Here is a 72089-nt window from a genome sequence, read left to right on the forward strand (position 1 = left end):
AATATAACTTAAACCCAAATTCTATTTAGACATTAAAATTCACCTTTTCAAAGATTTTTTACTATATTTTAACATATGATTAAGGTAATAAAATATAATTATCTTTTAATAAAACCTGTTTAAAATATGGGCTATTACTAGAGATGGCAGCGGATCCTGGACCCGGTCCGGATCCGTTTTTCCGAGTCTAGAGCCTAAAATTATGGACCCATTGGATCCGGGCCGGGTTCGGGTCCATTTGTCAGATCACGGGTCCGGGTCCGGATATGCATAATAGACCCGCACCCGGATCCGCATATCCCTTTTTTTTTAAAAAAAAATGCCGACATTGGGCTGGCTGGTCCAGTTTAGTGTCATACTTGGTGATGGCTTCTGTACATAACAATTTTCTTTGCTACAGGTCTACCATGAGACAGTGGAACCCATAGTGCCTATAATTTTCCAACGCACAAAAGCCACATGTTTTGCATATGGACAAACAGGTGCCTCTAGTTCCTTCTGTAGGATTGATGGTTATATACATAAAAAAATATAAGTTTCTGAAAACCATCTGCATGTTGGTTATCTGGTTGATTATGTAATACTTCTGTTATATTGATTGATTACTTTCACAATCTGGGATATTATTCTGCTCGGAATACTTTCAAGCATAATGTTGGTTGTTATGCTCAATGTTCCATCATGAGTTTTGAACTTTATGTAGATTAACACGTGCTTCAGTGAGGGTTTTAGATCTAGAATGTGAATTCAGATATGTGGTGCAATATAGGAGAAATGAAGAGAATGAAAAGAGGATGTGATTGAGTTAAGATTGAATACTTAACCTTTTTACCTGTTAAAAACTTGATTTTCCCTCCAGGGCAAAGTACACCTTGTTTGGGGTTTGCTTCCAGAGGATAATATTGCACTTATGAGCCATATTATTCATAAATGTCTACCTCTCAATTATGCTTAATTTAGTTGTTCTTAGATCATTCATGTAGAAAGACTTCACCTAGAAAACACAATTTTCTTTGGAGATGTGAACAATTAGCGTTTCAACGCTTCGGAAATCATTTTAATCGCTTTGGAAATCATTTTAATATCACAAAGTATGTGAAATTGCATGAAATGAGTCGGATCCGTTTTGGGCCCGGATTCGCAGGATCCGTTGGATCTGGATCTGGGTCCAACTTTCTTAGACCCGGCGGATCCGGGTTGTATCTGGATCCAGGGTCTGAAAACGGATCTGGATCCGGGTCCACCTGGACCCGGTCCAGATCCGACCCGTTGCCATCCCTAGCTATTACAATCTACAACCCTTAAAATAAATTTCGTCCTCGAAATTATGAAACGTAAAACCTTAGTTCATTTCAATGGAGTACATCTCTGAAAACATTTTCACACAAAGTCAAACAAAAAGGAACTTAGACACACGAAGTCTAACATCTCAGAAGATAATTTGCTTTCCAACTCAATAATCACAAACTCCACTACAAACTTTACACAATATCAATCAATATAATACGCTAATTTACTTAAACAATATAACCCAAGGTTTATCAAAACGATTTCCAAAAAAATATTAATAGCTCAATTAAGCTAGTAAAACGTAATTTGCTTTCAATGAAAATAGCTTAAAAAAACAGGCTATTACATCGGATATCATAGGTCATGGGAATATGGAGTCGTGCCCGCATTTCGTCTTATAAAGGGAAGGCTGGTTTTTAGTGAGACAACTCGTTCCATTGACTATAATTAAATTATTGGTTGTGAAGTTTAGTTCAGTAAGAGTTATATGTAAGTTTATTATATTATCATTCATTCCTATTGTTATGTTGCAGTATCATGTTAGGATTATTTGTTTATTTATTATGTAGTACTCAGTTTTGCTGATTACCTGCTTTTGTTTGTGTGTGTTGATCATGGCTATGCCCTATTGATCTTGTGATGACCCATTTTGCTGAGCAGTCTCTATGGATCAATAGTGCATTGTCCATCTACAGGTTTGAAGATGATGCACCATTGGGTTCGGGATTGGAGAGCTTGTGTAGTCTATTTATCATACTTCAAATTTATACTTTTATAAGTTGGTTTGGTTTAAGTTTGACTTTGTTGGTTTGACTTTGGAGTTTACTATGTTTTATTTATAAAGTTATTTATTATGTTTTCCGCTGCGAAATTCTGAATAAGATGATACGTTATCACACGGGCGATAATGCTTTGATGATTCTCTAAGTTTTATATTTGAAAAATATTTTTGGAAAAGAGAGAATTATCGGGGTGTTACAAAAAGGAAAGTAAATCTCTTACCAACTACTGTAGATATTTGTTGATTATTCAAGGTTTCTCCACATTTGTTTTAGTTTTTAGACGGAGAAAGAATAGACTCCATGGTAATGGCGTGGAATCCCAGAGAAAGAAGAGAGAGAAGAGTCAAAGAAAGAGAAAGAGGAGAGAAGAGAGCGAAATAGCGAGGAAGATGGAGAATCAGATAGAGGTGGAAGTGAGGAGAGAAAGAAAATCGTGCAGCCCAAATTACTCTAGAGATGAAGGGCTCAATTGCCAATTCTTTATCTACAGTGAATTGCATGTTTTTTAGACTAATACCACTATTCCTTCAAATAGTAGAATGAGTGCGACATTTATAAGGATACTATTATTTAAACAATACCAATCATTTAAATAGTTACTACGATAATTATTACTACCAAAACAATCACTTATATATACACCAAATGAAAAAACCAAGCACAACTCCCACGAGTAGGAATGATAACGGTCGGACTTGGTCCGGATTATGCATAGTTCGACCCCGACCTACAAGAAGCCGGATTTTAAATTTGACTCCGACTCCAAATCCCAACATCCGACACTTAAAATCCTATCACTCGACTTTGACTCCGATTGCAATCCGACTTTTTTTCGACCCATTTGAATAGAAAAATCTTCTATATACAAATAATCTAATTAATACTATATTTTTTAATAGTCATATGAAAATCTTATAGAGTACAAATAATTTAAACATTATTGTTACTTTTAACAATCATTTTTCAATGGGAAAATCTTATATAATACAATTACCTCAAAGTCAGAGCCTGATTATACATACATAATACATTAATATAAATAAAAAAGATTAATTGCATTAAAATCGGAGTCGAAGTGAATGTCAGATTTTTTTATGGGATCCGACTTCGACTCTCCTCCGACTTGAAGTCGAATTTTTAAAATATAGTCGGATGCAGATAATTTTCTTATCAGAGTTGACTCAGATTTTTTCCTTCAAATTAAAACGAACTAGAATTAAATTCGGACGGAATTGCCACCCCCCACCCACGAGCCAAACCAAAATAACAATCAAAATGGTGTTGGATTATGTTTGGCTCAACTTAAAATTCATAGACCACGAACCACCCCAACCCCAAGGCCCCTCCACATTGAATCACTAAATTTAAAATTTTAAATACTACTTTTAAAATTAAACATATGAAAGTCACAGGCGAGAGGACGGGGAAGGAGAGGAAACGAGAGGAGAGAGAGAGAAAGATAAAGCACAAATTGTCTAGCCATTGTTTTGAAGTTTTCGCGGTCATGCCCTCAAATTTCACATCCTTCTTTTTCACTCTCTACAATTTTTCCCCCATTTATCATCAATTTCCTCAATCTCTCTCCTTTTTTCTCTCTCCTTTCTCTTCAGCTGCTTCTTCATTGTTCTTCAATTTGTGAAATTAATCATTCTACCTAAGCTGCGATTCGATCGGTTAGGTAAGCACTGCTATCTACTAACTTGCTTTGTGTGTGTGTGTGTGTGTGGTTGAATTAGGGTTTTAGATGCTTTTGATTTTTATTAGCTTTTTGCTGTTAGTATCGAATATGCTTTGTCATTTTGCATTTTGTCTTTGATTCTTGAAAATGTTGTTACTAATGTGCTTGAATCCGTCAGTGAAGCAGCTCAATTATCATTTTAATATTTTTTTTTGTCTCTGAATCCTGAATTTATCATCTTGCTTTGATGATTATATTTTATGGCGGTAATTAGGCTTTGTTCAACGAGCTTTGTTTGAATCAGGGTCTATTTGACATCCCAGAAGCAATTTGAATAGTATATTGACTTTATTGAGTTATCTTCTGAGATTAACAACCTCTGCGTCGATTGTCGAGTGTCTTTGAGCTTGATTCTGTGGAGTGAATGGATTTGGTTGAAGAGGTTGGTGAGTTTGTCAATTTGTGTTTGAGCTGCTGAAGGAATGTCTCTAATTGCATGCCAATGAGTTCCCGAGTATCTAACTAGCTTTGATCAGCTCGTATGTTATACTAGACTTCTAGTTAATGGTCTGTTTGTGTTGGGCCTATTAAATATGTCATTTGCATGAGTTGACAACACTTTGCTGTTCCGCAATAATGTCTGCATGTGCTTATATCTTGTGCCTATGTTGCAGCTGAACGCTTTAGTATGGCTCCTACGAGAAAGTCAAGGAGTGTCAACAAGCGGTTTACCTATCCTAATGAGGGCTCCCCTACCAAAGATGGAGATAGTGCTAATAAAAGTAACAAGCGGGTAGGGTTTCACTATTTTTTTTGCCTGTGCATTTGTCTTTTATTCTAGTAGTTGTTGCTTGGTGCGAATATCTCCTTGATCACTGCAAGTATGTCTTAAAGTGGATGATTGATTTAGCTGTATTGTCCATTACCCACTTCACGATTTTCAGTTATTCTGCTAAATATCGCTCTGTTTTTGTGTTTGCTTGGACCACTTGGAGCTACTTGGGTTTAATTGGTACTGCTCTTAAATGTATTCTTGGCATCTTACTTTTGTGTCTTTACCTATTGTGTAGAAGAGGAAAGTATCTGATATGTTAGGGCCTCAGTGGAGCAAAGAAGAGCTTCAACGTTTCTATGAGGCATATCGCAAGTATGGGAAAGATTGGAAGAAGGTAAGCCCAACATAAGTGGCTCTTTTTTTTTTTTCTTTCTTATGTGTTTATAGAAAATGCACTTAAAACCAGATGCTATTACTCCTCCATGAATGACTATTTCTAGATTGAGCACTTCTGTTAAATGTCTGTTTACATTGGTGTGTAGGTGGCTGTAGCTGTACGTAACCGATCAGTGGAAATGGTGGAGGCCCTTTATACTATGAATAGGGTGAGGATGGCTTGATTGCACAGCCTAGTTTTTCATAATTCACATCCTAAGTCTTCCTTCCCTCTCCATCTATCCATCATGGTGTGCGTGTTTGGATTGGCATGCATGTTTTATATGAATCATAGTTTTTTTTTTTCTTAATATGGTAATAAAGAATGTTTGTGTTTGTATACCTCCTGATGAGAATGCATTTAGAATTATCTATATATGGTTACAAAAAAGATCTGTTGGAACCCGTACATGCAGTGCTTTTGTACAGTCACTTTGAAGTTTTAGCATCTGACTTACCTGTTTGCTGGAGTACATATGCAATGAAGTCGCTCATGCCTTCGTACACATTCAAATTTCATGCCTCAATGCTGCTGTTTAAATTTTATTACCAAGCAACTGAGACCTATTGTTGCCCAGAACTTCACTTGTATATGTGTAGATATTCACTTTTTGGAGGTTGGCCTCCCACAAGACCCTAATCATCACTTAGATGTTGATTGATATCACTAGAATATGCAGATATAACTTAAGGTTTTCATGGTTTTACCTTCTATAAATAACTACTGCAGTTTTGTGACTGAACATATCGCTCTCTCTTTCAGGCTTACTTATCTCTTCCAGAAGGAACGGCCTCTGTTGTTGGATTAATAGCGATGATGACTGATCATTATTCTGTCCTGGTGAGAGACAGATTCTGGCTGACCTATGATGTTATAGAAATTCTTTGTTTGATTCTGTTACTTATTTCTGTTCTCTTTAAATAGAAGACATTTTCTTTACATCGCATGCAGAAATTACATAATTTTTACTAATAGAAAATAAAATATCAATGGCAAAGTTTTGTGCTGGCAAACGTCAAAGTCAAATTGCTACAACTACTAGAGGATTTCATATGTAATAGTGGAATTCTCCCTTTGTCTCATACTGCATTACCCATTTGCATTATGCACAAAGCTTTAGGAGGGAGTTGATATAATTCAAGATAGTGTGTAATTTTTAACTGGAAAAGATACTAAAAAATTGTGATTGGAGATAGTGGCTAATTATATATTATAGTTAAGATGTGGTCCCAACTCCAAAAAGAAAATGAGTAAAGTATTTTGAGGCATCCCAAACTGGGAAAATGGGTAATGTATTTATGGATGGAGGTATTATATATTTACAACTAAGATACTTTTGAATGGAATGGATCATACTTGGATGTCATACTACAAGGCACAATCATATGTAGATAATTATGTGAGATCTTGCTGATATTGAATCTTATTTGAAGGTTCTGATTCACGTGATAGTTTCTTGTGTTGGTGGTGGAATAAACAATTCTTTGCTAGTGTATAACTAAATTTGGATCTAGTTTATAGATTATGGATATATCCTATAACACCTAAGACATGTAGATTAGTAAACTCGAAGAGTAGAAATAAAATGATATGATGATGAAGATGCTAGATTAGAACATTGCTTGAAGAATATTGGATAAAGGGTGTGCTGAATTTAGAAGCTGCAGAGGGTGAAGGGCATTCAGAGTTTTCCGAAAGTTGCTATTTTTGTGACAGTTTAGACAAATGATCTTAGGTGCTATGATGACATGTTTAGTGTTGAAATTTTTTTACTCACCCTTGTCCCACAAAAATGCCCTCTTCAACATTTCACAATGTTTAGGAAAGTTAGTTTGGCTTCCTTTATCAATATGATTTGCTCGAAGTGTCCCCTGCTTTTAGTGGCACCCATTAAATTCAAGCACAAAATCATTAATGAGTACCAAAATGTAAGCTCTTACAAAGTTGAAACTCATTTGGGACATGCCAAAGTGGAATACTGACCACTCTCTATGGGATAGAGGGAGTACCATTATATGCCAAGGTCTCTTTATTGATCATGGTTAGGACTCAGGAGGGAAGCTAATGGAAGAAAGTGTTGAAGACTGTATTTTTGTTCATTCCCTTCATTTCTTTTGTTTACTCTTGAAGGAACGGACCTTCCTCTTCCAGCTTCAAATTTTTGGTCTTTGAAGAATTCATTAGCCTGACCCCACCTTCCTGAAGTCCTGAACTTAATCTCCAATGTCTGTCTGTTGGTGCCACTGCTTTCTGTTTTGTATGAGGCAGTGTTTTAGTATTGTGGGAATTCTGAAATGATCACTGCACATATATAGATTACTGTCAACTGCTGAGGGGAAATATTGGGTGCGCCTGGTTGCTTAGAAACAAAATTGAACTTTATGATTTGTGTGGTTGATTTCTTGGTCGAACTTGATGTTTTCTTCTAATTACTTGTCCATATCCTCAGTGTAGGTGAATAAGTAAGCTGAAGGTACAAAAGTTTGATGTAGAGTACCATAGTTCCAAAATTAGATAGGATCAACTTGAGTTATCTGAAGGAAAATATAGTAACTAGGATGACCATTATGATTGATGTTGCTTAATCCATGCATATTATATCTGAGCTCTTCATCTTATCTAATCTAGTTGGTGAGTTTTTTTTCTACTTGGTGATGGTATTTATATTATAAAAATCTGCTGCATAACATGATTCTGCTACATGTTCTGTTTTCTTTGAAGTAAATCTGTCTTATAACCATTGAACCTCCTACAAAATTACTGATCTTGCCTTTAAATCACAAAACATATGCTTCAGAACTGTTTCATATAGTCCTTTAAACTTTTCTTATCACATGAAAATAATAGGAGACGAAGATCTCCTTGGAATTTAAAATGTATATTCTAAAAATTCTAGGCACAAAGTCATTTGTGCCAAAATTGAGTGAAATTAATACCCCGAATGACGCCTGAGGAGGCTCTGAATAGATTGTTATGGCCTGTCAGGAGGGAACTGATAGTGAACAAGAGAGCAACGACGGCGTTGGAGTACCCCGAAAACCTCATAAGCGTACACGTGGAAAATTACATCCCAACACGGCTAAGAATATTTCCGATGTGTCACATTCTCAGTCGGTTGCTTCAAGTTATGGCTGCTTGTCACTGCTAAAGAAACGACGCTCTGGTGGTAAGTCTTATTTCAAATATCTACTTTCAAGTTCCTTTTCTCTCAAGGACTTGTAGTTGTAATAGGATTTTAAATCTCGTTTGTAGTCGCAATCTGAATAATGATTGTTGAACCACTTCCGCGGACAATGTGACTGGTTTGTGGCTGTCATGGCCTAAGATAAGGTCGCGGTAAAACATTTACAATGTGGTCAATATTGTGATGGAGCCGAAATCTGATACTTGCTGAGCAATTATTAACCTGGCTCATTGTTGGTTGGTTTTTGTTATTCATGAGTTTCCTATTGCGGAAGCTAATTTCTTATATGACAACAATGGCAGTAGAGTGGAATCGATATCCTTTCGATGAAGAATGGAAATCCTCCCTGCTTCATAGAAGAGATGTCAAAAGGAAAAGAACTTAATAAAAAAATATTTCTAACAAAAGCCTGCAATATCCATATTACCTCTTGACTTATATTATTTGTTTGTCTCATTATCTGGACCATTTCAGGAAACCAACCTAGGGCAGTTGGAAAAAGGACGCCACGGATCCCTGTAAGATATACTTATGATAAAGATAGCATAGGAAGGTATATTTCCCCAGTCCGGCAGGGGCTGAAGTCGAAGTTAGATGCTGATGCTGATGATGATGATGTTGCTCATGAGGTGGCATTGGCATTGGCAGAGGCATCCCACAGGGGTAGTTCTCCTCAGGTTTCTCAGACACCAAACAAAAGAAGAGAGGCTGTTGTAAAGTCACCTGTTGGCTTGGGTGAAAGAGTGGTAACATATGCTTGATTTCTTTATACTTGAAGTCTTTCAAAGTAATTTTTTGAGGAGCCTAATATATTGTTTTTTGCTTTAGTGTTCGGAATCAGAAATGACAAGTGCCAACAACATTGGAAATGATATGGATGATGGGTGTGAAGGAAGTTTGGGAAGCACAGAAGGCGAAAATAATTTTTCTCTGGAGAATCTCCAGCCCAGTGGTAGGAAAGGTGTTGGTACATTTGTTCAACAGAAAGCAAAGAAGTCTTATGGAAAGAAGGTGGAAGTTGAAGATACTGGACACCATTATGGAGATGATGAAAAGGAAGCTTGCAGTGGTACAGAAGGAGGACAAAAGTTCAGCAGTTTTGAAACAAAACAGACAAGAGATGTGACCTTCACTCACTCATCAGGTCAAGCCTTTAAAAAAAGGAGCAAAAAGGTCCTCTTTGGTGGAGGTACGTTTGGATTGTTAGCAGGCCTTTTGTTTTGTTCTTTTACAAACAAGTCACTTGATCAAGTATGCTTTTAAAAAATCCACAATTGTGAGTAAGGTAATTACAGTTTTGATTGTCCCATTTTTTGGTTTTTATTTCTTTTCTTAATTTTAAATATTGTTCTCAGTTTTCTGTTATCAAAGAAGTGATTTATCGAAACAATGAGTCACCATTGATATGGACACATCTGGTATCGCCTTATAAGATTCGTTTTGAGTGTTTGAACCTTACTCTGATAACCAGAGGCTGTTTTCTAGTATTTTTTGCAATAGTGTCTTTGGAATTTTTAGTTACTTACGGAACTTGGAAGGAAATTTGAGGAGCAAGCTCTCTGTTTCCTATCGTATGTCCGAGAGCATGTTATCAATCACAAATTCTTCTTTCTTCATCTTAAAAGGATGGTGGTTGTCTACCGTATGTCCATAATCTTCCTTCCGTAGCTTGATATTTGTTGCTCTGAATTAAATTTAGTCAACATTCCCCGCTTTCACTTTTGTTCAGCTTTACTTGATGACAAGTTTAGACTTTCTAGCTCCAATTTCTTCCACTCTGACCCATGTTACTTCATTTTTTCATTGTTTCTTTTGCTTTCCTGTTATATATCTGTTGACATTTGTTCTTCACACCCTAATAAAATCCTAATCCAAGAGAAACGAGACGAAGGGCAGAAGATGAACCTTATCCTTATTTGCTTTTTTGTAGATGAAGGTGTTGCCTTGGATGCCCTGCAAGCTTTAGCTGATTTGTCGCTGATGATGCCATCTTCCACAGCAGAGGCAGGTACAGTCTTCATGATCTGAGTATTTTTTTTCTGTATTTGAAAGAGTTTACTAAAAGTTATTGATTGTTATATGCTTCTTCAAAATGATATACATGATCTATCTCATTATTCTTGATTTGATATCAATGAGGTGTCTGATTGTGTAGCTTTATAATCTGTTTCATTCTCTACTGAATTTGTTGACTCAAATATGAAATTCGTCACTACAGATTTTTTTTGTTTTTCAATTTGGTTATGATTTAAGGATTCAGATCCTTGGCATTGCTCAGCAATGTATAGTGAAGTAACGGTGTTTTATTTTGCTGTCATTCTCAGAGCCAATTGTGCCACTTAAGGAAGAAAAAGAAAGTGATATAGACAAGTTCAGGCAACAGGACACCATATCTACAAGTCAGAGGGTGAAACCAAAAGCTTCACCGTCTAAGAAGAAGGGAGATCAATCAGTTCTCAACACTCAAGTTTCTGTGTCCAGAAAATCCAAACCAGGAAAACCCTCTGCCCCTAATTCTAGTCCTGTAGCTGATACAAAAGACTCAGGCATGCGGAAAAGGAAACCGAAGTCATCTGTGTCTAAGGTAAGACTATCTGAGGGTTCTCTTACTGTTGTACTTATGTATTTCATAAATAGATGCAAATGATATCTCTGTCTAATATCTTAACCGCAGAATGCAAGTGCAGAGGCTCAAATGGATTCACATGCTAATGCTGTTCAGGAAAAGGAGGTCTCAACTTATTCTGTACTAGCTTTCTTATTCTAGTAAATTATTTTGACAACTGGCAAAACAAGGAATTTTTTTATGCAATTAATCTTCGTATCTGTGTTGATTGGAGATATAGCTGCCTGCATAACACCTTTTCACAGTATTTAGATACCTTCACTTTTTAACTATATTATTGTTGTTGCCGTTAGAATGATTATGATTACTGTTCTTACTTCATCGTCATCATTATCGTCTTTACTTCACTACCACTGTTATTAATGGTATGTCATATTTTCTGCCGTGATGTGTAACCTGATGGGAGAATTCTCGGATCGTGTGGCCTTCGCCCGAGATTGAGACACGTTGTCCCCTTTCCCCCTCCTGAGATAGGAGATAATCACCACCAACAACATAACCTTAGTCCCACCTTGTTTCGGGGTCACCTATCCGTGACAAATGAAACATGAAAAGTAAAGAAATAAGTCATAGAAGTAAACAAAGAAAAATTATATTTTCTTTGTTTCAATTTGCTTTTTTTGTTTTGTTTTTGGTTTTTTTTTTTAGTATTTGCTGTTCTACTGTTCTCATTCTTCCTTTTTGCTAGCCGCCGTTTTGTTTTGTAAATGGTAATTTGTTATGTAGCTGAACTTCTGCTCTTGCCTATAGTATTCAGATAAGGGCATGAAGTCGGTTAATAAAAGTCGACATTTTCCAACTAATGCTTTCCAGCAGCAGCTTGGGCAATTGGTCAGGATTTCAGAACATTCTTCTTCAAGTACTGATATTAGAAGAGATGGAGATGATTCAGCAGTGTCATCTGTACAGGCTCCTGAAACTATCAAGATCAACTCGCTAACCAAATATAGGAGTAGGCGTAAAGTGGACAAATCTCAGATTCAAAGGTCGGACGTTTTTGTTAATGAAAAATCTAACGCATCTGGGCAGCTATACCATGATAAAACAGTTTACCTCAAGGTGTAGCATTCTTCCTAAAAAACCTTTAACAAATAGCCTATTCTTTGGAACATCAGAGCTGTTGACAGAGTTATCTTTTATATGATTGCAGGAAAGGCTTTGTAGTTGCTTGTCAAATTACCGTGTCCGAAGATGGTGTGTGTCTGAGTGGTTTTACAGTGCCATTGACTATCCTTGGTTTGCTAAAAGTGAGTTTGTGGAATATTTGTATCATGTGGGTTTGGGCCACGTCCCAAGACTGACTCGTGTTGAATGGGGTGTCATTCGAAGGTAGTACAAGTTCCCTCTTCTTCCCTCCCTGTATGCTTATGTTTCTTATGGAAAATTTTTATCGGACTGAGTTCTGATAAGTTTGTCACAGATAGATTAAGTTTATATTAGCATAGCTCAAAAAATATTATGGTTCTCCCAATCTATTTTTTGGTGCTTGGTTGATGGACAGAATGGAAGGATTCAACCAGTCTCCCCATTGGTGAGACTCTAATTGGGTCTTAAAAACACCTTTAAGCCACTTTTTTTAAATCTCCAATCGTGAGAGCCAAACGACCTCTAATCTAATTTTAGAGACTCTTGTTGGGATTTAATACTCCCAATGGTGAATCACAGTTGTAAGTCCCAAAAGGTCACTTTTCCAATCAATACTTCAAAAGATCTACGTCTTTTTGGGGGAGCCCAACTGATACTCTCTTTCCTCAATGGCTAGCAGACCATTACAGTACCCACTTCTAATTTTGGAAGCATCCCCAATGGTGGGAATCCTCCATGAGAGGCTCTCTCCTCTAAGGGACTCTTGGAGTCTCACCGATAGAGAGGCTCTTGTTTGAACTGGTGGGAACAGGGACATGATTATGAACATACTTGAAAACTGAAGATAAGAGCATATTGGCAGATCTAAATATAAACCCTGGGCAGGCAGGCACATTCTGTTTCTGTCCCACAACATTGGCACTTCCCCTTGCTTTCCTAGTCATTGATATGAAAATTTGACTTACACTTGCCTCTTCCTTGATTTCTGATGCAGATTCACTTAGAGTTCGGAATGTAAATCTAAGATATCATATCCCCTAGTCTTTGTCATTGCAATTTTCCAATCATCTGTTACTTTCATAATTTTATATGTAGCTAAAGAGCTGCTTAAGAAATTGATTTTGACTATATTAGGCATTATTATATGACTAAGAATCTTGAATGATGCAGAATTTCTCGAGGTTTTGAATTAAAAAACAAAAGTCGATTTTCTTGAAGGGTATTCAGTCTTTTTATCGAGTAGAATTTAGTTTAATTACTCAAATCCCAATTGTCACGGTCAGCGTCGTGTAGAAGGGAGATGGGAATGGGAGTTAGAGGCTTCTATTTGCACCACTTTATTACTAGGAAACTAGTAAAATGCAACATGCTATGAGGCATAGCTTGCATAGAGGCACTAGCTTTTGTGTGTCATGGGTACTGGTGGACCAATGATGTCAAATTCTCAACTGACATCCATTACTTTGCTGCTAATTGGCATACCATGATAACACCGCAGAAACTAAAGTTTATATTAATTTTCTGCATGAAAAATTTCCTGGCGTAGTTATTGGTGAGACTTGAGAAGCTTCCCAAAGTTTGCTCTAGATGTTCAGACTTCACTATCCTGGACTAAACAGTCTTCAATGCTTTGTTTATGACATGGAGCACAGGCAGTTTTGATTTCATTCTGAGCATTGTTGTTGATGCAGTTCACTGGGAAAACCACGAAGATTTTCTGAGCAATTTTTGAAGGAAGAAAAGGAGAAACTTAATTACTACCGTGAGTCAGTTAGGAGCCACTATACTGAATTGCGCATGGGAAGAAGAGAAGGGCTTCCAACTGATTTAGCTCGTCCCTTAACAGTGGGTCAACGTGTTATTGCTATTCATCCTCGGTCAAGAGAGATTCATGATGGAAGTGTACTGACCGTTGATCATAATAGATGCCGGGTTCAGTTTGACAGACCTGAACTAGGAGTTGAATTTGTTGAGGTACTGCATCTGGTCATAATCTATATTTTATATATATAGAGAGAGAGTTAAGCTCATGTGAGAATGCATTTTTACATGAGACATGAGAAAAGTTGTGACTCTTATGAATAAGTGATGTGACTCCAACCTTCTAAAAAAATGTTGTGACTCGAAGTGAACTTTTGTGACACTAATGAAGATGTGATGTGACTCCAACCTTAATGTGACTTTAGTGAAGAAGTGTTGTGACTCCAAAGTCCAACCTTTAAAATAAATAAATTGATAGATTAATTTTCTTAGGGCTGGTGGCTGTGTTGTGACTCTAATGAATAAGTGTTGTGACTCTAATGAGGAAGTGGAGTGACTCTTAAGTCCTTCTCATTTCTCAAGTAAGATGTTTTCTCATGTGATCTCCCCCCTAAAGATGGCTGTAATCCATTCTACTTTTTCAAAAATAAGGCAATAATCTAGATATCTATTAGTATAAGAGGTGGTTTAAGAACCAACCTAGTTATCATATGTTATTTATATGTCTCGATTCTAGCTAATTATTGGGGTTGTGTGTATGTAAAACCTCTTCTGGTGCAGGTATAGTGAATACAGCATTCATCTGTTTAAAAACAACTTTTGTCTAGAATTATAACTTCTTTGCGTTGAAGGCAGTAATTTTGTTATCATACATATGGAAGGTTCTATTGTCTTATAAGTCTTTCTGTAGGATATTGATTGCATGCCGCTGAATCCGTCGGAAAATATGCCTACATCTCTTACAAGACACAACATTGCTGTTGATAAGTTCCATGAGGCTTTAAAGCAGTTCAAAGCAAGTGAGAGATCCGACGATAGGGTGAAGGAAGAAATCATAAAATTTACCCCAAGCCAGAAAGTAGAAAATGCGGACGGCCCTTCAAATGTTGCTCCTGTATTTATAATGAGTAATCTATCAAAGCAGACCAAGGTAATTTTATTTTCATTATCCTCCTTACTACAAACAGGAGTCTCAATCACTTCCATGCACTCCTTAATATAGATTAGAAAAATTTGTTCTAATAGGCATACGTACATCAGTATTTGTACAGTTCATTTAAGAACCTCCTTTAGTGAGGACATGTGGATCATTCTCCTTGATCCATTTTCTAAATCATCGGCCAAGTAAATCTTATTATCAATCAACTTATTAAAACGATAGCCACACTCACTAAGAACTACCATGTAGCAGATTTGGTAATTTTTTTTGAATTCAGAAACAGCTACAACAAGAGGCTGGAACTTCCAATTGGAAGCTCTGCATTAATTGTCAACTACTTTTACTTTCCTTATAAACAAATTTTTGTAATTTCTTATATGCTAGTTAAAATTCAAACTTATTTGTCTATATGTTTAAGTAATGTTGTACACTTGTACTTTTATTTCTGAATTAGAACTTGCACAGTTGCACTATCTAATATTTTTCTTTCCTAAATCATGTATCTCTAGAATATTACAACATGATGCTTAAAAAAAAATTATGCTAAACCAACAAAGTACTATCCTGAACTCAAATCTAGTAATATATAATTTGCCCTTCTTGTATTTCAGTAGAGCTACCAACCAAAGTCTTTCCATTTCGTTTATGACTGCCAAAATAATGAAGAAAATAAAGATAAAACTATACCAATTGAATCTTTAAGTGGTTGATGAAAAACGTTAGAAGCGTACATTTACTTGTAGTAGTGAAAACTATCAAAAAAAAATTGGTTATGTTTTCATATACACTCTCCTTATAGATGGGAAGTTAAACATTTAATATCTTTTATGTTATGTATCATCTTTTGATGTAGAAATAAATCTGATTATCCTGGACGTATCGGTATCATTATGAAATATCCTCGTTTACCTTTTCCGTAATAAGGACTTTTCTATAAGCCTCTCTCACTTAACCAAAGCATGGGTGTCGTGATTTTGTAAGCTGATTTTATTGTTTTCAGGAGGGTTTTGTAAGTCCAAGTTCGCATGAAAAGGTTGGTCATGGTGAAACCATCAGCCCCCGACAAGCACTGATTTCTCAGCAGTCTGCGCTATCTCAGTTTCAATCAAAAGAGGCAGATATCCGTGCTTTGGCAGAGCTGACCCGCGCTCTTGATAAAAAGGTTACACCTAATCATTCATGTGCATTTAATAATTTACAAGTCTACTCTGGGAGTCTTTTGCAAGAACATACTGATAACCCCTCCTCCCAGAGAACCCATCCTATTGAACAGTCTGTTGGCTTCCCATCTGAACTGGTTTATTGCTTTTGGGTTGTCACTTCTCGTCAAGTTTCTGTCTACTTTTTTGTTGACTTGTTTGGTATAGAGGTGGGGCCATTTTATAAGTAGATCTCATCAAATCAAATCTTATATCAGCACAAGTTTTAGAAATTCTGGGCTATTCAATGCATTAACACTACTGAGACAGATGATAGTTTCTTTAATGTCAAGTTAGATATATCATCTTGAGGATCTTATCCCTGCAAAGAACATGTCTGGCACATAATTGTGATCTCCTCACGGTCCACGAATCATGCCAATGACAATAATCTGATTGTTCTGAAGCTGTTGTATACCTCTTTTTCAATATTTATGATGGCTGCAATGAATAGAAGTTCCGATTCTGCTTTTGGCAACTTCCTCTTGCAATTATGTTTCTTCACAGTTTCAAATCTGTCTTCTCCTCTGTCACCCACGCTGTCAGTTGTACTCTTATCTTCTAACACTGTAAAAACATCCTTGATGAAGATGGATATTAAATCTGGTGGATCTTTTGCCCTCTTTGTCCACTAGCCATTAGTCTCAAGAACGTCAGGCATTTGGTGTAGCAGGTGTTGCTGATTGTGACTATCTATGCAAATGAGTAGCAACTCTAGTTAGACAAGTTTCTCTCGCACTCAATTGTTTTCGATGTGTGTATCAAATATCAATCTCTCTCTCACTCTCTCTCCTCACTTATCAACCCCCCCCCCCCCCCCGGGGCCTTCCTCTTTTGTTGACATAGTAAACAATGTGAGCTAAACATAGATAGCATGTCTAATCTGATGTTTTCCAAATCCCTCAATCCAAGTCCCAAGGCCCAAAAATGGGCAGTAAAATATTTTGGTTAAATGTATACTCGGAGTGAAGACACCTTGTTAAACTAGGGCTGATGCTGGACATCTAGGTTATTTATTATTTTTAAAAAGAAAAGAAATTCCTCATTGATTTTTAAAATTTGATGATGCGTGTCTTACGTTCCCCATTATTGTTTGAAATCGTCACTTCTCATCATTGCAGTATCACTTTCATCTTTACTCTTTGTGATACTGTTAAGAGTCCTGTATAAGTGACTAATCAATTTGATTTGCAACCCAATTATTTGTTTGCAGAATTCCTTGGTAACTGAACTAAAACGCATGAATGATGATGTTTCTGAAGACAACTCTCTCAAAGATGTAGATTCTTTCAAGAAGCAATATGCAGCCGTGCTGGTGCAATTAAATGAAGTGTTGGATCAGGCATTTTTCTATGTTTGCTGTGCAAGTTCAACCACTAAAAATAGAAAAGCAAAAATATTGGCACTTTGGTTTTTCATATTTCAAATTATGCCTTGCTATGATTGTTTCTAACTGTTCTGTTTGATGTATAGGTCTCCTCAGCATTAATGTGCTTGAGACAGCGAAATACTTACCAAGGGAACTCTCTTGTTCCTTGGCAGACGAGTAAGACGAGCTTGGAAGATCATAGCAGCATTGTTAGCTCATTAAATTGCTTGCCATGCGATTCTCAAAGGACAGTTTCGCATGTATGCGAAATCATCGATACTTCTAGAATAAAAGCCCGAAATATGGTGGATGCAGCACTTAAGGTAAAACCATCCAGGTCTACTCAGATTTTCAATTCTAATTCAAGTCTATCTGTTAGAACCATAAGGAAAGAAGTTACTCGTCATGTTCCAACCCCTTCCCTGCTTTTCTAATCGAACTGTTTCCAAAGTCCTCTGTGGAAGTGGTAACTCATCTGAAGACGCTCTCTTTAGTATCTTACACTATGTTTCTGTTCATTTCATATTAAATGACCTAATTTCCTTCTCTTCAGATTAGCTCATAATTACAGTATATATGCGATATTAAGGGAACACCTTGAACCCTGATCGTATTACTACAATACCAAGGAAAATTGAGTGAATGGGATTTATAAGAGCATGGCTGTGCTTAATTAGTTGAGAGCAAAGAAAATATCTTGAGTTCCCCCAACAATAGGCAATTTCTATTCTATATTTAATTGGTTAGGAAATACTACCGCAAGGATTAATGGACTTTTCATTTGAATGAAGATGCTATTGTAATTGAGTTTATCTCTGAGCTTATGATTATGTGCTCCTTCCTTAATAATCTCTCATCTTCAATAAATTGTGTGGTTGTCTTTCTTTTTGTTTACATTGGGGGTTGACTTAAAGATATTTGAGGATCCTTTTGCAATCTGATGGTTGAGAGAGTCGTAGGAAGTTTATTGGCTAATACTGCCTTATTTTCTCCCTTGGAGGGGGTGCGGAGTGGGGCTGCTATTATCCTTGTTCAGTCTTCGATTTATATATGCGGCTGTATTACTTCTCTTAATCATGCATCCCAAGTTCAAGAGAGTTCTCAGGCATCTTCTGTCGTCTATGCTGGGGTGGGTGAGATTAAATCATCTTCTAATTATACAATTTATACATAGTATGGAGGAGGGTGAGGGATGGGATGCTTTGGTTTGAGCATCTGGTGTCCACAAACATCTCATTCACTCATTGATTGGATCTCACCTTTATATGTCGTGAGTATGAGTAAATGCAGCTATTGCCTCCAGTGGAATTGTGAGGAAGTTTTAGCTACTCTGCCTACTCATGTCTTTAACTTGAGTTCTTGGAAACTTGTTATGAGGTGTTAGGGGTGGAGTCCAGGACAAGGTTGAGCTTTGTACAGAGTCCTGAGTGGACCTTTCTCTACCTGCCTTCATTACCTTCCTCTTTAACACATGCATCTACATGGGATTTCTTTCTGAGAGATGGTGGTTATGTTTCCTTAGTTCTTACTCTAGAAGGCAGAAGCACCTGTAGCATATTAAAAGTTGCTTAGGATTCTAGAGTTGTGTTCATGTTCGGAATCTTTAGTGGTTGGGGAACTCATCACGTGCTTTCTCTTGTGATATTCATTGCATAGACAACTGAATTAATTTCGCCTCAACATTATATCACCGCACTAACTTATTATCAAAGGTCCTAAAAAGTTTAATATGTGGTGAACCCACTAGTTAGTCAAATACACATGCAAAAAATATAGGGAAGATCAGGGAAGGATTAGTGTAGATTATCCAGCTCTCGAGAGGCAGACTCTCCAATTACAAGTGACTTGGCTGATTTCTCAATGCCTTAATTCATTTAATCTCCCTACTATATATAGAGCAATCTCAACAGAAAGATGCCCTTTTAAGCATTCTTGGATGAGTGTGAACCCCTCCCAAGAGGGTGGTGTTATGGAGACGGAAGAGCTCCATCCAGAAAATACTCATAAAAATCCGATCCCGATGTGACACAATCGAAGCCGGAAAGCCATGGAGGCGAACAATGTCTTTGATGAAGACCGCAACCATCGTGAGAGCACTGAAGGGGTGGGTCATTCCAATGAAATGCCCGTACTTGGTGAACTAATCCACCACTACCAAGATAGTGTCAAAACCCTTGGATTTTAGCAACCCCTCTCAACGAAATCCGGGGTTATTTTTCCCAAACCTGTTGGCATCGGTAAAGGCTGCAACAACCTCGCCGCAGATTGCGTCGAGGCTTTGTTTTTCTGGAAAATCGCACACTTCTTCACATGCGTGGCTACATCTTTGCGCATTCCGGGCCAGAACCACTCGGTTGCAAGTCGGAGGTAAGTTTTGAGGTTGTCGGAGTGGCCACCAGAAGGTGAGTGATGGTGGAGCTGGAGGAGTTCTCGTGTTAGAGTAGAAATTTTCGACCCTTATAGAACAACTGCCCATGTTGAATTTCATACCCTTTGATCTGCTTCCCCTCTTGAAGTTCAGCAATGAGATGGGAAATAAATAGATTTGTGCTCCACTGGGCTTGTAAGTTGGCGTAATTTGACACTGGTGACCTAATCACCCCCGGAGGCCTCAAGGGGAGCTCGACGCGATAGGGCGTCCCGGCCCTATTAGAAGCCCCGGGCTTATATTGGATATGAAAATTGAAGCCCACCTCGCTTTGGTCTATCAATAACTTAAAACTCTGCTCGACTGTTCGTATTATGAAAGTGCGACCCAATAAATAATGATGCCACTTAAGAACTGGTAGAACAATTGCCATTAACTCCTTTTCATAGATGGGCTTCACTCTCTCCCTAGGCCCTAATGTATGACTGTAGTAAGCAATGGGCCGCTGATCTTGCATGAGAACCGCCCCAAGCTCGTTTCTAGAAGCGTCGACTTTAATCACAAAAGCCTTGTCAAAGTTGGGCATTACAAGGATAGGAGTTTGTCATGGCCCGTTTCAATTTTTCAAAAGCCAAGGTGGCCTCTTCACTCCAGCCATAGCAATCCTTTTTAAAATGATCCGTTAATGGCCCAACAAGTGTAGTGTATTGGCTATAAACTTACGGTAGTATCGCGTCAGAAATCCTCTCAACTCCTTAATATTTCTGGATTCGGGCCCTTCTATCATGGCTTGTATCTTGGTTTGATCTACCACCGTACCTTGGGCTCACACCACATGGCCCAAATATGAAACTTGAGGCTGTCCGAATTCACACCTTCATATTAGCATAAAGTTGATCGGTTGCGAGCACTTCAAAGACTTGTGCCAAATGTTAGCATCACTTTCCTCATCCCTTCTATATATGAGGATGTCATCAAAGAACACAAGTACGAATTTTCGTAGGTTAGGCCTAAAAACATCGTTCATCAAGGATTGGAATGTTGTCGGACCATTGGTTAGCCCAAAAGGCATCACCAAAAATTCATAATGTCCATCATGAGTGTGAAAAGCGGTTTTCGAAACATCCTCACTTTTCATTCGGACTTGGTGACCCAGACTTGAGATCAAGTTTGGAAAAAATTGTGGCCCCATATAATTCGTCCAGTAGCTCATCAATTACGGATATAGGGTATTTATCGGGTACAGTTTCTTTATTGAGGGTCTGATACCTCCATGATCCATCTCTTTTTACTAATAGAACTCGGCTTAAGAATGGGCTTGGTGAAGGTTGAATAATGCGGGCCTCCAACATTTCTCTAATCAGTTTCTCTCTCATTTTTTTGGATTTGGGGATAACGGTAGAGTTTCACACTTATGGGGTTGGTTCCCTCCTTGAGGTTAATAGCATGTTCATGGGCTTGGTTAGGGTGAAGGCCTACTGGCATGTGGAAAACAAGTTGGTATTTTTTAAGGATGGGGTCAACGAATGGGGGTATGTTGGGCGGGGCTGGGTTATTTGGGTTAGTTGATTTTGTGTCTGGGCTAGTGGGGTTAAGTGGGCTAGGCTCCAAGAGGCATAGCTCAACCAAAATTCCTTCTTTTTGCCTTTGGATTTCCCTTATCATGGACTTAAGTGAGATTTAAGTGGGGCACATGGAGGGATCTCCACTAAGAGTGATGGGTTCACCATGGACTTAAAACCTCATAACTCGGATTCTCCAGTTGGTTGTCACTGCCCCCAATTTCTCCACCCATTGGACCCCCAAGATAAGATCTGAATGTCCAAGTTCTTATGGCAAAAATTCTTCCACCACCATTACTCCTTGTAACAACAACTTGACCCCTTCCTTGGCTATGCGCAGCCACCCCTGTGCCTAAGGACACACCAAATTCCTGTGGTGGTTATGGGAATTTTCAAGGTGGTCATGGTAGTGGTAGAGATGAAGTTATAGTTGCGCCGGATCACCACCACCTCTCGGCCGTCGATGGACCCAACATCTTCATGGGTCTGAGGATTAGTGAACCCCACCACAGAGTTTAGTGACACCAGCGGCTGGCTTACTTCCTCCACCATCGGGTCAGTGGCATTGAAGTGGCCCGACGTCTCCTCTTCGTCGTCCGTAGCCAATAAAACACTCCTGGCCTCTTACAACGATGCCCCACACTCCACTTTTCGTCACACCGGTAGCCCTGTTATTAGACTAATGCTTTCTTATGTCTGCCATTAGCTTAAGGCTAGTGTAATGGAGGGCTTCCTCGCGGTAAGCTTTCTAGTAAGGGGTGACGAACGAATAGTCCACATCCGATGATCCACATAGTCAGCTGTTTTATGTCCTTCAAGATTGTCGGGGGGTGCAGAATATGGCTCTTTCTGAATATGAGGGCTTTTTTTATGCCTAAGTAAGAGGGAACTATCAGACGCATTGCATTGGCTGGCGTAAGAAGATCCGGTCTCTCACGAATAGGTTTCACAGCAGCTGCAGTCGCAACAGAGGAGCTCGTTGTGTTTGGGAATGCTGAGAGTGATCGAACGCAGGCAGAATAAGTGGATCGGATGTGAAAAGCATCCACACTATGTTAGCATAACCCTTGATCCCGTTGGTGTTGATACTCCTTATCCGACAAACGGCTTACTCCTCCGTTATTTTCTCTTGAGTTAGCTGGTTTATAGGTTGGGCTTTTGTGGTGGTATGGGTTAGGCTGGGGTAGGTGGTACGTGTTGGGCTTGGCTCAGAGTTTTGGGCAGGTTGTTTTGTGGTCAATGGGCTGGTGTGATTTGGGTTTTTAGTGTATGGGTATTTGGGTTGGGTTAATTTTAACTTCTCCACTTTAAGGCTAAGTCCATGGCAGCCTCTAAGTTGGGCGGCCCATGGAGCCTTAGTTTAGCCTTAATATCCCCCTTGATCCCAGTTAATTGGCCCAAGGCCACTTCCTTCCAAAGGCGTTGAGAACTCGATGAATTACTTTTGATATTTGGCCACTGTGCCTACCTGAGCAACCACCAACCATTGTTCATAGAGGGACCCTTCCTGGGTAGCTCGAAACTGCCTACGAATCAAGGTTTTCGGCTCCGTCCACAGAGTGATCGGTCTACGCCGATGCTCCCATTGGTAACAGAAAAGAGCATCGCCTTCAATGGCAACCACAGCTGCCTCCACCTTCTCCTCCTTCGTCAACCGGCAAAAATCATTATAGCGTTCAGCTCTCATGATCCAACCTTCAGGGTCCGTTCCGTCAAACAAGGGTATATTGTGTTTTTTAAACCTCCAGTTTGATCCTCCATTACTTCCGGGTGAGGTAAACGGGTTTGGGTTAGTGGCTATAAATGAAGGATCGGGAAAAATTGCTCTCACCTCGTCCTGGAAACGGGTTTGGCCCTCCATGAACGTTCTCATCTGAGCATTCACCCTAGCTAATTCATCGAGGAAGGTTTGCTGGGTTTGCGCAGATCTCATCTGCATCTGCTCCATGGAGGTGCGAATTCCAGCAAGCTCATGCTCGACTGGTTCCACCCTTTGTGAGACGTTACTAGGTGCCATTATATCACCTAGTTGTACGCTGCTCTGATACCAACTGTGGTGAACCCACTAGTTAGTCAAATACACAGGCAAAGTATATAGGAAAGATCAGGAAAAGATTAGTATAGATAACCCAGAAATGGGCAAGGATAATGTGCTGCTTTCGAGAGGCAGACTCTCTCCAATTACAAGTGACTTGGCTAATTTCTCAAGGCCTTAATTTAGTTAATCTCCCTACTATATATAGAGCAGTCAACAGAAAGATGCCCTTTTAATACACCTCAGCGCCTGCTATTTCTTTCTCTACAACCAACACCTCAAGACTCAGCATATCTAACAGGAAACATTCCCTTCTAGGACTCTATTTCTCCCTTGGCCTCTATTACTGATTTGCCCTCCTGCTGTAAGTAAACCGAATAGGGGGCTTGGGTGGGTATATTGCATGATAACCTTTTCTTTGATAACAAACTTAAGCACTAGTGACAAACTGCAATTGTTAAGTGTATTATGGACGGAAAGCAGAGATGATAACTATAATATTATAACTCATTCTAGTTGTGAATTGAACTTGAGTTATACTTGTTGGAACTTCTTTAAACTTATTAGAACTTACATGAACTTCTTGTAGTTAATTGATTTTCTTTTCTTTTTTACTTTTGAGGGGTAGTTGTTATTAATTTTAATTTCTTTTATGGCAGCTGTCAATTTAACTTGGATAGACCTGATTAAAAACTTATTGGAACTTGTCTAAACTTGAACTTTCTCAAACTTACTTGAACTCAAACTTAACTGAGCTAAGAGGAATCTATATGTACTTACTTTTCCTGAATTCTTTTTTTTTTTTGAGGTGAAAAGTACATAGCCTGTGTAACTATAGATGTGAAGCAGAGAAGCTAAAGCAAAGGTATAAACTGAATTGTTTGTGGCTTGCTTAGCTTAATGTCAGACTTGGTAGAAGAGATGGACAAACAACAGCAACAACAAAGCCTTGGTCCCAAAATGATTGGGAATCGGCTAACATGAATCGTCATAAGAAATCGTAAAAGAGAGATGCAAAAAATAAAGTAACTGGACTGATGATTTTTGGGACTAAACATTTTGTCAATATGCTTTTGGGCTCTTAGTTGAAACCTTCTTGCAGCAATTTGCATCTGCTCCACTAATTGGTGAAAATTGTCCCTATTATGATAGTCCCTCCGTCTTTAATTACTTGCTACATTTAGGGTAGACAAAAAGTGTGGTAGAGACCAGAACTTTATCGGAAAATAACAAATATTTGGCAGTTATAGGTAGAAATATGACAAAATTAAAGTGGAATATTGATACTTTTTTTGTGGGTCATGATTACCATATAAAGAAATGTGGGTAAAGGGAGACATCCATTTATGGAAAATGTAGCAAGTAAAAAAAGATTGAATGAGTACCTTGTAATCTTTGAGGGCGCTTATCTCCTACTCAGTGTGTGCTGCACGTTTTATTGCTTTCTAATTATATCATCGCTATCTTTCTCAGGCTGTTTCATCACTAAGGTTAGCAGCAGAGTCCGTTCAAAAGATAGAAGAAGCAGTGGACTTTGTAAATAATCGGCTTGTGGTTGACTATTCTAGCATGCCAATGCAGACCAATCAAATTAATGGAAGTTTAACTCATCATGATCAGCCAAGTCCATGCACTTTAAACATGGTGGCTTCAGATCAAGCACTTAATTCCAGGTCAAATGGAGCATCTACTCCATGTGAGCCACAAGTTCCATCAGAGCTCATTGCACATTGTGTTGCCACACTGCTGATGATTCAAGTAAGCTTTGATATTTTCTTTCCACTGGTTAAATTCAACACCATAATGCCAGGGCTGCCACTGATCCATCGAATAATATGATTATTATATTGTTAAATATTGTAGTACAGCTAACTTGTTAGAAAGAGTGATCAATATCCTATAAAGTCATCTGGCTAACCAAATTAAACCAACATTTCTTGGCCAATTAGGAGTCCATGGATCATTTACTGTCTGTAATCGTTTAGCATCAGGACATCGTTGCTTTCATGCAAAACTCACCAAAGTTTATGTTTTCGACTGCTGCTACCTTCATCACTCAGCCCCAATCCTCTCAGATCCAAAATTGAAGAAATACTGCAGATGAGCTTTTTTGTTTTCTCTTGATATTGCTCATTTTGGTGGGCTTCCTACTAAATGAGACGGTGTTTGATTGGGTTTATTTGACAAACTGAGGATCTCTCAACTTTAATTCTAAGTAAACCAAGCCAGGAGTTCCTAAAGGAAGTGATCCATTTATGCTATTGTAGACACCTACATTCTACCTTGTCCCGTCGAAGTAGCTTAGTGATGAAAATATACCCCATTTCTTTGATAGATGTGTCTTTGCATATATGAATTAGTCTTTTTGTAAACGCCTGGAAAGGGTATTCTAAGGCCCAAATGAGGATCATGGACATCATGAGAAGGATGTTGAGAGAAAGAAGGGTAGCATAAATTCTTCCATACGCAATCATCTCCAAGGTCCATAAGCATATAACACACTTGAATACACTTGAATTGAAGATAAAGCAATATCATTGTTCAAGATACCTCACCAGCTCTTTTTGCCATACCTGTGGACCCGTGCAATAACAAAGTTGCTGAAGCAACAGCATAAGTTACCACGGCCTACATGCGTGGTATCATTCATTCATTCTACCCGCATTTGGACCGTTCAAGAAAATCTCTTACAATGCCCTGCCACATGAACAGTCTTTCTTGCACCTTTTCCTCGTGTGCCGTGTAATTAATTGTGAGCGATTCTTCCTTTATGAAAAGTCTAGGATTCCCCTATAAATGTCCCCATTCAGAAAAACTTTGTTTTTGTTGTACTCCTAATCCTAACCAGAAACACTGTATGTCTCTCAAGGTGACATGATTCTTCCCCCCCCCCCCCCCCCCCCAACCCAAAAAAATTCTAGGCAAAGAACTAATGCACACACACCAAGTGACAAAGTAGAAAAAAAAGTGGCTAATTAGTTCTCTACTTCTAGTCCTTTCTCTGATGTCTTAGAACTATCGATTCTTGTAAAAAGCTTAGGATGTTATGATCTCTTAAGGTCATAATTTTTGGCTAAAACGATCATATTTAGGCACCTTGAATTACTCCAAAGTTGTCTATAACTTAAATTAGCACTTAAGTGACTGAATGCATGCAAAGTGAAGATGTATAAACAAGAGGTGGCTATATAATTCTCTAATTTTACTTTATCCTTTAATCACATTCTTTGAAAGGCATAAAAAGATGTTATGATCACATAAACAGAGAAACTATTGGAGGTCGTGCGTCCAAACTGTCCAGTGGGTAAGGCAATGGCCCAGTTAATTTTCTGTCTCATTCTTTTTTAGTGATCCAATCGTTTAGGAGTATCATTAATATCCAATTATTATCCAGCCTGTAAATGTCTAATTCTTTCTAATATACTAAAAGGGTACTTTTTATCTTTTATACCTTTAAGATGCTGTCTTTGTGCAATCCACAGTTTACTTCCTTAAGTTATGTCCATTTTCTATAGCTCTTGCCACAATTGTTGGCAGTGCTTTTTCTTTGCATTTGCACAGGATGTTTCATAACCATTTTCAATTGTGTATGCAGAAATGTACTGAGCGTCAGTTCCCACCAGCGGAGGTTGCCCAAATATTAGACCTTGCAGTCACAAGTTTACAGCCATGTTGTTCACAGAACATCCCAATATACACAGAAATACAGAAATGTATGGGGATCATTCGGAGCCAAATATTGGCTCTTGTACCTACTTAGTATTCTGCTTCAAGACCTGTATCCAGTGTAAATTTAGAAGCTGTAGATGAAAATTCATAAATCTCAGGGGTACCCGCCCTAGCCCCTTCGAGTTTCACACTGTATCGTAATTATACATTGTATATGTATCGGAAATTAATATTTGATTCCTTATATATTGATGTGCAATTAGCACTTCTACGCTCATCCATTATCATCTAAGATTTCCTTCAGTTGATAAACTCCGTGGAGTTTAAATTTTGACCATTTCAAAATGAAACTTAAATTAAGAACATGGCCATAAATAGCACTTCACCTCTAATAAAAGATAAAGATTGGTATCTTATTTAGATTGTACAAAGGACATTGATAGAAGAAATAAATAAAAATGAATTCTCCATTCCGTACAAACAAGGAGATATGGGTAAAGTAACTCTTCAACCAGATAATTGTACTAACCTACTTAAATCTGCCACCACAAGGTTCTGCTAATCACATTGTACAAAAATGAGTAAATAAGTATCCCAACAACCTAAACTTGTCCAACTTCTTTAAAGCACTTCTTCAAAATCATTGATCCTCACTCAACCTGCCAGTGCACTAAAAGCAGAACGGGAAGAAAGCGGAGAAAAAGGGTTAATATAACTTCTTGTTCCCACATCTAAATGTTTTAAACAAAGAGGTGTTCAAGATTGGAAGCCTAGCTAGGAGAAAATCCTTTTTTCCTTTTCTTGTTTTTCTTCTTCTGCTTCTTATCCTGCTTTTCCTTCTTCTGTTTCTTCTGTGGCTCAGACGTTGACTCATCTCTCAAGGAATTATCCTGCAAAATTTACACTCAGTAAAGCATAGAAGCTATAAGAACACAACTAGTGCAGACAACTGTTTAGACTTTAGACAAATCCACCTCATAATCATCAAAGGAAGTGACGTGTTGAATAGTCTTCCCATGTTTTGAAGTTCCACCTGTACATCAAACTGCAAAATTCAGCCTATATGGCCTCTCGGATATAAATTATATGAATATACTGATTATCCCAGTTGCAAATGATTTCATTCGCAAGAAGTCCAATAATATTGAGATTAATAGGTTTACAGTCTAATTACGAGATTAAAGAATTAGGATGTCAGTAACAATCACTGGTCAAGATACAATACAGCGAAGCAGCATCTATCCCAGAAGTAATGCAAATAATATAGTCTAGCACATGGTGAACACAATGACTACTCTCCAAACAAATACTCTTTTTGTCCAAAGAGCAAAATTTTCCTTCAAAAAGTTCTCATCCAGACTCCAGTGTACAAATTTTTTTGTGGGTGGGGGGGGGATGGGGGCGGCTTCTAACAGAAATTACTCTGGTTGGTTCAAAAACTCAATTCAATCCTAGAAAATCTTCAAAAACTCAAGTCAATTCTAGAAAATCCCTCTAAAACGGGAGGACAATATGATTCTTGTGGATTCGAGCCTGTCACACTATCCAACTTATATGTATTCAGCAAGAAGTTTCCAGTCCTTTTTCCAATACATATTAAGTGAAACAAAGGGCACAATGTAAGAGGACTAATTGTGTTCAAAACAAAAGACAGTGAAAGATTACATATTAACCTAGTTAATTATTAAATCTCCCCAAGCGCACAGCTGCTGAAGGCTTCAGCAAAATTAGCTCATATATTCACAAGTAATTTCATCACACTAAATCTCGATAAATAAGGTTCCTAGGAAATGTTCACACTCCATTCTAGCCATGGAGACCACAAAATTGCTGGAATAACACATTATAGCTGGAAAACCACAAGTACCTAAGAGACTTTATCACCTATGGTCTGCAAAAGCAATAGGGTGGACATATAGTTCATGTGTAAACCTTCATAGATTCATTGCCATCATCACGCGTCAAAGAGAAAAGTGTTCTCACAATGTTGAGGCACCAATTTAAGGAAACTTTTTTTTCTATGACATTCAATCATCCCAACTAACGTATATAAAGGTTTACGTAAAGTTGTAACTTCAGAGATACCTTCAGAAATCTTCTCCAGAGAAAGGTAAAAAGTGACACAATTTCCAAAATGAACATCACTAAATGGCACATACAATATATAGCAATTGGATGGTGCAACAAGAGCAACCAAAATCTCAGACTTAGATATTGTGAAACACCAACTTACACCTATGTAGCAGGTAAAGAACAGATCAAAAGGAAATCATAAGTCGTAACAGTTATACTAGATTTTCCCTTAAGAGCACGGAGGGAGCATATCAGTATGGCACCCCGTCTCAAACAATAAAACTTATGAAAGAAACTAGGGGGGGGGGGGACTTTACGGATGACATTGTTGGGGTGCGGGGGTGGAATGACGCAAAGAAAGCAATACAAAAATAAAATAAAACACGCACATGATTGTAAATGATCACTCTTGGTATTAAATGGGCTCTCAAATATTATCGAACTTGACAATGAAGCATAGTGCTGTATGACTGATAACTGAAATATTTGGTACAGAATACTCACTAGCATTTACAGTCTCTTTCGCGTTCTTGACAGCCAACTCTATGAGTTTAGGATTTAGGGTGTCCAATCCCCCGGGTTCCTGAAGTTTCCTCTCAAGGAACTTCGCTAAAGCCACTGCCTTATTCGTCTTTACAGGTCCACCAGGATGCGCTAGTCTGCTTTAAAATGCAAATTCTTTCAATGAGCCAACATAAATTAGCGAAAACTTCATTTATAGTTGGAAACTTGATGGTCTCCACCAATTGTGCAATCAAAAACTCATTTGAACTCATACAATATGCCATCTCACAAACGACTAACTCACTCACAACGCAAACTGTCTCTATAATTCTCAATCACCACCTAAGTATTTTTACAACATGGTATGTATAATCACAGTATAGCTTACTCAATAAAATTGGTCGAATAATTATCATGCCGCATTTCCTTCAAGTGGCTTTCTCACATATGTTATCATAATTCATAATTATGATCAAATTACACATAATGTTGATTTCAATGGAACAGACATCACAAAACTGTAAGACATAGAACATAATTGATGAGGATATCCTTGTAAAAATTTCATATAACAATCCATGAAAAATTATATTCGGCACAAGAATAAAAACCCTTAAGATTCATCAAGATTTACAATCTTTAATAGTTTAATAACAAAAAAAAAAACTCAATTATTAACAATTGAATTACCTGGGTAAAGAACGCAACGAAGAAGAGGAAGTTTGAGGAGGAAGAGGGGCGAATTTGCTGCCTCTGAGAGCTTTTCTTTCATCTTCTGTGAGTTCATCCATGTTTTTCACCATTTTTGTGTCTCGTTTTCTGCCGATCGGCTCTTCTAGTAGGATTTAAAGAATGGCGGATGTTGGGTTGTTTTTAGTTTTTTCGACTTTTATATATTTGGAGCAAGAAACGGTAGCGATTTAGAATTTTAGACTTGCTATGCGGTTCAAAATTTGTCACACAAGGCTTCATCTGCATCCTCGGTTGACTAAGGAGGGTCTGTTCTCACAAGTTTAGTTTTAGTTCAATTCACTTCACTTCAAATTGACATTAATTTATTTATTTGATAAATTATTTTTATTCAATAACTTATTATTATTACTTAAAAAATAATTTATTATTATTAATTTATTATTAACAATTTATTAATAATTAAATTATATTTTTATTATTAAATATTAACATATTAATGTTTATTATATTATATTTATATTACGCTGCTCCATACTCTGCTCCTGAGAAAAGATCAAGTATATGGAATCCTAATGCCTACTCACTAGGGGAAAGAGAAGGAAGGGTTGTGCTGGAAGTGCTGCGTTTTCTTTAAAACGCAGCTCTTCTTTTATGAAGGTTTGCGTTTTTAAAGAAAACCACAACCCTTTTAGTGAAGGGCTGCGGTTTTTTAAAAAACGCAGCCCTATCAGCCATAAACGGTTGCGTTTTTTAAAAAACGCAGCCTTATGCGTTTTTAAAAAACACGCAGCCTTTTATGGGCTTTTTTAAAAAACAATTTTGAAAAGAATTAAGCGCGGGCTTACCATATTAAGCGGGCTCATTCTCCTCTTCCTCATTCTCTCTCCTCTCTCACGTCCTTCCTTCTCCCTTCTCTCTCACCCTCCTTTACTCCTCTGTTGGCCCATTGTTCCTCTCTCTCTCTCTCTCTCTCTCTCTCTTCTTCTCTTCAAATTATAACCTTAAAAACCTCCGTCCTTTACTCGGCTATGGCTTATGTGGATCTTCACGACTCAATCTTCACGGATCTTCGTCTTTTATCTCTCTCTTAAACAAACAAAAACCTCCGTTCGTCGTTCTCAAAGTTTCGCCCTCCGTTCGTCGTTCGTCGTTGACCTGCGCCGCGTCGTTCCTCGTCCGTCGTTTCTTTGTTCGTTGGTCGAACTCCGCTTAAGCAACGACAATAACAACGTCGTTCCTTCCGGCATGATCGTCTTTTGTTCGTCGGTCGAACTCCGTCGTTCGTTAGTTGACAGCAACTTCAGATCTATAATTTTAGGGGTTTTTTTCATTTTTGTTCATTTTCGTTTATTTTTTTCATTTTTTGTTCATTTTCAGATTAGTTTATATTTTTAGAGTTATTTTTTTTCATTTTCGTTAATGTTCAGATTTGTTCATTTTCAGATTAGTTCATTTTCAGATCTATAATTTTAGGGTTATTTTTTTCATTTTTTGTTCATTTTCGTTTATTTTTTTCATTTTTTGTTCATTTTCAGATTAGTTTATTTTTTTAGGGTTATTTTTTTTTAATTTTCGTTAATGTTCAGATGTGTTCCTTTTCAGATTAGTTCATTTTCAGATCTATAATTTTAGAGTTATTTTTTTTCATTTTTTGTTCATTTTTCGTTTATTTTTTTTGTTCATTTTTTGTCAATCGTCCCATGTAGATATGAGCTTGGGTTCAGATTAGCTTTCATTATTCTTCCAGCTGTAATCTTTGTTTGTGCAAGATTAGCAGATATTATTGTATCACGAAACTCTAAAACTCATAATTTTTACCAGGCAAAAACAAAAAAAAAATTAAAATTTTTTTGGGTCAAAAGGGTTGCGGTTATGGTCAAAATTGCAGCCCTTTGTACAAAGAAGGGCTGCGTTTTTGGGCCTCAACCACAGCCCTTCGTTGTGAAGGGCTGCGGTTTTAAAACGCAGTGCTACGGAAAGGCTGCTAGCCAAAAACGCAACCCTTAGGGCTGTTTTAACCGCGGCCCTTAGGGTTGTTTTAACCGCAGCCCTTCTGTCTTTTTCCACTAGTGACTGCAAATACCATCAAGGAAAGGGGCATATGGTTGAAGACGGCAAATTGCAAATTCCGACTGTAGCAAAAGTCAGCAATAGCGACAAACCCTTGTGCAGTGCCTAAATGACACCGGTGCATGGTCATTTAACGTTAGTTTTCTCGGTTGAGCAAGAGAGTCCCTCCCTAGCTCCTTCATGAGTTCACTCATGGTATACCCGGGTACCATGAACATGGTACACCCAGGGGTATTTTTGTAATAAATTAGAACTTCAGGTGCTCATTTGACATCAAATTTGCTCATTTGGGCATTTTGCTCATTTACTCATTGCTCATTTTACTCATTTTCTTAAATGAATAGAAATGTTTGCTCATTTGTTCATTTTGCTCATTTGCTCATTCGCTCATTTTGTTCATTTGGAGAAAATAGTCTTGGGTGTACCATGAGCATGGTACACCCAGGTGTACTATAAATATTCTCCTCCTTCATTTCTCTTCTTGTCGAGTCTATGTCATTTAGATTTTTTTATTTCTAGTAAGCCTTGTTTCATTCATTTCAATTAATAAAATAATTGCATCTTCATTTTCGTTTTCATTGGCCTCCATCATATTATTTATGTTTCTAATTCAATGATGAAACTTAAATCACCTAATGAACTTGTTAATAATAACAAAAGAGATCTGAAATAAATAAAAAGAGGACATACTTTGGATCAGGAGTTATTCCCCTCTTCCCTCCATCATCCATAAACCATCATTAGCCAAATATCCCTCCAGAATCAAAGCTCCACAAATAACCTTCAAACCTTCCAATACCCTAAACCAATAACATGTGTGCAAGCAGCAAGCCTTACCACATAAAAATATATTAATGTCAGGCAAAAAACGAAAGGAAAAATTAACATGAATAATCCCTACTTCATCGGTCTTCTCAAAATAATCCCAACTTTGAATTATTCTACTTCCTCCGTTTTTTTTAGATGTTACACTTTCTATTTTAAGAAATTTCAAATTAGATATTACACTTTTATTTTGGGTAATATCTTCTCTCTATCTCTCTCCTATCACATGTTCACATGGGACCCTTTTGTTTTCTTTCTCTCTATCTCTTTCCTCTCCAAAAATTATCCAGGAGTCCGTAATTTAAAAAGTGTAACATCTAAAAGAAAACGGAGGAAGTATAATAATCCCAACTTTAGGGTGTACATTCTCAAAATAATTCCAACTATTAATTTTCAACATATTATAAACCTAAAATGGATTAGTGCGGGCAAAGAAAAAGATAGTTTGGCTTATTTTGGAAAGGTCCTCTCAAAAGTGGGATTATTTTGAGAAGACGAGTGAAAGTTGGGATTATTTATGTGAACTTGACAAAGATCAAAGTGCGAAAAAAAAGGTAAAAAGCAAAAGAAAACGCACATGACAAAAAAAAATGTAAAAAAAAGAAATAAATGCAAAAAAAAAAAAATTCCAGAGGAAAATAAATAAAAGGCCAAGCTAGGGGGCTTGCACACAAGTTCTACCCCTCATCAAATCCCTTCGGTTCATCAAACCTTTAATCCATATAATCCTCCATTAAAACCTTCATCTAAGCCTCAAGCCTTAAACCTTTTAACCTTTCATCAACCCTAACTCCTTTTTCAAGGTATGTCCAAGCCCGTTAGGCTACCCAAAAGGGTGGCCTAGGCAAAAGTTAGGGCACAAAAAAACTAATAATAAAAAGGAAATCAAATCGGGAACTATGAATGGTCTGATTCTGAAAGCATACGTAGGAATCCTCATCTTGAGGTCTGACCACTCAATAAAAAAATTAATTAAGGTCTAATGATTTGACTTTCTAGAATTCAAGAGCATACTCTTTCTAGATTCTGACATAGACTCGAGTCTGAACCTAGCCTCATTAAAGCCTTTTCCCACCTATATTTATTTAAGTCACAAATTCAAACTTTTATTTTTCAATCCAAGCTCTCCGTTTACCTGAAGGACTCTCCGATAATTCCATGGTTTCTGGTTATAATTAAATTTCCCTATATCAATTTCCGAAAGAAGAATCCCCAGTGATAACTTTCAAAGTTCATGACAGATCAAAGACATTACAATATCAGATCAAGTACATGCCAAATTCAAGACAGGCTCACCCAAAGTAGAGGCTTCCTATGTGTTGTGATTCCTTTAATTCAAATCAAACTCCCGAGAGTTGTAATCCACATATCTCGTTTACGGACCCCGATTATTTATCAAAAACGATTTTCGAAAATCATTTTATTCAATCCTGATCATTCTCTCTCTCTACATATCCAGATCATCCTAGCTTGCAAAACCTTGACCAATGCATTGCATTTCATACATTCTAGTCTTGCATAACCCTGACCTTGCATGACATGTCATTCCTTAGCTTTGCATAACCTTAATCCTTGCATAGCGTCTCATGCATCCTTAGAGAGTCGAAGTTTGCATCTTTACATATGTGCTTATCTGAGTTGTTTGCAACTATCTGCTAACATCTTCTTCTACATGTAATCAGATTGCTTGTAGTTATTGGCTTGCATACTAACTTTGTTTCCCAGAGACCGGCATATATAGATCAGTTCTAAACTGTAGAGCGTTTAGAACGGTTCTAAATTAAAAAAATTAGTACTAAGAAATTACTAAAACTATAAAAAGAAAAATCAAAGGAAAACTTATATTTACAAGAGGAAGTAAAAGAAAAATTGTTAGTCTTTTTACATGATTCAAAAGAAGGAAAAGGAACTAAATGTACAGTATTTACATTATCATGAAAGTCATTCAAAAGGGGAGAAAGAAGGAACGATGGAGGATATAATATGGGAGATAAGGAATAATGTTAAGTTTTTCAAAGAATGAAACATGAGACTCAAAAAACAGTATAAGATGGAACTGACAAAGACTCATGCACTATTTCACTCTCAACTTTAGACTCATATGCAGATGAAAAGTTTATCGAAAAGTGTCAGACACTTCACTCTCAACTATGAATTCGTCAACATAGAGACACAAACTACCAACTCCACCAATTACACCCTTACCTTCTACCAAATTATCATGAGTCATATCAACGCCTTTTTCTTTCGAATCATAATTCTCAACACTAATATTAGTATTATCAAGTATCACCTTTTGGTTACTAGATTGCTGCACAACAAGAAATTCAATATATTTCGCTATGTTTTGGTAATCATGAGCTAATTCATTTAAATCTTCATGTTGTTTGACAATATACTTTTTCATCATGTTAAAAAGTTCCTGACGCTCTGATGTTTCAGGTTGAAAATAATTATTCACTTCAGGTTGATAACACTGGGTATAATCAGGCACATAAGACTCATTAGGGTAATGAGAATATTCATAGGAATGCATGCAACGATTTTGTAAATTTTGACAATCATATGATGCATCATAAACATAATCATATGCATTATAATACCCTGAATAATCATATTGCCCTTGATAATTAGAAAAAACATCCCCATCTGAACTATAATTATACGGCTCCATAACAACACACTAAAACAGAGAGGAAAACAACAAAAAAAAACTTTTTACAAAGAGAAAGAAAAAAAATTTATATATACTCAGTTTAATTTCACCAACAATAAAAACTAAATAAAACTATACCATCTCCCCGGCAACGGCGCCAAAATTTGGTAGGTTGTCGTACACCCGTCAAAAATAATTCCTGCAAAACCTTCTAACAATGTAGTAGGGTAAGTAGGGTCGAATCCACAGAGAGATGTCGTTTTAATCTAGTTTCTAATATATGGAGAAACTAAACAAGATCAGGAATAATTGAATTAATGTTCTAAACTAATCAAACTACGAAAATCAAACTAAAAAGATATAGGGCAATGGTTCACCATGTTTATACTTATAAACTATCAAAATATCATCAATAGTTCAATCAATCAGATATCTAGAGCACAGGTTAATCCTTGGTCAGACATTAACGCTCTCAAATCAACATATGCTAGTACGGTCGCTCAACATAATCAGATTTGCTAATTGTAGGTAAGCCTCTAAAGAGTACTATCTCTCGATCTATGACTCGATATTAACAATATTTAATCAAACAATTGATCAGTTGCAAGATTAACAATAAAACACTAATCAATTAGAGAAATCAATAACTAATCAAACCAGAATAAATATCAATCAATAATCATATCATATAAACATGGATTCCCAAACCCTAGAAATAAAAACTACTCTATCATGAAATAAATAAGAAATAAATCTACAGGAAAAGCATAATCAAAGAAATCAATGAAAGAAACTAAAAGAAATCATAAATTAATAAAGAAGAATAAAAACTAGGGTTTACAACCAAAAACTAGAGAGAAAAAGAGAGAGAAAACTAAACTAAACCCTAGAAAAATAATAATAACGTGAGAGGGGGAGGAGAGAGAAAAAGAATGAAAAACTAATCTAAATAATATTCAATAACCTAATATGACTAGGAAAGTAATTTACAAGATAAGGAAAGTCTTAAATAAATCATTAATAGGTGGATTAGTGATCCGCGCGTACGCGTGGCAGATTCCAGCAGAAACAGGCAATCTTCCGAAAGGCATAACTCCTTGACTAGAAGTCTCTCGGGCGTGCCACCTATCGTTGGAAAGTCTTCAAGTCTAGTTTCAAATATGCTGGAATTACTAGATTTTGATAAGTACATCAAAAGTTATGATCAGAAGAGTAGACGTGACTCTTTTTCCACATTTCTTCTAATTAATGATTTTCCGCTTCGTTTTTGCTCAAACTCGTACTATGACATATCATATGACTCCTTATTGCATTGTAGCTTCTTTCCAGTGCTCCTAATCCTTAAGTTAGCTAATCATACTCCAAATACGTCTCAATGCCTGAAATTCATCAAAAACAAGAAAACATACCGAATAGGAGTAGAAAAGTATAACTTAAGAATATAATGCAACAATGAAACTAAATATGAAACTAAATGCTCTAAACTGCAACCTAAACGCACCTAAAAACTATATATAAAAATGACTTATCACTAGCACACGGCCTGCACCAGGCACACATAACTGCCACGTAGACTTTTGTGTCATATAGAGTCCTGCGCCAAGCTCACTTATCTGCGTGAGACGCGGCTTTTATTTCTTATCTTTTTTAAAACGCGTACCACGTGTACACTTTTTACTAGACATGCCGCATCATGCATTTGACACGTCAGCATGCGCCAGGTGCAATGTCGTTTTTCCTATAAATAGGCCTGATCTCCGTAGAGATTGGAGAACAGATTTTTCACATTAACACACTTCGAACTCGACAAATATCTTAAGGACCTCTCTATAAAACCTCCCTACAAAACTCATTCCTTTCAAACACAAATACATTCAAATTGACATACATTCAAACATTCAAATTTTCAGGCTTCACGATCGATCGTCCCAAAGGTTGTCAATCTCGCAGACCCAAGCCATGTTATAATCCTGAGGGTCCTTGAAGAAATTAATTATTTTTATATTGAAGTTATTACTAACCATTTATTTCATGATGTAGATCTTTGATATAAAATCGTTCTACTTTATATTCTAAACCTTTTCCTTTCTTTTATTTAGTTTCATATATTATTTTATGCTTGCCTGATCATTATATGCATATTATATGATTGTCTTGTTTTATTGCTTTTATCACCCACATGTTATTTATATTAATCAAAGACCTATAGAACTGTTCTAATATTAATTAGATTAATTTGAACAACCTGCTAGGTTCTCTGTAAATTGATTGCAGAATAACATATATCACTAAAAAAATAGTCTTTTATGTGTTCTTTGAACCAATCTAGACTAAATATTTTTAGGGTGTTTAAAACTATTATGTGGTTGTTCTTTTGCGTGAAAATTGACATGAATCAGTATTAAGTAAAGGCCAGCAATGGGTAACATGGTTTCTGACTGTGTTGTACCCTCACCCCCGAACTCAATCTTTGACCATCTATGAAGTCTAGAAGGGGAAATCTACATTGGATAAGTCCCTAATTTTTGTCCCTAATGTTTCTCGTATCCAATTAGGTTTATGAGTCTTCCTTTAAATACTTGTTGGCGACTTCAAAACTTTTTCGGTACAAAAACCTTTACAGTGGGCTAGTCAAATCTAATACACGTTCATCCCGCGTAGGGGAAATAAAAACACGCCTACAAGTATCACCAGGGCTTTTTAAATCAAATTCTTAATTTAATCCTGATCCTTCAAGTTCACCTATTTCCAAGGCTTGAGCAACTTTTTGAGCTTAACTTTCTCGGATCATTTATCTTCTCTTACAAGAAGCTCTAACCACATCAACAAGGTTGTAACTGTGTCACAAAGCCAACCACACTTAATGCATTTTTTTCGCAACGGCAACAAGTGCTAGTTGAAGTTGATGAGTAAAGCATTGACCATAATAAGAGTTTGGAGCTAGTATCATCCAAAGTCAAAGTCTTGAGACCATTTAACTCACCCTTCATATGACCAGCTCCATCATATCCTTTTCCCTCAAATCATAGATGGACATAGTAGATGTTCAGCAAGTAATAGAGATATAATTGCACTTTTTGGAGATAAAGAAGTGGTATCGCCAACATGAATAAGTCTTCTAATGGTACATTATTAACACTTTAACCACCAAATTTGTATCTTTTGTTAGCACATTTTAGTCATTCCCTTTACCTTCCCTTTCCCCCAAATTTCTCTACTTTCATTATCCAGACCCCCAAAGGTTTCACTTATCTTTTCCCTCCTTTGTTCCATGTAGGGATGGGCAAGGGTAGGGTCTGGGTCGGGTCCAACTGGACCTTAGACCCGGACCCTAAACTTTTTTTGCAGACCCAGACTTGGACCCAGACCCTTAGGGTCTGGAGGGTCCATGCTTAAATTTTTTATTTTGCCAAATTTTCAGCATTATTAATATCAATAATCATCTGAAATTCGCATGAAACAAACACAAAAAAATCGCATGAAACAAACATAAGAATTCGCATGAAACAAACACAAACATATAAATTGAAAAAAACGAAACAAACACAAACTTATAAACTGAAAAAAAAACGAAACAAACACAATTGACAAACATATAAACTAAAAAAAACAAAACAAAAACACAAACATACAAACTGAAAAAAAACGAAACAAACACAACTTACATAAGAGTTCATAATAGGTGTTTTGGTGTTTTAGTTTAGGTTTTAGTCTTTTTGAAATTCAGTTTGTTTTTATTAAAAAAAGTTAAAATGTATATATTAAATAAGTTTAGGGTCTAAGGGTCGGGTATGGGTAGGGTCTGGGTCCACAATTTTAAGACCCGGACCCTAAAAAATTTACTTGGACCCATACCCAAACCCGGACCCTTAGGGTCTGAAAAAGTTGGACCCAGACCCTTAAATTAGGGTCGGGTCCAACAGGGTCTGGGTAGGGTCCCGGACCCATGCCCATCCCTAGTTCCATGGTCACTTTGACTAATGATTGACCACACTCCTCCCACTAATCCACTGCCCTAGCCACTAACACCACCTTCTCCTTCCACCATAACCACCACCCTATGCACCAGAACCATCACTCGACTGGCGGAACCACCACACGGCCTCTAGAACCACCACCCCATGCACGAAAATTACCACGACACTACCTTAGCAATATAAACAATCAAAATAAGCACCACCACCAACCCAAAAATCCATCAACACTACTTCAAAACCATAACCCTAAAAAAAAAAAAAAATAAAGAGTATAAGAACGGATGAATATTTTTTCTTATAGCTTTAGACGGTTATATTCAACCATGAAAACTCTAGATCTAGAGTTTTCATGGTTGAATTTGATCTTTAAACCCTCAAATCTATACTAATATATTAAAAGGCGTGCGTAAATCAGGAACGGTGCCACGTCGCGCTCTCCCTAGGGAGTTTTAGTTCATGTAATCCATGTACAATGAAAAAAATTACAAATTGCATTGTATAGGTTTTGATCCCATGACATCAAGTTCTTGTACTTTTAACCACTAGACCAAGTTGTATTTAGTGATATCATATCAAAATACAATATTAATAAATGAAAATTTTCTTATCCGGGGCATAGCCCGGGCCTAATAACTAGTTTAAACTTAAATAGTGGTGGAGAAAGAAAAAAAAGGAGGAGGTGGTAAGAGGCAGTAGTGATGGACAACAGTGCGGGGGCAGCTGTAAAGGGAGGAGGCAGCGGCTGACGGTACAGTAAGGGGAGGGGGCAGTGGTCGAAAATTATTGAGAGTGAGGGGGAGAATATAGTGGAGAAGAGGAACATGAGTTTTCTACCCAAACAACATTATTAATTAAAATATTTTTTTTTCCTTTCTCCTTGTTTCTCTTTCTTAAACTCTTTCCCTTTCCTCTTCATAAACCAAACTCCTCCTAAGCATTTATGAATCCCATGTCATTAATGGTATTTTGGTAAATATTTAAAACTTTTTTTTACCCCTCTCATTTGAGAATAGGTTTGCTTCATCTTCCTCAACCAGTTGTTCTTCTTTCTCTCTCCTCTTCCTCAATTGCCATGAATTCTATCTTTCTAGCAATACGATAACTCCCAAATAGTAAATCGAAAAACAAATTTAAAACGCAACATAAAAGAAACAATATGAGATAAAAATAAAAGAAAATCAATCACAAAAGAAATTTAAATATATTGATGAAGGGAGCTTTTCAAATTCATGGAAAAAAAGTAGAGATTACAAAATTGAGTTGTTTTTTTTTTTTTTTTTTTTTATCGATCTTTCTATTTTTTTATTCAAGTTGTTTAGCAACTTCTGAGGTTTAGATAAGGTTCATAAATAAATCAACATATTTAAAGGAGACTAAATGCAATTTCATTTAGCTGGAAAAGGTTCTTTTTTCTTCTTTATGCTTCTTTTTATTCTTTTTATGCGACACTATTTGTTCATTTGAAAAGAAAATGAGGAAGAAAGAAATGGTTGTGTCATTATCATTGTATAATATTAAACTTTTCGATTTTTTCACCAAATACCTCTGAGTTTTTGATTTATTCACAACGTACCCTTGCACTTTTGAAAATACATGGGGTACCCCTCAGTTTCACAATAATACACCGAAATGCACTTAATGACTAACGGTGGTTAACGCCATTAGTCTTAACCCTGAATAAACCCTAATTAACCTAACTAAACCCTAACTTTTAACCCTAACTCCTAATCTTAAACGTTAACCCCTAACCCTCCCCCACACTCCTACCATCCCCTCCCACAACCTCTCACCACCACTATCCCTTCCCCCACCCCCGCAGCCCCCTTCCCCACCACCCTCGCAGCGCCGCCTCCCTCCCCCATCCCCGTCGATTTCGACCTCTCTCTCTCGCCAATAACCACCAGTCGCAGCCCAGATTCGACCTCTCTCTCGCCCATATTCGACCATTGTCTCCCCCATGTTCGACCTCTCTCCCCCAAACGACTCTCTCCTTCGCCATTGAAGCTAAAACAACTTCTCTTTCTCTTTGGTGCTTTTAGGGTTGCAGTAAAGAGACGACTCTCTTCTTCGCCATTGAAGCTAAATCCAATCGCCAACCCATAAATCGATGGGGGTGGGGGAGGGTTGCAGAATTCGACAAGGGTGGGGGGAAGTGTGCGAAAATCGACGGGGATAGGGGTAGGGTTGCGAAAATCGAGTTGGGGGTTGTGGGGGTGAGGGAGGAGGGAGTTGATGGGGATGGGGGAGGGGGCCTGGGTGGTGGCTTCTAGGGTAGGGGAGGGGGCAGGGGTGGTGGCTGTTGGGGTGAGGGAGGGGGCAAGGGTGTGGGATAGTGTGAGAAGGGGTGGTGGGAGGGTGGAGAGAGTAGGGTTAGGGATGATGGTTAGAAGTTAGGGTTTAGTTAGATTAATTGGGATTTAAAATAGAAAATTAGGGTTAATGACTAACATCAGATAATGTCATTAGTCATTAAGGGGATTTGCGTGTATTATAGTGAAACTGAGGGGTACCTTGTGTATTGTAAAAAGTGCGAGGGTACCTCGTGAATAAACCGAAAATTCGGGGGTATTTGGTGAAAAACCATAAATTTTTATAATGTGTTTTTATAATTTATACAAGTTTCAATTTTATAATATTTTGTCTCATCTTATAATACTAGTTGTTGGAACGCATCCGTCCCCCAAGATAGAAAATTTAATAGATTAATCAATAGGGTAACTATTTGGCCAAATTATTATTGTGATCATATAATTGAATGTATATGTAATCTTCGATTTAAACTATATGTAGTTAGTACTTGAATTTATTTCGCTAAGATGTTTGATGCTTATACTCGCAAATTTGTCTTATAGTTGTTCAAAGGTAGCAAAACTGATTACTAAATGTTAAGCATTAACATAATCAAGTTAGGGAAAACAAAATAAAATATCTAAACTTGATATTAGATAAGAACATATATAAGCCAAGTAGATTGCATTAATATATATGCACATACCTTGTTAATTATGGCTATTGTTGAGTTATGAAATACGGCAAAAGTCTTTGCGAGGAACACAAATTCATGTGAGCCTTTATGTTCCTCTAAAACAACCTTGGATCATTGTTATATAATACATTACAAGAACTTAACCATACCTAGTAGCAAAATATGCTAGCTGATCGTGAGTCGAGGTTTCTCTCCATCTGACTATATATGAGAATCCGATTATGAGAATAGTTGTATATTACTTTTATATGAAGAATGTAACAAAGCGACAAAGCTTAAGCTGACTGTTGGGTATATATGTGTATAGTTCATTTCATTTTTGAATTGATCAACTTAGTGATAACTAATAATTTGACCAATGTCTTTTGACTTTCTAAGCATGATATAAGCAAGAATGTCTGTGTGAAGTTTGATTATTAGAAATTTAAAGAAGTTCTGATGATAAATTATAATTAAACTGACTTGTACAAGAGAAAAATTGGTCAATATTTCTAGCCTCCCATCAGGTTATAATTCTATAAGAAAACAACACGGTAATTGAATTAAATGACCGTTGATTTTCATTTAGAATATTTCCTAAGTTGGTGTAAATAAAAAATGAAATTGTCCTATTATTATAAGATCATAAGTAGTACATCATACATCATAGAGCATAGCTTCATGACCAAAAAGGTACACTTCCTTATTATACTTTCATTGATGCATATATTACATTATTAAAGTCCTAATCGTAACTCTATATCAAAACCTATGTCCTTACCCTCGATCTCGATCTATCCTTCTTCCTATTTGTTTATCTTTAACTCCTTTGTGGTTTTGCAAATACATAAGATCTTCTGAAAGTGCTTTTCTCTCTTTGTTCTTTCCTCTCTCTCCGTTGTTATGATGTTGTAAATTTTATAAAGTCAATTACTACTTGCTCCCCCGTTCTTTTTCTTTCTTTCTCTCTCTCGTCTTATATGATATTTTGAATTTTTGAAAATCGCTTAAAAGCATTCTTTATCTCATCCTCAATTACACTATAACAATAGTTTATTTAGGCTCTTTAATCCTTGTATTCTCTTTCCTGTTGCCTCTTGTGCCTTGATCTTGGTCAGTCTCTCTCAACCTCTTTTCTTGCTGCCTCTTTCACGCTAGCATCACGCTTATTAATTTGTGACTTTGAAAATTTAATAATTGTCAACCTGCTTCATCCCTCCTATTTTACAACCAATATTTTATTGTTTGCAAGTTTTAGGAAATGATTCATAAGTGTTCTTTATCTCTTTCTTAAATACACGTAAATAGTATCACACTTATTATATCTTTCTTAATTAAATAAGCGTGATCTGGAAAAGAAGGGAAAGGAATGTAAGAGGTTTTAGTGGAAATGAAGGGAAGAGAAAGGAAGTATTTGATAAAAGAAAATGCCACAAGAACGATTATACAGGTATAATAAAAAAAGATAAAAGAAGTTCTAAACATTTGAGGCATATAGATAGATGTAGTGAATCTTGCATGACACAAGGCTGATTGGTTGAGCAATTCTTTGTGTCAATCTTGGAGTCAGACTACAAGCCACGAGGATCAACTACAACTGGTGCCCATATGTTCTTTATCTAAACAGATCCAAAATATCTACTTTGAGTAATGAAAACATTCACATAGTGATGATTCAATGGCTTGAATCAATGAGGTTTAAGGGACCACTTTTAGTCAAAGATTTAGAGATTACACTATGAAGATACTTAATACAAAATCAGCTTATGTCAACTATTCTAGTTAAACCTATACTCAGATTCAAGTACTTATGTTGGACATGGGTATTGTGAATAAGTGTTGACTCAGCTATCTTATAAAAGTTTTTGATATAATTAGGTCAAGCTTAACTTTCTCATTAGTGCCATCAGAATATATATACATGAGTAATAAGGAAACCCTTATTATTAGGAAACAAATCATTAGCTCCTAATATTACGCTAACACCCCCCCTCAAGTTGGAGCATGCAAATCACAGATGCCCAACTTGGAAATAAGAAAATCAAACTGTTTCTTCCCAAGTGCTTTGGTGAAAACATCAGCTAGTTGATCAGTAGTAGGAACATAGGAGGGAGCAATGAGACCCTCATTAATGGCATCACGAACGAAATGGCAGTCAACCTCAATATGTTTAGTACGCTCATGAAAAACAGGATTTTGAGCAATATGGAGGCGGACTGACTATCACAAAATAGAGAGATAGCCTTAGGATGATGAACGCCAAGACTAAGAAGAAGACCCTTGAGCCATTTGAGCTCACAAGTAATCGAGGCCATAGAGCGATATTCCGCTTCTGCAGAGGAGCGAGAAACTGTATGTTGTTTCTTAGTCTTCCAAGAGATAGGAGAGGAGCCAAGAAAGACTAACCATCCCGTAAGAGACCGACGAGTGACAGGACAAGCAGCCCAGTCAGAATCACACCAACCTTGAAGAGACAAATCACAGGCAGAACTAAGCAGAATACCCTGTCCCGGACATCCCTTCAAGTAACGAACAATGCGATGCGCGCCATCCAAATGACGCTGAGTAGGAGCATGAAGAAACTGAGAAAGCACATGAACAGCATACTGAAGATCAGGACGAGTCACAGCAAGATATATTAAGCGACCCATGAGCCGACGATATGGTTCCGGATCGTCGAGAAGAGGGCCATCATCACGGCCGAACTGGTGATTTTGTTCAATGGGTGTGGCGGCAGGCTTCGAACCAAGGAGTCCAGACTCAGAGATAATGTCAAGCGCATATTTGCGTTGACACAAAAAAATCCCATCTTTGCTACGAGCAACTTCAAGACCCAAAAAATATTTCAGAACACCCAGATCCTTCATATGAAAGCAAGTCCCAAGATAAGACTTAAACTGTTGTATAGCAGCAGAATCATTACCAGATATAATAAGATCATCAACATACACCAAGACATTAATTTGAACTCCTTTCTTAGTGTATGTAAAAAGTGAGTAATCAGAGTACGATTGACAGAAACCATAGGCTTTAAGTGCAGAGACCAACTTAGCAAACCAACAACGAGGAGCCTGTTTCAAACCGTAGAGAATTTGCGTAAACGACAAACCTGATTCAAAGAGTCAGACTGAAAACCCGGAGGAAGTTTCATATAAACTTCCTCACTCAAATCACCATGCAGAAAAGCATTGTGAACATCCATCTGATGCAGCTCCCAATTCTTAGAGGCAGCAATAGCCAGGAAGGCGCGAACTGTAACCATTTTAGCCACTGGAGCGAAGGTCTCATTGTAATCAAGACCTTCAGTTTGATGATTCCCAAAAACAACCAGACGCGCTTTGTAGCGCTCAATACTCCCATCAGAGTGATATTTTATTTTGTAGACCCATTTGCTCCCAAGAGCCTTTTTACCAGGAGGAAGAGAGGCCATGGTCCAGGTGCCATTTTTTTCGAGTGCTTGAATCTCAGTTTGCATAGCCTGCTGCCATTCGGGATGTCGCATGGCCTCTTTAAAAGAATGTGGTTCAGTACCTGCAGTGATAGCTGCCAAGAAATGCCGATGTCGCAAAGAAAATTTGTCACAACTAACATAATGTGCTATAGGAAATGGCGTACCTGAGGGTGCTGGTGGAGTAGGAGTAGAGAGAGATGGACTTGTAGGAGCGGAAGAAGCCATAGTAGTACAAGTAATGAAGTCCTTCAGACGAGTGGAAGGAACCTTGGACCGCATCCCACGGCCCAGAGTCGAATCCGTAGCCACGGAAGAGTGTGGCTCAGTAGAAGGCAGCTCGGTAGAAGGCGGCCCAACAGGAGACTGCTCAGTAGCACACGGCCCAGCCGCTGGCGGCTCAAGCACACGCGGGCCAGCAGCAGATGACGAAGTAGAAGGAGGCTCAAGGACGGGCGAAGCGTCCAGCGGCCCAGTCACCGAAACGGGCCCAAATTCAGTAAATTCATCCCAATCAATACAAGGAACCGGGTCTATAGGGGGGTTAGAGGAAGCAAGAGGAGCACTATCCACACTAGGCAAGTAAGGAAACACATCTTCAATAAATTTCACATCCCGGGACACAAAGTACTGATTATTCTCAAGATCATAAAGTAACCATCCTTTTTTTGCAAACGGATAACCCACAAAAATACATTTTCGACTACGACTGGCAAACTTATCTCCCTTAGACCGTTGGTTGTAGGCAAAACAAAGACAACCAAAAACCTTCAATTCATCAAAATGAGGTGGCACACCAAAAAGCAACTCATAAGGGGTTTTCTTGTGAAGCAACAAAGAGGGAGTGCGATTAATAATGTGAGCAGCAGCTAAAATGGACTCCCCCAAAAGGAAAGTGGAAGATGAGATTGAAAGCGAAGAGCGCGAGCAACATTGAGAATATGTTGGTGCTTGCGTTCAACTCTTCCGTTTTGTTGGGGAGTGCCCACACATGATTTTTGAAAAATAACCCAACAGCAGTAAAATAAGATTCAAGACAATTGAACTCCGTACCATTATCACTACGCACAATTTTAATATCTTGAGAAAACTGACGCTTAATCATAGCAATAAAAGACATGAATAAACGAAACACTTCAGTTTTGTCAACCATTAAATAGACCCATACAGCACGGGAATAATCATCCACCAATGTCAAGAAATAACGAGACCCACAAGAAGAGGGTGTCGAATAAGGACCCCATAAATCACAATGAACCATCTCAAATATCCGAGAAGCTTTATTTTCACTTAAAGTAAAACTACACCTAGGTTGCTTAGCTTTGTAACAAACAACACAACCTTTGTCTAAACTAGGTGCAGAAGAAACAAAAGGAAGTAACTTCACTACAGCTTCAGAAGCATGCCCCAATCTCATATGCCAGAAAGCCAAATCAGAAGTAGCAGAGGAACCAGTAGCCAGAGAAACCGCAAGAGCAGAATGAGGCTTCCGAAAATAGTAAAGTCCATCCCGTCTCTCACCCGTTCCAATCAGCTCCCTCGAATGATGGTCCTGAATAGCACAAATGTTAGTAGAAAAAGTGACAAAGCAAGACAAGTCATCACTCATTTGAGTGACCGAGATCAAATTACATCGCAGATGAGGAACATATAGCACATTATGAAGAACAAGACTATCACTCAAATGAACAGTACCAGATTGAGTAGCCATAACCGAAGCCCCATTAGGAAGGCCAACCGGACACTCATCAATAGTAATAACATCACACAAAAAAGAAAGATCACCCGTGACATGATGAGTACAACCAGTGTCGATAATCCAAGATGAAAGCTCGAACTTACCATTTAAACGGTTCGAAGGGGTAGTAGATGCATTACCAAAAGTGGCAAAGAGTGCTTGCCATTGTTCGGGAGTGATCGCAGGAGTAGTGCCACTCGGCCCCGGTACAGTAGGAGCCTCGGCAGGAGTGGCATTGGCACGCACACCACCCGACCGCGGCCAGCAGGAGGCGCGGATGATGTTGGACGACCACGGCCGCGAGCTGCACCCTCCTCGGTTTTATGCCCATATTTTTCGTACCACCAATCTGGGGTACCGTGAAGAGTAAAACAGGTGGACTCGTCATGGCCGGTTTTCTGACAATGAGAGCAAGTGAGAGTTGATTTGTGAGTGCGAGACACCGCACTGCCCCGTCCACGAGAATCAGTCCGAACCGCGAAGCCGAGAACTTCCGGTTTCTCTTCCTTCAAGCGAGTGAAACCACGAACTCGCTCCTCTTGAGACACTTGTTGAAATGCCTTGTTTAAAGTTGGAAGAGGATCTTGAGACAACAAAGAGGACCGAAGAGAGCCATAGTACTCAGAATATAGACCAAAAAGAAACTGATGAAGTTGATCACTGTCGCGCCGTTTCAACAAGGCAGGACCAAGTTCACCACAAGTACAGGTAAGAGGGGGCTCATGGAGAGCCAATTCATCCCACAAAGCTTTTAGTTTACCATAATAGGTAGCCACGGGCATGTTTTCGGTTGCTCACACCGAATAATGTCAGCTTTTATTTGATGAATACGAGTGCCATTAACGACAGAGTAACGTTCATGTAAATCATCCCACAAGATCTTTGCATTATCATAGTAAGAAAGAGTCGAACTTACCTCCGGATCAATAGTATTGGTTATCCAAGAAACAAGCATGTAGTGAATAGTATTCCAATCATCCTCTGTACATGGCGGTTTAGGGACGGTGATAGAGCCGTCAAGAAAGCCGTACTTGCGGCGGGAACACAAGGCCACGCGAATGGCGCGAGCCCATGCATCGAAATTGGTAGACTTGAGACGAACGGGAGTGATGAAACCCTGGTCTATCTTGTGGACCGAGAAAGAAAGGGAGTTGATGGCAATTTTGGTAGAGTCAGCGGCAGGCTGGGCGGCGTCGTCGCCGGCCATGATGCGGCGGTAGTAGGGTTAAAAAAAAAAAATATTAGGGTTTGCAAAGTTGGGTGGCTCTTGATACCATGATATAATTAGGTCAAGCTTAACTTTCTCATTAGTGCCATCAGAATATATATACATGAGTAATAAGGAAACCCTTATTATTAGGAAACAAATCATTAGCTCCTAATATTACGCTAACAGTTTTCTACAATTTTTGCTTAAAGTGAACATGTTGAAGTGTCCATAACTAAGTTGGAATGATGAGGGTTTGTCATTTCAAATCAGTTTTATAAGAGAAAAGGAAAAAGAAATGAACTATAACTATGAATCAAAAGTATAAAGAGTGGCATCCAAATACTCTTTGCCATGTAATATAAGATGAAGTAGTGAAATATCTTGCAATTACATTAGTAAAATTGAAGAGATCACGAATTGGTGACTGCAAATATTACAATGAACTTACCATAATTGGCCTTAAACTTCTCGTGTAAGATGCTGGCACACTCTTTACTGAACCGTGCTTATAAGATTCGTGACATTTAGATAATTAGAAAAAGGAAGGCATAAATATGAAATACATTAAGGAAAAATGCTGGGTAAATGAATTGAGAAAGTAATTATATATGTAATTTTACTATTTAAATTTGATTATAATAAGAAGCCATGTGTGATGCTTTATAGACATCTTTTCTGTTATATTAAACATATTGTCAAGCAAAATGTACCCAAAAAAAAAACAACATGCTCAAATATGTTCCTGTAGCAGTAACATTGATGATGTGGTGTTGCACCTTATAAGTATCATCCAATAGAGTTTTTTGTTGCGTACTTCCTTCTTAAGTAAAAAAAGATATATTGTTTTCCAGGATGATGTGAGATGATAACACATCTAGCTGGTGTTACTGCTAAATTGAATATGTTCATTGTAATATGACAGATAATGAAGGCTTACACATTGATAAAGTAGTCAGCATCTAAGAGGCACTTTACTCTACTCCCCACGGTAAGAGGAGATTGAAATCTATCACAATGTAAAATGGAAGTCAATCCACTAGCTCAACATATAGCCTTTTTTTTTTTTTTGATACGGTCAACATATAGCCTAATGCATCAACGTTTTCAACAATCACAACAAAACACACGTGATGCGGAAGAAGTAGGGAAAAAAAGGCATGAACTCAATCATACATACATTTGTTAGTAAGGTATGATAAACCTCTAACGGGTAGATATTTACAAACATCTAACAAGGACAATATGTTCTTTTTACAAGACTCTTTAAAGTCCAATCATTCATTCATATGTGGCTTTTGACAGTAATTGGTAGCAAGTTTATTTTTGTAATTGTTTTTTTTTTCTTTCTTTTCAGAATGGCCACGCAACCTTATTTATGTTCTATGTATTTTTCCGTTTGTAAGGATTGATAAACATATATATATATATATAATATATATATATATTGTTTGTGTACATAACAAATAGTGTTTGTGTATATAACAAATATTATTTTGTGTATATTATATATAGTGTTTGTGTATAAACAAACAACATCTGTATTGTTTTTTCCACAAATCTAAATAATAGCTAAGGATAAAATAAAAGTATAATGAAATTATATCAAAATGAACGTTTAATTGTAGAAAATAAAAAATATGTGAATTTCCTAATAAATATATAATGTTTGTTTATATAACAAATAATGTTTATGTATATACTTTGTTTGTGTATTTAACAAATAGTGTTTGTATATATAACATATATTGTTTGTGTATAAACAAATAGTGTTTGTGTTGTTTTTCCAGAAATTAAAATAATGGTTAGAGAAGGATAAAATAAAAATGTAATCGAAATTATGTTAAAATGAATGTCTACTTGTAAAAAATAAAAATATTTGAAATTAGTTATTTTTTGTATATTTTCGTGAAACATATTTTTTAAGATTACACGTTTCAAAAATTATGAAGGTTGTATTTTGTTTTGGGCTAACAACATCAAGACACTTGATGCTTATTCAGTGGTCTAGACTTTCCTTTTGGCATGTGTCAGAATTATACAGATTTGCAATTATTTCGGGCCACATGTGTAATGGCTTATAAATTAAAATATCATTTTGACCAATTATCCTTTTTCAAAATGACAATGTTTATTATTGTTTAATGGGTGTTAGAGGTTTAGAAACATCTACCTGTTAGAGGTTTATCATACCTCCATTATTAGCATTGTAGTAACCAAGGATGTCTTGGCCTAGTGGTTAACATTGAGGTGCCCTGAACAATAGGTCACAGGTTCGGATCCCCCCTCCTCTTCTTTGTACTTTGTATATGAATTTATGACCCTAGTTGTTGTACCGAATCACCGAATACCATTACTTGAGTTGACATGTTTGAAAGAGAGGCCTTCCACCGTTCCACGTAGCTCTTGAGAGTTGAGACTTGAGAGACCCCCAAAAAAACCAGGCGTGTGTTCTCTTCACTTCCTCCACCCTTGTTCTTCAATTCCTCTTTCTCTTTCTCTTTCTTTCCCTCTTCTTCTACATTCAAAATACATCTTTTCTTCTTCATCTCCAATTACAATAATAATTAGTATGGGACAGGCATTACGTCGAGCAACTGGTAAACTGCGGAATACGAATATAGATACCTCATCTTCTGCTCCTTCTCCAATCCAACATTCCTTTGATCGAGCAGCGAAGCCAGTGTCTTCCGGTAACAATGTTCAAATTAACAATAAGGATTTTCCTTCAGGTTTCTAATTTCGATTTTGTTTATTACCATTGATTCCAATTTTTGAATGAGAGTAATTTCGGACGATTGTTTTAGCTCATTGTTTGGTGGGTTGTCATTGAAGATCGTAATTCTACAAGTAATGCTCAAGTTTTGGAAGAGAGAGATCCAACCTACGAAGTTATGCTTAGTCAAATGGCGGGCAAAATCAAAACTAAACCTGGAGGCAAGCTCGAAATGGGCGAGGTTAGTTTTTACTGCCATTTTCTTGGGTGACTTGTGTATTGTGATCTTGGAGTTTGTGTAGTTTTAGTCAATGTTTGATGGATCTCTTGGCCGCACTCGTTAATGGAGGGAGAGTTTAATCGACTTACAAGCACAAGAGAGGTTTCATCCTAAAACTAAGTAGAGTAGCTTACTCGACTTATATGCTAATCATCCTCCCCTTTTTCTTCAATTTGTGACATACTCCCACATGGGTTTCTCATGAGAGTATTCTATTAGTGTTACTGCCAAAGGTTTAGATAAAAACAATTGTATGGGAGCTATTCTTGTTAAGTGCTTAAAGTGGTGGGTTGAGATGTGTGCCCACTGTTGGCTTTTCTCCTCCAAAACTTTGCTTATGGTTGTTTCTGAAGAAGAATGTAGATGTGGATTTCTAGAGATAATTAGACCGTTTTGCTAGCTTTTGAACCATTGCTGTATTGTAAGAGTAAGACTGAGTTTTGACAAAGCTATTGTGGGAGTTTTGTATTAAATTGGTGGAGTTGTGCCAATCTGTTCAAGTTTAAGGATGATAAGTTGATAGGTTTATGCTATTTCGCTTATATTTTGCTTGGTTGGTGGTAATAATAACAATGTTGGTAATGAGTTTGTGGGTAATTTGCAAGAGTAGGAAGTCCATGGTAATGCAACTTCACCTGATAAGTGATATGTTTTTCTTCATAGAAAGACCCCCTTTAGTGTAGTCATGAAACTTTATGAAGAAATACACTTTTGGTGGTAGTGTTGCATTCCCTTATATATTGATATGGGGTTTTCCTTGTTTCTACATAATACCGTTTCATAACTGTCATATAATACCGCCTCGCAAACAACTATTAACTCATAGCTCAAGCACCAAATAAGGTACTAGGGTTTGACAAAATTTCACATTAAGGCAGCCTGCTTTTTTATTCACATTACTGTACACATGTGGATGCAAAATGATGTCCACTTTTCTGTTATGGCCTGTTTGGATTCTGGAATTTCATTTGAAATTCTGGAATTGGGCCAAATCACTTGTTTGGATCATCTAAGAATTTGGAATTGTATTTGGCCCAAATCCAAGACTCATAAGAAGTAAGGTATAATTGGAGAATTTGAAATCCAACCAAAAACATGTCATTTCAAATCCAAAATAAGTGTTAGTTTATTTCTATCTCCTCTCTCATCACTCCCCCTTCTTCTGTCTCCCACCATTAACAATACCATTAGAAACAAGTTCAAATTATGCATTTGAAATTCCTAATTTTTCCCAAACAAATCATTTGGATTTGAATGTGGGGATTCACAATTCTAGAATTGAAATTCTAGAATTGAAATGAAATCCATGTTCCCAAACACAACCTTAAGCAATTTATGATTTCAAGAAAAGTGTCTTGAACTTTGATATATATGAGCACTTTCAAAAATGAGAATTTGTAGCTGTTCATTACATTACTTCTCCACTATCCTTTTTTTCATGGCCTGCCAAATTTTGTCAAAAGAAAAAGGCAATGTTGCATGTGGCTTACCTGCTAGCACATAATACAATCCACCCCCCTTCTACTAATCTACTATTGTGGAGCGATTTGTGTTACGTATAGCGTGCTTCTTTGATGAATTATCCTCGTTCGAACTCTACCTTGGATTGTTAGACTAACAATCCAAGCTAAACATGGGAATTGTTTTATAAGGGTATCCACTATCAACTACTTATCATGCTCCATTTATTGCTTAGTTAAGGAGAAAGCGTGATTTTTTCTGGATCTAATGCCTTAATAAGCTGCTTTTAGAAGCCTTAGGTCACTTTAGAATAATTTTATACATTTTATACCTGTAACTTACCTAAAGTGGTCAAGCTGGTAACAATGATTATGGGTGAAATTATGGGACGGAGGGTGTATAAGATATGGTTGAAACTTGAAACTGCCGATTATGGAGAATCATTGACAAGTTACAATGTATGTAAGCAAGCCTTAATTCTGACCAAGGACTATAAGATATGTAGGACTACAAAGGGGATTGGCTAGACTAGTGAACAAGGGTGGGATGGGAAGTATGAGGACAAGATCTGTTTGTCAAGGTCTTGGTCAAAAGGTTTATAGATTAGACTCATACATGGGTTTATGTAAACATCTTCTTTGATAAGCTTTAAACCATAGTTTTGCTTAGTTTTCGAAATTTGGGAGTAGAACTAGATTTAGAAGAGGGGTTTATGGAAATCAAAGTAGTTTGCCATGCACTGTATGGACCAGTGATATGGAAAGTTTTGAAAGGAAGAAAGTGTAACCATCTTGATTGGTTTTGAACAAAAGGATCAACCATTTTGCAACATATTCATGCTGCAGCCTAGGGTGATTGGTGCATGCAAGAAGCTAGTGCAAAGAGTGATCTTTTTGTATTTTCCCTTTTTGTATAATCTGTATCTTATTCCTTTTTCTATTTACGTGACAGCCAATAAATAAGTAACCAAGTAAAGCTCTTATAATCGTGAAGTGTTTTGCACAAGGTATACACTTGCTTCCTTATAATCATGAAGTGTTTCTCGTGCTTTAGGAAACTAAATGAGGGAACTCTAGTGAGTACTTATCGAGAGTTTTGTTACTACTCTTAGTAGGGAAAACCCTATTTGATGGACGATATTGAGAATCTGCACAGTAGAAAGTAGCTTAAATGCTATGTGAAGGTGAGCTCCAGTACTAAATGAAGGTGTGAGCAAGGGTTGTCTCATGCTTAGATTTTATAGTGTTTTTTTTACATATAAGATATAGGAAGTCAGCGATTAGAAAATTGATGAGCGATGCCTTCAAGTGGTTTGACTATTTGAAATTTCTTTCTTGATTGTCTACTTTGAAATTCTGTTTGCACCAAGGGCTTCAGTTGGAGAATATAGATACAGTTATGGACAAAGATGTAAGGGGGTTGAAATAAAGAGTTTTGTTTTGGTTCCTTTTGTTCCTTTTTCTGATCGTTACAATTTTATGACAGAATGGTAGATTGCTTTAGTAAGTCTGTTTTGTTTGAAATAAGGTCATAATTTGTGGAAATACTGTTCAGAAAAGCACTATTAGTTTGTTACTAGGTTTCATCTGCTGGAGCCCAGGGACTTGGAATAAGATATCTTTGTGGTCTAAAACCTAATATATCTTGGTAGTCTGTTTTTCATCCATCAAGGATCTAACTCAGTCCTTGAGTTACTTTGTTATAGAATGTTGGGATGAAAAAGTCTTGCTCTTCTTGCATCATCATCTGTTATCTAACTGTGATTGACGCGTTGAGAACTTTTTCCATTGGAAAAGGGAAAAAAAGGGAGGAGTATGTATTACGACCAAAAAGCACCAATGAAGAGAAAAAATGTGGAAGGGGCTTTCGTGTTGGGTGTGCTAAACAGTTCATTTATATTAATAGGCGAATGTGGCTTTCTTTCTTTTTTTCAATTCTTTTTGCACTTATGGAGTGGGCATTAAAGTTGATGCTGTCATGCTGATTATTTATATGGAAATAATTTACTCTATGTCCTAAAACAGATAATCTATTTGATATTGCCACAATGCTTTGGGAGGGTTCTTTGGTGGGCCTTATTATATCTATAGTTCAATGAAAAATTTGAGTAGGAAATAGTGGCTACTACTTATACATTACGGAAAGGGGGGAAACTTTTGTGATTGAAGATAGTGGGTAATTTGGTATTGAGGAGAGAAAGTAGATGACAAAAGAGGGAAAGTAAAATGTTGCTTATTTGGCTAATGCTTCGAAAGTGATGACATAAAGGCTTTTTGGCAATGGAAAACAAGGAAAGAGCTAGAGAAGAAACGTAGGTGGAATTTAAGATAAAAAAGAGAAATGAATTGGGCTTGAGATGATTAGCTGAAAAATAGGAATATTTTATCCTTACATTTGTTATGATAGACAGGTTTACCCTTGTTCTCTTCATTTGTTTACTGACGCCATTTATTGTTCACTTTCGTAGTCCTGTTTTCCATAATAATTTCGAAAAATATCAGTTTAAGATATTGGTCTATATTTATAAAAGATATTACATATTTTTACCTGTATTGACCAATCACTGGTATTATAGATCCGGCCAGTGAATAACCATGCTCAGCTGTGTACAATACCTGTGTCTAAGTTAGAGCTTCCCATGTTTAGAGGCATTTAAGACTGGCCTACAGATGATATATTATGTTAGGAGTTTCATGGCTGGCATCATTCTGCAGGAGGTCTTGTAGCACAACCAAAATTATGAAACATAAGTATCATTCTTTCACCTGAAATTTGTTTATTAGAACAACACTAGAGGTACAGATGCTGTCATATAAGTGATAATATCGCCAGCCCGCCTGTCCTACTTTCTTTAGTTCCTCATGTTCTGCAACTAGTGTTTGCATTGCGAAGCTCCATCCATCTTGAATATCATTAGAATTGGCCGAAAAGGTCAGTTCTCATATGTTGAAAGAATTTTATTACTTGAGTAAGCTACGGCTGTAAAGGGTGGTGTGAACTAGTAAATCATAAGTATGAGCTTCTTGGAAAAAGATTCAGCTTAGAGGATATTGGATTGCCTTTCTGTTGAGGATTTTTATTGTAGGTGGAATAAAGAGATTTTGAAATTTTCTTGGAATGAGATTCTATTTGGTCTTCCTTACTCTTGGTATTTGGAATCCCAATCAATAACGGAAAGACAAATGTGTGTATAAATAATGCATATAGTTTTGAAGATAAGGCGGGAGCACTGGAGCATTTATCAAAGCTTTATCATTATCTTTCACTGAGTTTCATATGTGTGTGTGATGGGTATCATATGGTAACTAGAGAGTAGAGAGTGTTCTGTGCGTGCGTGCATCTGCGTGCGTGTGCGTGCATGCGCGCACATGTGCGAGTCAGATATTTGTTGAGGTGCAGGCTGCCTGTGCATGTCTAAGCCTACTAAGAATGGGTTTGCGTAGTGCAATTTTTAAAAAGAAAGGGAGAGAAGGCAAGGAAAGGGGTAAAAGAGGAACTCATTGCACGGGTGGAGGGAAGGTTAGAAAATTAGAATGATTCATTTTCTTCTCCTCCTAATATTCCAAATATATGTGACGTCGGAAAGATTTGGAAGGGAAATGCAAGCTTCCTTTTCCCTCTCCTATCCTTCCTTTCATGATTGCTATTCAAATAAAGTTTAAGGGACGGGACGACCTCAGCTTATGCTACCTATTTGGTAGGCAGTATGGGTAATGTATTTATATACCTCCTCCGTAACAAAACAGATGTTGCACTTTGAATTTCACGCTTGTCGATGCAGTACTTTGATCATTAATAACTTTAATTGTGTATTAGTAATCATTATTAGATGCTAATATTATGAAAGTATACATTGAGACGAATTTAACAACATATTATATAGTAACGGTTGATTTTATCTAAAACTAAAAAATGCATGGTCAAATGTAGTTGGTGCATAGTGCAATTTTCAAAGTGTAACATCTATTTTGTTACGGAGGAAGTAGTATAATTTGTAATGAACGTCCACTCCGATCCATCCACAAATGTGTATTTTTTTGGTATGGATTTTCATTACAACTTTAGAGGTGGTACTAAATCGTAATGAACATTGATGAATAAAATAGATGATTGGAAGTGGACAAACATCACCATGGGATGGCATGAGACTTTCCTTACAATTAACATATGAACTTATTACCATTGCCGCCATTTAGTTTCTGTTGACTAAACAGGCCATAAGCAACTTCTTTTTGCTGCTATTACTTTACATAAAGCTATTATCTGCTCATAAAAGCTTTATGGTGCAGGCTTCTGTGGTTCAGAAGACACAGAGGCCCTTGCCAAGAATACGAAATACTAGTCCTGATGCTGGACGTTATGAAGAAAGGCCTGTTGCCGCAGGAACGTTAAATGTGGCTCAGCTCCGCCACATAATGCTTCTACATAAAGGGAAGGATGTTGAACAGGACAAGCAGCTGGGATTGAAAGAGGTTGCTGAGAACTTTCGAGTGGATGCTGTACAGCTTGAAAAGGTTTTCAAGTATGTGTCCCTGCCACCTGAGAATAATACTAGCAGAAAGACACATGAGCTTGAGGACTGATTTTCCCTTCTTAATGGTATTGCTTGTTGAAGAAGTGATTGTTTTTCAGAATACAATCTCTTAAAAAAAGTACTTGCAGAATATTTGGCCGTATCATGAAATAGTATAGTGATGAAAATTTTGTAAGAAACTGTCTGGTTTTGCTAACAATTTGTAACACCACAAATATCTTCCTGACTTCGCACACAAATAAATAAAAGATCAAGTAAAGAGCTAGTAAATTAGCCAAAGAAAAAGTAAAGAGCTAGTATTCTTGGAGTTGGTAGTATATGATCCAGAATCATTTGAGTTTGTTTGATGGGACTTCAGTTTCCTAGTGGTTTCTGTAGTATTCCTCATTAGCAAGGGAGTTCTTTTCTTGTAGTGCTTTGAAGATTAAAAGAACACTCAGAACTTAATACTATTATCCATTAACCGAACTGAGCTTCGTGTAATCCTGCAGTTTAGATTTGTTATTATTGGTGGAAATATCACTGCAAACATTTCGGGAAATGTTCTCAGAGCGATTTCAATCTCGTGACTGGAGATATTAATCAACATCTTCATTTAAAAGAAATAAAAAATACTCCCATTTTATTTAATTATTACAGTTTTTTATGGGAGAACCAATGAACTTCTATAAGGGGAGGGAGCGTTTAGTTCATAGGCTGGTATGAGTTTGGAATTATGAATAAAAAAAATAGGCATTACAAGGTTGCCTTTTCTTATTTGATATCGTCCCCTTTCCTCTTACACAAATTATAGAATAGGCGGTCTAATTTAACGTAAAGTTAGATGAGCCCAAGACTGAATGTTTCTAACAAGTCTATTATATTTCACTCTAACCCAACACTATCTTAGTCATCCCTTCTCTTCTCAATCCCTTTTTCTTGATTATCGAACTACAACAGATAATTTTAAAAAAAAATATCTGGTAGTTTTACCGAAACGAATTAAACTAGTCACTAGATGGATTAAACTAGTCACTGATTGGGTTAAAGAATGTCATTACTAAATAGATTAAATTGGTCATGAAATAGATTAACCTGACTCCTAAATAGATTAAAATAGTCAATATATTAAAAAAGAAAAGGTGGCATGTTCTTTTGTTAATATTGGGCTTGGATCATATACAGTTTCTTACAAGACCAATTGTTCCTGTTATTCAACCTGGACTCTAACAAATATATCGTCTAGCGCTTTCAAGCAATTCTACAATAGACAATTATAGAGGTTTATACTTAAACGCAATTTATTAATGAATTAAGAAAATAATTTTCATTATTATAAATTGTCATTATAATTTTCTTTTGAGTGGGGTCATTATAAATTTTTTATTATAAGTTAATAAATTAAGGAAACATACTTGAATTCAAGTTTGTGTCGAATCACACTAGAAAACTCAAAGATTATTTAATGTGAGTGGTGCTTGTGGTGTCAGAAACAGATCTGACCGTTGGGTCAATTTGATTATGACTTGACTTGAACCTGGTTTGACCTGTGAGGTCAATCCCAGATCTGACCGAAACATAACCTGCGATTACCCAGACCTGACCGGCACCTGACAAGATTATATGCTGACCTGACCAGACAGACCTGCATTCAAACTCGAACCCGACCGTACTCTACCAGATATTACTAAAATTCAATTATTTTTTTATATCTACAAAATCATTTTAATGTATTAATTTATATAATTTATTATATTTAATAATTTATTAAGTAAAAAATTAAATTACATTTAATTTAAGGGTAAAATTTGAATATCATGTACTTGTTTATATTTTCATTTAATTACCCAATGTCCCCATTTTCAAATAATATTAAAAAATATCTGGTTAAATCCTATCCTCCAAATTTATTATCCCATTTTAATATTCTACCAAAATTTCCCCATTTTTTCCACCATTGTAACCCAATAGCATTGAAACCTGACTAGACCGAGTAGGTTCAACCCAATTTGTTTATGATTCAACTATAATTCATGTTAACTAGATTAAAAAAAATTGCCTTATTTGATCCAATGTTTCAAATCGACCTATTTGAACAACTAGATCCCTCAAAATTATTAAAAGGGATATTCCATTTGGTACCATTGAATTTTTGGCTTTTTCATTTGGTACCACTGTTATTTTAAAATTCCACATGATACCACTCTAATTTAATATTAATCTTTATCATACCATTTTTTAAGTAAAATGTTAGTTTTTTTTTTTTTTTTTTGAAAGAAAGAAAAGGGATTTCATTAAAATTTCGCCAAACGGCACTTACAAGTCATTTCTGAAAAACATAAAATTCTAATAGAAATACATATCACCCTAGAAATGTAAACATCGCAGATTTGACTTAATTTTGCCTTAATAAAAATCTTCATCTGAAGCAATGCAATCTGTGAGTTCGCTCTGGTTCGACATACGATCTGCAGATGCGGAAATTGGTGATGAACGTACTCCAATAGTCTTCCATAATTTTACAGAAGTTGTGAAACCCTAATCTTCAGGTTGAATCTCGAACTTCAACCAATGAGAATAATTTCTCATACCTAAAAACAAAAAAACTATACTCACAACTCCCATAGGGGAGAAGGAGATTTCCAAAACAGAAACTAAAAACCCATAAAGGGTTTGAGAAAATCTCATAAAGAGATACTAATTTATTGAACAAAACAAGAAAATGAACTAAAAACTGAAAATAAAAGGGAAAAAGGGGCTTACCATGGATGAAAACATCCATGGCAGCCCCTAATTGATGAAGAAGGGGTAAGGGAGGCTAGGGTTTTAGAGAGAGAAAAGGAGAGGGGAGGCTTACCATAGGTGGTTCTAAGTAAAATGTTAGTTAATGGTTGAACAAGAATTAGTTAATGGTTGAACAAGAATACGATTTTGTTTGGGTTTGCATGTTTTTATTTGCAGTTGCAAAAATTTAATAAATTAAGATTATAGGGTGTCGTTTTAACCCTTCAAACTCTATTTTCCAGTTAAAAGTTTCATAAAAATAATCATAATATTCTATGTCTTTTTTATTGTCAAATATGACCTCAACTTGGACCTTAACGACTAAAACGATTACTAAAACCTTAACGCAAACTAAAATATGTAAATCGAAGTAAAACTCTAGCCTATTCTAACTTAAATTAACACTTTACTTAGTTGAATGCTACAATAGAGAATAAAATCTGATTATAGTGGTACCATATAAAATATCTGAAAAATAGTGGTACCATATAGAAAAGCCAAAAATACAATGGTACCAAACGGAATTCATTGCTGGATTGGACAAGAAACTAGCCAAGAAGGTGGATCTACAACCCTACTGGAGTTTTGAAGAGGAAAAGGAACATGATGAAGAGGCAACAGATGAAGTAGACTCAGAAGAGGAGCCAGTGCATGAGGGACAACAACTCCTTGTGAGGCGCATGCTCCACACACAACCAGCCCCTTTGGACCACACTCAAAGGGACAAAATCTTCTTCACTCGTTGCTTGGTAAAACAAAGGGTATGTGATTTGATCATTGATAATGGTAGTTGTGCTAATGTAGTGTCTACCACTCTTATTGAAAAACTACAATGGCCTACTTCAAACCATCCACGCCCCTATAAGCTCAATTGGCTCAGTGATGACAATGGTATCAAGGTGACAAAGCAAGCCTTGATCTTGTTTGAAATTGGTAAGTTCAAGGATGAGGTTCTATGTGATGTATGCAACATGGATGCTTGTCACATCCTTTTGGGACGCCCATGGCAATATGATCGACATGTGAAGTATGATGGGCGTACCAATGTATGCATTGCTACTGTGGGAGATAAGAAGACAGCCTTGAAACCCTTGACTTCCACTCCTACAAAGAAAGGCACATTGTTAGTGCGTACTAAAGAGATTGAGAGGGACTTGGAGAAAGCACATGAAGGGTATCTTTTAATGATACGTGAGGTAGAAGGGGAACAACAAGAGTACAAGGTTCCTAAACACCTTGAACATGTCATTGATGAGTATAGTGATGTGGTCCCTCAAGACTTACCTCCAGGATTGCCACCTGACAATGCATGATTGCATTCAAGCTGGAGTTACCTGGAGATTACAATGTAAGTGCCACTGTGAATGTGGGAGATTTGGCACCTTATGTCCATGATGATGATATGACTCAATTGAGGTCAATTGTTTCTAAAGAAGAGGAGGATGATACAGGAGTAGTGGATGAAAGTTTACTAGCTCTTGCATACAAAAGCATCTCATTAAATCTTGGCTCAATTGATGTACATGGAGGACTCTTCATGGGAATGACTACTAAGGTGGTAGCATGCTTGCTAACCAACCAAGGTAGTATGGAATAGGCGTGTGAAATGAACATGTCTATGAGGATCCTAATTCTATTAGGATTCATATCTTTAAATGCTTTACTAGTTATAGTTGTATTAGGAATCATGGTTTTGCCTACGTTCTCAAAACGATGGATTTTACATGATTCAAAGAGTCTAAGGAGTCTAGGACTTAGGGACTTGTCCTAAGCCTATTAGGAGTTGGTTTATGTCTACTAGTAGGAGTAGGATGTTTGTTTCCTACTAGGATTAGGGTAATTAAACTAGTATAAATATGGAGTCTATGTAGTTCGAATATTGACAGAATTAATAAGAATTTTCGACTGTTTTGAGTTAAACATTGATTGTTTACAAATCCTCTTGAGTGTTGGTGGCTTAGCCTTTATGCATTCAAAACCCTTAGTATTATTTCTTGTGGTGGCTTAACCTTTATCATTGAATAATCTAAGTACTATCCTGGTTACTTAGTTTGAGTTCAATTAAATTATTGAATATTATATTTACTAAAACTAAATTGAACAAAAATTGAGTTGAACCTGACAGATTTTAACTAAAAATCGAACTTAACCAAAACTGTTTTGTAACCAAATTAATTTATTATTATCTAGATCAAATTGTACTTAAATTCACAAGTCAATTATTTTTACTTTTATTTTTTTATTAAACTTATTATTATAAGCTATAATACCTTGAAATATGTGAGTATTTCACTAAAATTAGAGTAAATTGGATGGTTGATCTTGATGATCTTTTAAAATCGCTGATTTGGGATCTTTTGCTTCCTATCTTGATTGCCAACTCACGCATAGCTAGCGAGTAAGCAACACGCTAAACTAGTTACTTTTCCTAATTACTCCATATCTTGAACCCCCATAACATCAACTTACAAAACTATTTCTAGATTCCAAACCAATGATTTTAAAACGCTTAATCAAGTACTTCTAACTGAGTTAAGCATAAATACAGGATTTCACATTTGGTATTTTTCACCTTTAAGGACCTCCCACTTTTTTTTTTCACCTTTAAGAACCTAACATTTACTTTTAGGCCATAATTAAATAAAACTAACCCAAGTGTGGTAAAGCCATGGTTAAATGACATAAAGTAATAATGACGTGTCTTTCTCCCATCACTACTTCTTCTTCTTAATTATCCTCTCTCTCTGTCCTCAATTCCTGTAAAATTTCAGCAAAATGTGTTTTGATCATTTTGCAATTTGAGTAATTTAAGCTTCATTTTCATGGTTTTATTCATTTTTTCTACCTTTACTCTTACATGTTAGTTTTCTCTCTCCTCCCACCCCCATTTTAAATTTGGGTTCTAAAGTTTGAAACTTTAGTGTTTTTTCTTTTGATCAATTTGATTGAATTTTGATTATTATGGCTTTTGGGTTTTACCCATTTTATTTGATCAAGAAGTTTGTTTTTTTTTTAATTAATTGTAATTTTTTTTTTTAGTTGGAAATTTCTAGAATACCCAGAAGAAAAAGAAGGAAAGGGAAAATTATGTTGTTTGATTTTGCTAATTTGATGTTATATATAATTACTTTAGTGATCTAAACTATTTTTCTTCTTATGATTGATCTGTTGGTTTAATGCTACAGTACTTTTAGAATGTTTGCCTCAATGAGGGGGACTATAAGAATATATTGATTTTTGAGATTCTTTAATACTATATTAGGGAAATACTGTGTGAAATAAAATATCAGAAAATTGATATTTTTTTCCTTAATTAGTATTTATTTGTTTTTCCCTTAATAGGGATGCCCTGCATAATCCTGTAGTGTTTTAAGCAATGGGTAACCTTACATGAATGAACAATTTTTTTTTTTTTTAATAAAAATGAGATAAAAAGTAAAATAAGTTCACTAGAATTATGCTACCTATGTGTAGATTTGATTTCTGTGAATCATGAAAAATCTCATAAAATTTGCAATCTTTTTTCCTATAGCTTGGAATTCTGTAAGAAACTGTGAATTTCATGAGTTTTCAATATTAGTTCTGGTCATTTATTTAGATCGTAAAATAGAGCAACTAAGATCTAAAGTTTTTTTTTTTTTTTTTACAACCTGAAGTATTTCGATTTTCGTTGTCAAACTATATTCTCCAATGATCATTTACTACCATATATAGTTCAGATGAGGTATTTTAGTTTTATAAATGCAAGCAAGGACCTAAGTTTTTGACGTAATTAATGCAATGAAGGACTTAACTTTTTTTTAAAGGACTCCAACTTTTTCGCTGATGTCAGGTGAGTTAGATTTAACTCTAGGTCCTTAAAGGTGAAAAAAAAAGTGGGAGGTCCTTAAAGGTGAAAAATACCAAATGTGAAGTCATGTATTTATGCTTAACTCACTTCTAATTACTGGTTTTTTGCAGATCTTGTTCCATTGACAAGCACCACAAATAATATTTATCATTTTCGAAAAAGCAAGAGAGATTCTACATACAATATCATAATAGAATTAAATTAATAATAATTAAAAAAAAGACAGTAAACGAACAAATAAATTAATAAAAAAACAAGAAAAATGAATTACAAAATTCCTAATTATTCAGCGCAAAAAATAATGATATACGAATTAAAAATCTAAAAAATAATATCTTAACAAGCTAAATTAATAAACGAATTGCGAAAATAATATACATTGACAAACTAAATAAAAAAACAAAAAAAACATTCAGACTTGTTGAAGATTTCGACAATATTTCTGGGATACATGAACAAGCTAAATTAAGAAACGATTTAGAACGACGAACAAACTAAATTCAAAATAGACAAAAGAAACTCTAATCCTAACCAAAAAGGGTAGATAAAAAAATACTTAAACCCAATTCATGTCCCTTCAACAAACCCAATTCGAACTCAAATTTCTTCAATCTCAAACTCTGAGCTTTAGCAGAACTAGAACTATTACTACTTTTGACACTTTTTACTCAAACACGATGGCGGTTTTGAATGACGGTGGAAACTTCAGGTGGTTGTTGGGGAAGCAAATAAGGAAAAATGATGGTGGCGGTGAGAGAGGATCTGAAAGAAGAGATAGAAGGAGCAGATTGGGAGAGGGGAGATAGATGAAAAATGTAGGGGACTTCTTTTATACCTAATAATATTAGAGTTTCTAAATTCAATCTCATCCGTTGGATCGAAATCATCAACGGATGAGATTAGATCCCATGTCTTTTTCCTCTTTTATATTTCAATACACAATTAATGGTTAGATTTTAATCCTTCTCATATCAATGGTTCTAATTCATGATCAATGATATCATTCTTTAACCAATAGAAAAATAGAATAGCCTACCACATGGATTGATGACCTATAATAAATGGGTGAAGGGGAAATCTCAACTCTGCGTCCAGAGCCTGCCGATACACGACAAAATAGCCGGAGGAGCACTAACGATAGTATCCTCTCTACCCGGCAGGACGAAAGAATACCCCGACATAGGTATTGCTGAGGAGATGTGCCTAAGGTCTGTACATACTCGTCCTAACCAACTATTGTTGGCTAAAATAAACCTAGGGTCAGACAGAGGACCGAGGCGGCGTCTTATTTCAGAAGAGGTGGTAAAAGGCTTGTCCGAATCATTGGACGGATCAGATGCAACCTCAGCCTCATTAACCTCGTCCATAACCATGTCTTGTCCGGACGGACTGGCCTCGGAAGACCTCTCAATGGTTCTTTCCTCCTGGACACTTTCAGGAGAAGGAGTTCTGTTTGCTGACCGAGCGCTCTGCACTTCACGCTCCCCTTCTTCAGGAATTTGGCCAGTTGACGCCTCCATTTCTGAGCTTGAGGTCGGGAGATTTAGTCCACGTCTTAGGCGAGCGGTTTGCTTAACGCGCGCCAGATTACCCTGCACAAGTAAAGACTGGGTCGTCTGACTTTACCGTCCATGTCCATAAAAATAAAATGCATGTCCGGCCAAAATAGGCCCAACTCTAGAATGTGGCGAAGATGGAATGCTCTCTGTTCTAGTGTTAAGGCCAACCCTTATGCGTCCGGGATTATTCGATGAAGAGGACGAATCCGTTTTTCTAAAAACTAATGAAAAGAAAAAATAAAAATTGAGAACTAAAAGAAGAAAAGGGATACCTATTAAGATTACTCGGACGGAGGAAGAAGGTTTTCGAGATCTCGGACGGATGCTCTTTCTCTCTCTAAAAGTTCATTAAAAATTCGGCAGGGTCTCTCTCTCAGAAAAATTCTTTCAAAGTGTGAAATGAATTCAAAAAGGACAAAGGCATATATTTATAGGGAGGTAAAAATTACCTCCCCATCTGGTAAAAATAACTGTTGCATTCAAAAAGCCTCTAAAGGTTGACCTGTTGAGACCGACAAATTTGCGCCCTCTACACTTTGAAAAAGATATGGCTGTTCTGTTATTTTAAAAGAGAATTTTAACCGTCTTGGCGCCTAAATGGTAAAATTCCTCTTTTAAGGGGCAAAAGTTGTAGCCTAAAGATCAACGGCTCTAAAAAAGGACATGTGGCTTCATCTAGCCCTACACGTGTCTCTTCCCTGCTGTAGGAAGTACAGTGTCCAAAAAGCATATAGCTGAAAGTACAACCTTTTCAATAAAGAGTTATACTAGCCCACCTTTTTGGCCCAATTTGTACTTAGGCCCAGCATTTTAAAAAATTATTAGTATAAAGTGGACGATGTGTACTCTCCAATCAATGCTTGCCACGTGTCATAATTTCATTGCTCAGCCAATCAGGGGCTTCCAAATTAGGGTGACCTCAGGGTACAACAATATTTCAGACACTATAAATAGTCCTTGAAATCATGAGAAAGGTACGTTTTTCAGAGCAGTGTACTGTTATTCTGCCATAAATTCTCTCTCTCTACTTTCTCTCTCTAAAAGTTTCCTTTCGTACTCCTGATACCTGACTTAAGTTTCGGAGGGCGAAATACCACCCAAACCTCCAAGTTGGATCCCTTTTTGCAGGTTTGGAAGCGGAGCTCAGGTTCGAGTTAAAATCCAGTTGTTGTTGCACAAGTCTCCTATGTGAAGAATCTATTGTTGGGGGTAGTTGTATTTTGCGGAGTTCTGCACTACGTAACAATTTGGGATTGAAAAGATAAGTAATTTGATGTTTTTCCTTGTATAAAATTTTTTATAACAAAAAATTATGAGATTTTACTATTATATAAATTTTTAATTTTTTTGTTGCGTTTTTATATACTTAATTGAATAGATTTACATAATTTTTTGCCTGCATGCAAAAAAAAAAGCTAACAATTAAAACCTTCCCTTCCTTCAATGCCATTCGAATTAAGGTACGTCTTTTATTTTTTTTGTTGGTTAAATATTTACTATTGAATATATACAACTTAAATAAAATTCTGATAAATTTTATTCTATTATTTGATCTTTATCTTTTTTTTGCTTATAAATGATATAATTGAAAACTATAACCATTTCACTGCCTTTATAATAACTACGTAAAAAGTAATTTTAGTTTATTATTTTTTAGTATTTATAATTACCTCAAATATAAGTTGAATGGAATAACTGACAAAAATAAATGGATTGGTTTGATTTAAAATCGATTAAGTTAAGATTTTTTAACCTTTTATCGTTTTATTTTATTGTTTTTAAGTGATGAAAATCTATAACATAAAAAATTTACTGATTTTTTTTATCACTCCTAAATAATGTCTTCATTTTATCAATTGCACAAACTTTTGTCATCACTAATTTATAATCTCTACCTGAAAAATCATTATTTTTTGAATTTTTGTTTCACCTTACCAATTAAAATTGAAAGAACTTTGATATTTATAGATGTTCAGATTGTTTGTTGCACTACATTTTGTAGATTATTTGTTATAATTATTTTTGTTTATAACTTCAAACACATTATATCAGCATATACTATTCAATTATATTATCTAATATAATGTAGTTGAGAAATTTAAATATATGAAGAGTGTAGTTAAATAAGTACATGAATGGTATAATAGAAAAAAAATATTTATAGGTTTATTATTTCATATGTTATTATATTTTTGGTTGCAAAAAACAACTCAACCAAAAATATTAGATCTGATTTCAACTTAATAGAATTTATGTAAGTTGTTGTAAAATATACTTGTAATTTTTTTGTCTTATATAAAATAACATATTACTTTAAAGTTATATTTTAGACCTTTACAATTTATACAATTCATATTCCATATACACATATAATAATATATATTAAGTTAACAATTTAGAGAGCAAGTTAATGTTTGCATCACTATATTTGATTAAATGGATTTACTAACAAATAGTAAACCCTTGGTTTTTATAGTAATAAAATAATTAATCATATGTCAATTGGTTTTAGTAACTTGTCTATGCTTATAATTTACAACATATAATAGTCCATGATATTATCTATAAGTGGCTGTATAAATTTATATTTATTGAGATTGTTTTTTAATCCATGCATGAATATAGTTATCTTTTGCAATTTCTTATCTTATTATGTTTGTTACTTACTTAAAATTGGCATGCTGATTTTTTGCCATGTTATATTAGGCAACTTAGGTCATAGAAAATTACTAAACCATGCATTATATATTTCATATGTTTATTACCACCAATAGTCATCATTTAACAAAAGGTACCAATTTTTTATCGATTTACTTATATAGATTGATTATATGTTTTGTGATGAACTTAGTGAAGGTTGATTAAAATCAATATAGTATTATTTATAAGTTGAGCTAGATTATACATTGATTGAAATAGTAACTTTTAGGTTATTTGACTAATTTTTTGTAAATGTGTATAATTAATTTTTGATTGAAATACTGGCTTTATATTTTGATTGCTATTATTTAAATAAACATCTATAATATGGAGTGTTTAAAACAAAGCAAATAACCAAACATGTTATTTTGTGTTGCTTCTTTTTCAATATAAGTGATGCTTAGGATAACTTGAAAACTCATAAAAATTTAAAAGTAACTTTAAATGGCTAATCATAGTCCTAATATACACCTTGCTATATATTATGAAATGTAGACGATTTAAAATGTTGTAATTAAATTATGATTACCACATCACATCAAACTACTACCTACTAATTAGTATATTTATTATTGGTATTACATTATCCACACAAATACAAAATAATTTCAAAAATAAGTATGAAATGCAAATACCATTAGAGATGTCGCCTAAATAGCGCTTCTTTGAGAGATACAACTTAGATTTATTTGAGAAGCAATATGTTGTTCTTGTTGATGAGCATGAACATTACCTAAACACATAAATATAAGTTCATGTTAGATGTAGCATAATGTCATCCACAGATATATAAGTTCATGTTAGATGTAGCATAATGTCATATGCAATTCTCAATTATAATAACATGGAATGATTAATACTTACCATGTATTATTCTTTGATTTTTATTACGCTTTTGATGTAATATGTACTTCCTGTTTTCTCTCGCTAATATGTAATTTTTCTTTTGAGTAGCCCCTCCAGTCTTTATGATTGATATATCCGTGTGTGCATTTTCTTACACTTGTTTTCCAAAGCTTGTTACAACTGATTAGTGAATTAGTTATATAATGACAAATCATATTTCTATTAATAAGTTAATAAAAGTATATTACCATTTGAAATATCGCTCATAGGAGAGCATTGACTTGTTAATTGATCTCGATTCCTTGTCAACGAAGTGGAGCATTGTGTCTTACTTGACCCTGTTCATAAATCGAATTTGTATAAACAATGGCAACATATATATTATTATATATAACGTAATATAAGATTTAGTATAAAAAAATAATCATACATATAGTATTTATCGTATGTGCAAGTTATTATTTCAATGACTTCCTTATAGTTTTTAGATATTTTGCATTTTATTAATAAGTCTTTTATATTTCACAATTTACATGTCAAACTGCAATAAGAATTACAAATTAACAAACTCTTAAGTTATTCGGATACACAAATCTTTTGCGAAGATTTAAGGTGAGCATCTTCATTCTTATATATTTTACTAATTTATTATAATGTTTTATTAATTTAGAAAATGTCCAACTAAATCGTCTACTATAAGCTTTAAATGTTCAAATTTGATATTCCACCTAAAGCTTATATGTGTATAGTAATAATTAGTTATTGTAATTTGTTTTATGTAAGTTGAAATGTAATAATTTTATTCATTGTATTTATTCGAAATTAGGTAGAATACGAAATTGAATACATAGAAAGCAATTTGACAGATTAATTTTGCAGAGGAGAGAGAAAGTGTGTGAAAGAGAGTGGATAGTGAGGGAAGGTGAAATTTCCGAGGAACACAAAATAAATCATTTATTAACGAACTATATTAAAAGATGAACATCTAAGTATACTTAAGACATAAATAATAGCAAAAACAAAGTTCTTGATTACAATTGCAAGCATCACACACTCTTCTTGGTTCATTCGAAACTTCGTATTAACAATCATCACCTTCCCAAATCTTTCTCTAAACATTACATGATTTTTTTTTTTCGCATAAAAAAATCCTTATTCAATAAAAAGCTTATTATCTATCCATATTCTAGAGAAATTAGAACGAACTTTTTTTCGGTATTCTACAATCCCTTTCAAATCCATGTTCATTGGTGTTGTTGGTATAACTTTGAAACCAAGCTTCTTGTAACTCGTATCTTTACTACATAGATATATGAGCCCTAATAAATAACTTCGCACTAAATATCCTTCCTTTGATGCTTTATTAAAACATGCAATACAATCTCCTAACTTCGATTGGGTAAAAAATTATACCTAGACAAAACCATAAAATTAATTTGTTAACTAAATGTAACAGGCTTGTTTTTAAAAGCATTTATTAAAAGCTAATCATAATTATTAAGTTAATTATTTTCCGGATATTCTTCTTTTACTTGAGTTCGAGTATGGATATTTATCTTGTCATATTTATAATATATTTATTTGTTTAATTTTATGAAATTATTTGTATTATATGTTTTGGATTTTAGTTATTTAAAAGTATTTGAGTAGTATTTGTCGAAAGTTTCCAACTAGAGTCGGTTTCCACTTTCATTCTTATTCGTTGGTTTATTTTGGAACCCACAATACCCCTTTTATCGGTTAAGGAAACAAAGCTAAATCCAATACCTCTCTTTCCCGTGTTTTCTATTCCCGAACCCCAGAACATGAAACCCGACCCCATGTTTCTCTTGCACCCTTCTTTATCTCAGCTCGTCAGTGTTCCAATTTTGCCGGAATTTTCCCTTGCCGCCAATGCTCCTTCGTTTTATTTTTTCTATTCGTTGTTGTGCGTGTGGTGCTGCTCGCAAGCCACCACATTGCTGCCGTTGTTTTGTCGTTGCTATTGTTGATGGTCTTCACCACTCCTCTCGTCGGAGCTTTCTCTCTCCTTCCTTGAGAAATTCTCTCTCGTCGCTTTGTGGTTGTTCGTGGCCGGTGTTGTTGTTCGCCGATGAAAGACAATTGTCGCGGAGCTGTTCTTGCTGTTGTTGTGGTCTTCCCCTCCCCTGTTCTTACTCGCTTTGATGCTGTTGATTATTGATGCCGTTGTTGTTGGTTGTCGCCGCTGATGTTCTGGCGTTATTGGCGTCGCAGTGGGTTGCTG

At 36.3% G+C, this 72089-nt stretch overlaps 3 protein-coding genes across 8 annotated transcripts; 2 read left to right on the plus strand and 1 right to left on the minus strand.

The window, feature by feature from the left end:
• The first annotated feature begins 3465 nt into the window (after window positions 1-3465).
• LOC104884788 (protein ALWAYS EARLY 3) lies at window positions 3466-27256 on the plus strand. 4 transcript variants are annotated; one of them, XM_048641433.2, is made up of 20 exons: window positions 3466-3750; window positions 4425-4543; window positions 4821-4919; window positions 5068-5130; window positions 5724-5801; window positions 7929-8127; window positions 8620-8891; window positions 8974-9334; window positions 10076-10153; window positions 10470-10729; window positions 10820-10876; window positions 11522-11830; window positions 11922-12100; window positions 13549-13831; window positions 14529-14768; window positions 15778-15939; window positions 17190-17318; window positions 17450-17668; window positions 24784-25068; window positions 26906-27256. In XM_048641433.2, exons 2-20 carry the CDS (start codon window positions 4439-4441, stop codon window positions 27068-27070), a joined length of 3543 nt encoding a protein of 1180 aa, XP_048497390.1. In that variant the 5' UTR covers window positions 3466-3750; window positions 4425-4438; the 3' UTR covers window positions 27071-27256. The 4 variants fall into 4 exon arrangements, with proteins under 4 accessions (XP_048497390.1, XP_048497391.1, XP_048497392.1 ...); XM_048641434.2 differs by having other exon boundaries at window positions 11585-11830; XM_048641435.2 differs by having other exon boundaries at window positions 11591-11830.
• Window positions 27257-27368: 112 nt separating this feature from the next.
• On the minus strand, window positions 27369-30477 carry LOC104884790 (uncharacterized). 2 transcript variants are annotated; one of them, XM_048641436.2, is made up of 4 exons: window positions 30247-30477; window positions 29557-29714; window positions 27954-28012; window positions 27369-27869 (listed from the first exon to the last, which is right to left on the minus strand). In XM_048641436.2, the coding sequence occupies exons 1-4, from the start codon at window positions 30357-30359 to the stop codon at window positions 27750-27752; spliced, it is 450 nt and encodes a 149-aa protein (XP_048497393.1). In that variant the 5' UTR covers window positions 30360-30477; the 3' UTR covers window positions 27369-27749. The 2 variants fall into 2 exon arrangements, with proteins under 2 accessions (XP_048497393.1, XP_010667788.2); XM_010669486.4 differs by having other exon boundaries at window positions 29557-29711; window positions 30247-30469.
• Window positions 30478-51491: 21014 nt separating this feature from the next.
• On the plus strand, window positions 51492-58473 carry LOC104883865 (hypothetical protein). Of its 2 annotated transcripts, none has more exons than XM_019247462.3 (3): window positions 51492-51828; window positions 51971-52092; window positions 57882-58473. In XM_019247462.3, exons 1-3 carry the CDS (start codon window positions 51708-51710, stop codon window positions 58173-58175), a joined length of 537 nt encoding a protein of 178 aa, XP_019103007.2. In that variant the 5' UTR covers window positions 51492-51707; the 3' UTR covers window positions 58176-58473. The 2 variants fall into 2 exon arrangements, with proteins under 2 accessions (XP_019103007.2, XP_010666731.2); XM_010668429.4 differs by having other exon boundaries at window positions 51497-51867.
• The last annotated feature ends 13616 nt before the right edge of the window (window positions 58474-72089 follow it).

This window comes from Beta vulgaris, chromosome 3 (genome assembly GCF_026745355.1).
Source record: "Beta vulgaris subsp. vulgaris cultivar EL10 chromosome 3, EL10.2, whole genome shotgun sequence".
NCBI lineage: Eukaryota > Viridiplantae > Streptophyta > Magnoliopsida > Caryophyllales > Amaranthaceae > Beta > Beta vulgaris.

Excerpts from the sequence above, each read along its gene's own strand:
- LOC104884788 (XM_048641433.2), top strand. The coding sequence starts at position 4,439 with ATGGCTCCTACGAGAAAGTCAAGGAGTGTCAACAAGCGGTTTACCTAT. Across the intron at positions 11,831-11,921 it reads ATAAAACAGTTTACCTCAAG|GAAAGGCTTTGTAGTTGCTT; the intron begins GTGTAGCATTCT and ends ATATGATTGCAG. Across the intron at positions 25,069-26,905 it reads CCACACTGCTGATGATTCAA|AAATGTACTGAGCGTCAGTT; the intron begins GTAAGCTTTGAT and ends TTGTGTATGCAG.
- LOC104884790 (XM_048641436.2), bottom strand. The coding sequence starts at position 30,359 with ATGGTGAAAAACATGGATGAACTCACAGAAGATGAAAGAAAAGCTCTC. Across the intron at positions 28,013-29,556 it reads GAAAGAGACTGTAAATGCTA|GTGGAACTTCAAAACATGGG; the intron begins GTGAGTATTCTG and ends TTTGATGTACAG. Across the intron at positions 27,870-27,953 it reads CTTCCTTTGATGATTATGAG|GATAATTCCTTGAGAGATGA; the intron begins GTGGATTTGTCT and ends TAAATTTTGCAG.
- LOC104883865 (XM_010668429.4), top strand. The coding sequence starts at position 51,708 with ATGGGACAGGCATTACGTCGAGCAACTGGTAAACTGCGGAATACGAAT. Across the intron at positions 51,868-51,970 it reads CAATAAGGATTTTCCTTCAG|ATCGTAATTCTACAAGTAAT; the intron begins GTTTCTAATTTC and ends TTGTCATTGAAG. Across the intron at positions 52,093-57,881 it reads GCAAGCTCGAAATGGGCGAG|GCTTCTGTGGTTCAGAAGAC; the intron begins GTTAGTTTTTAC and ends TTTATGGTGCAG.